This window comes from Triticum urartu, chromosome 7A (assembly GCF_056163025.1).
Source record: "Triticum urartu cultivar PI428250 chromosome 7A, HENAU_Tu73, whole genome shotgun sequence".
Lineage (NCBI taxonomy): Eukaryota > Viridiplantae > Streptophyta > Magnoliopsida > Poales > Poaceae > Triticum > Triticum urartu.
Genome location: NC_141879.1, coordinates 628661668 through 628733756, shown reverse-complemented (window position 1 = coordinate 628733756; position 72089 = coordinate 628661668). Strand labels below are relative to the sequence as shown.

The 72089-nt window shown below is 44.9% G+C and overlaps 4 protein-coding genes across 4 annotated transcripts; 3 read left to right on the top strand and 1 right to left on the bottom strand.

Annotated features, from left to right (window-relative positions):
* The first annotated feature begins 34580 nt into the window (after window positions 1-34580).
* Window positions 34581-35857, top strand: LOC147960787 (uncharacterized). The gene is made up of 2 exons (XM_087533551.1): window positions 34581-35733; window positions 35823-35857. Exons 1-2 carry the CDS (start codon window positions 34581-34583, stop codon window positions 35855-35857), a joined length of 1188 nt encoding a protein of 395 aa, XP_087389677.1.
* A 9306-nt stretch (window positions 35858-45163) lies between these two features.
* On the top strand, window positions 45164-47302 carry LOC125522583 (heat shock 70 kDa protein BIP4-like). Its single transcript, XM_048687633.2, has one exon. It carries the CDS (start codon window positions 45177-45179, stop codon window positions 47181-47183), a length of 2007 nt encoding a protein of 668 aa, XP_048543590.1. The 5' UTR covers window positions 45164-45176; the 3' UTR covers window positions 47184-47302.
* A 1739-nt stretch (window positions 47303-49041) lies between these two features.
* LOC125522772 (polyol transporter 5) lies at window positions 49042-51793 on the top strand. Its single transcript, XM_048687805.2, is given in 4 exon segments — window positions 49042-49920; window positions 50001-50347; window positions 50446-50500; window positions 50503-51793. Coding segments are annotated over 4 exon segments (1398 nt in total). The 5' UTR covers window positions 49042-49790; the 3' UTR covers window positions 51369-51793.
* Window positions 51794-52517: 724 nt separating this feature from the next.
* LOC125522774 (uncharacterized) lies at window positions 52518-53432 on the bottom strand. The gene has a single exon (XM_048687807.2). It carries the CDS (start codon window positions 53312-53314, stop codon window positions 52697-52699), a length of 618 nt encoding a protein of 205 aa, XP_048543764.1. The 5' UTR covers window positions 53315-53432; the 3' UTR covers window positions 52518-52696.
* Window positions 53433-72089: the final 18657 nt, after the last annotated feature.

Sequence of the window (72089 nt, the reverse complement as noted above, 5' to 3'; positions counted from 1 at the left end):
GGCTTAAGTCAATGTTATATTCATGCCCCAATCATGAGCTCTCAAGAGAAATGATTATTCAAAATTTCTATGCTCGGCTTTCTGGGAACAATCGCACCATGCTTGATACTTCTTGTGCTGGCTCTTTTATGATGAAGACTATTGAATTCAAATGGGATTTATTGGAAAGAATTAAACGCAACTCTGAAGATTGGGACCTCGACAATGGTAAGGAGTCAGGTATGACACCTAAGTTTGATTGTGTTAAATCTTTTATGGATACCGATATTTTCCGTAAGTTTAGCACTAAATATGGACTTGATTCTGAGATAGTAGCTTCTTTTAGTGAATCTTTTGCTACTTATGTTGATCTCCCTAAGGAGAAGTGGTTTAAATATCATCCTCCCATAGAAGTAAAAGTAGCTGCACCTATTAAAGTTGAAGAAAATAGTATCACTTATAATGATCCTATTGTTCCCACTTGTTATGTTGAGAAACCACCTTTCCCTGTTAGGATAAAGGATCATGCTAAAGCTTCAACTGTGGTTCACAATAGCAATATTAAAACATATACACCTCCTGAGCAAGTTAAAGTTGAACCTAATATTGCTATTGTTAAAGATCTCTTGTTTGATAATATAGATGGGCATGTTATTTACTTCTGTAATGAAACTGCTAGAATTGCTAAACCCCATGATACAGATAAACCTAGACCTGTGGTAGGCATGCCTGTTATTTCTGTTAAAGTAGGAGATCATTGTTATCATGGCTCATGTGATATGGGTGCTAGTGCTAGTGCAATACCTATTGACTTATACAAAGAAATTATGCATGACATTGCACCTGTTGAGTTAGAAGAAATTGATGTCACTATTAAACTTGCTAATAGAGATACTATATCACCAATGGGAATTGTTAGAGATATTGAAGTCTTGTCTGGGAAAACTAAATATCCTGCTGATTTTCTTGTTCTTGGTTCCCCACAAGATAGCTTTTGTCCCATTATATTTGGTAGACCCTTCTTGAATACTGTTAGTGCTACCATATTGCACAAGGGATGTTGTTACTGTTGGCTTGGATGATATGACTCATGAATTTAATTTCTCTAAATTTAGTAAACAACACCGTGAAGAAGAATTGCCTAGTAAGGATGAAATTATTGTTCTTGCTTCTATTGCCGTACCTCCTAGTGATCCTTTAGAACAATATTTGCTAGACCATGAGAATGATATGTTTATGAATGAAAGAAGGGAAATAGATGAAGTATTCTTTAAACAGGAACCTATTCTGAAAAACAATTTGCCTGTTGAAATCCTAGTGGATCCCCCTCCACCTAAGGGTGATCCCGTGTTTGAGCTTAAACCGTTGCCTGATAATCTTAAATATGCTTATCTTGATGAAAATAAGATATATCCTGTTATTATTAGTGCTAACCTTTCAGAGCATGAAGAAGAAAGATTATTGAAAACTCTGAAAAAGCACCGTGCTGCTATTGGATATACTCTTAATGATCTTAAGGGCATTAGTCCCACTCTATGTCAACATAAAATAAATTTGGAAGCAGATGCCAAACCAGTTCGTGATCCTCAACGACGTCTGAATCCTAAAATGAAAGAAGTGGTAAGAAAAGAAATACTAAAGCTTCTGGAGGCAGGTATAATTTATCCCATTGCTGATAGTCAGTGGGTAAGTCCTGTTCATTGTGTCCCTAAGAAGGGAGGTATTACTGTGGTTCCTAATGATAAAGATGAATTGATTCCACAAAGAATTATTACAGGTTATAGGATGTTAATTGATTTTCGCAAATTAAATAAGGCTACTAAGAAAGATCATTACCCCTTACCTTTTATCGATCAAATGCTAGAAAGATTATGCAAACATACACACTACTGCTTTCTAGATGGTTATTCTGGTTTCTCTCAAATAACTGTGTCAGCTAAAGATCAATAAAAGACTACTTTTACTTGCCCTTTTGGTACTTTTTCTTATAGACGTATGCCTTTTGGTTTATGTAATGCACCTGCTACGTTTCAAAGATGCATGATGGCTATATTCTCTGACTTTTGTGAAAAGATTTGTGAGGTTTTCATGGACGACTTTTTCGTCTATGGATATTCTTTTGATGATTGCTTGAGCAATCTTGATCGAGTTTTGCAGAGATGTGAAGAAACTAATCTTGTCTTGAATTGGGAAAAGTGCCACTTTATGGTTAATGAAGGTATTGTCTTGGGGCATAAAGTTTCTGAAAGAGGTATTGAAGCTGATAAAGCCAAGGTTGATGCTATTGAAAAGATGCCATGTCCCAAGGACATCAAAGGTATAAGAAGTTTCCTTGGTCACGCCGGATTTTTATAGGAGGTTCATTAAGGACTTCTCAAAAATTTCTCGGCCTCTAACTAATTTATTACAAAAAGATATACCATTTGTCTCTGATGATGATTGTGTGGAAGCATTTGAAATACTTAAGAAAGCATTAGTCTCTGCACCTGTTGTTCAACCACCTGATTGGAATTTTCCCTTTGAAATTATGTGTGATGCTAGCGATTATGCTGTAGGTGCTGTTCTAGGGCAAAGAGTTGATAAGAAATTAAATGTTATCCACTATGCCAGTAACACTCTAGACAATGCTCAAAGAAATTATGCTACTACTGAAAAAGAACTTTTAGCAGTTGTATTTGCTTGTGATAAGTTCAGATCTTATATTGTTGATTCTAAAGTAACTATCCACACTGATCATGCTGCTATTAAATATCTTATGGAGAAGAAAGATGCTAAGCCTAGACTTATTAGATGGGTTCTCTTGCTACAAGAATTTGATTTGCATATTGTTGATAGAAAAGGAGCTGAGAACCCCGTTGCAGACAACTTATCTAGGTTAGAGAATGTTCTTGATGACCCACTACCTATTGATGATAGCTTTCCTGATGAACAATTAAATGTCATAAGTACTTCTCGTAATACTCCTTGGTATGCTGATTATGCTAATTACATTGTTGCTAAATTCATACCACCTAGCTTCACATACAAACAAAAGAAAAATTTCTTGTATGATTTGAGACATTACTTTTGGGATGACCCACATCTTTATAAAGAAGGAGTAGATGGTTTTATTAGACATTTTGTACCTAAGCATGAACAGGAACAAATCCTACGCAAGTGCCACTCCGAAACTTATGGAGGACACCACACTGGAGATAGAACTGCACATAAGGTATTGCAATCCGGTTTTTATTGGCCTACTCTCTTCAAGGATGCCCATAAGTTTGTCCTATCTTGTGATGAATGTCAAAGAATTGGTAATATTAGTAGACGTCAAGAAATGCCTATGAATTATTCACTTGTTATTGAACCATTTGATATTTGGGGCTTTGATTATATGGGACCCTTTCCTGCCTCTAATGGACATACACATATTTTTGTTGTTGTTGATTACGTTACTAAGTGGGTAGAAGCTATTCCAACTAGTAGTGCTGATCATAACACTTCTATTAAAATGCTTAAAGAAGTTATTTTACCGAGGTTTGGAGTCCCTGGATATTTAATGACTGATGGTGGTTCACATTTTATTCATGTTGCTTTCCGTAAAATGCTTGCTAAATATGACGTCAATCATAGAATTGCATCTCCGTATCACCCACAGTCTAGTGGTCAAGTAGAATTGAGTAATAAATAACTCAAATTAATTTTGCAAAAGACTGTCAATAGGTCTATAAAGAATTGGTCCAAGAAACTTGATGATGCATTATGGGCCTATAGAACTGCATATAAAAATCCTATGGGTATGTCTCCTTATAAAATGGTATATGGAAAAGCATGTCACTTACCTCTCGAACTAGAACATAAGGCATATTGGGCTATTAAAGAGCTCAACTATGATTTCAAACTTGCCGGTGAAAAGAGGTTATTTGATATTAGCTCACTTGATGAATGGAGAACCCAAGCTTATGAAAATGCCAAGTTGTTTAAAGAAAAGGTTAAAAGATGACATGACAAAAGGATACAAAAGCGTGAGTTCAATGTAGGTGACTATGTATTGCTATACAACTCTCGTTTAAGATTTTTTGCAGGAAAACTTCTCTCTAAATGGGAAGGCCCCTATGTTATCGAGGAGGTCTATCTTCCGGTGCCATAAAAATCAACAACTTCGAAGGAACAAATCCGAAGGTGGTAAATGACCAAAGAATCAAACATTATATCTCAGGTAATCCCATAAATATTGTGACACAAGAGATGAGACCAAGAGATGCAACACAATGATGGTATGTATGCTATGGGAAGTATGATCACTAATGTGCACAAGTCTTGTTGCCGGCAATACTCAATGGCTAGTCTCGATGGGTAAGCAACGCAAAGGAGTAAGGCTATGATGGCTATCAATGTAATTGCAAGGGTGATATGTCCAATACCAAGATGAGGTTACTAGTCTTGCTTCCGGTGTGGTGTCAAAATAGTGGCACGAATACCAAGTCATAGTCGAGGTGGTCGTTGTTGATGACCGGTGTTGATGACGCGTCCGTGGCGAAAATGAGCGGCGGTGATGTCGATGTCGAACCGTACCTAGATAGCCGAAACACAAAAGGATACGGTACCGCAACTCAAAATCTCGAAACCAAAGGAGACAAAAATCGTCGGAGTAGGTGGCGGTTAGGTGGTGGTGTGGGTAGGGATATCGGGACGGTTTTGCGGAAATGGTGGTGGTATGCGGAAGTATTTATGGCATATGGTGAGCACCGGAACAAAATTTGGTGGAATTTTTGGCGGAGATGTGGAGGTAGTGCAGACTTTCTGTCGAAGCCGGAAGTTCCGGGCAAGACGGAGGGTCCGGGGTCCAGAGGTTCCGGGGAGGTCGGAAGGTCCGGGGGCCGGAATGTCCGGGCTGGACCGGAAGTTCCGGGGGACGGGATGTTGGAAATATGCCCTAGAGGCAATAATAAATTGGTTATTATTATATATTTCCTTGTTCATGATAATCGTTTATTATCCATGCTATAATTGTATTGATAGGAAACTCAGATACATGTGTGGATACATAGACAACACCATGTCCCTAGTAAGCCTCTAGTTGACTAGCTCGTTGATCAATAGATGGTTACGGTTTCCTGACCATGGACATTGGATGTCATTGATAACGGGATCACGTCATTAGGAGAATGATGTGATGGACAAAGACCCAATCCTAAGCCTAGCACAAAGATCGTGTAGTTCGTATGCTAAAGCTTTTCTAATGTCAAGTATCATTTCCTTAGACCATGAGATTGTGCAACTCCCGGATACCGTAGGAGTGCTTTGGGTGTGCCAAACGTCACAACGTAACTGGGTGGCTATAAAGGTACATTACAGGTATCTCCGAAAGTGTCTGTTGGGTTGGCACGAATCGAGACTGGGATTTGTCACTCCGTGTAAACGGAGAGGTATCTCTGGGCCCACTCGGTAGGACATCATCATATGCGCAATGTGACCAAGGAGTTGATCATGGGATGATGTGTTACGGAACGAGTAAAGAGACTTGCCGGTAACGAGATTGAACAAGGTATAGGGATACCGACGATCGAATCTCGGGCAAGTACAATACCGCTAGACAAAGGGAATTGTATACGGGATTGATTGAGTCCTTGACATCATGGTTCATCCGATGAGATCATCGTGGAACATGTGGGAGCCAACATGGGTATCCAGATCCCGCTGTTGGTTATTGACCGGAGAACGTCTCGGTCATGTCTGCATGTCTCCCGAACCCGTAGGGTCTACACACTTAAGGTTCGATGATGCTAGGGTTATAAAGGAAGCTTGTATGTGGTTACCGAATGTTGTTCGGAGTCCCGGATGAGATCCCGGATGTCACGAGGAGTTCCGGAATGGTCCGGAGGTAAAGATTTATATATAGGAAGTCCTGTTTCGGCCATCGGGACAAGTTTCGGGGTCATCGGTATTGTACCGGGACCACCGGAAGGGTCCCGGGGGCCCACCAGGTGGGGCCACCTGCCCCGGGGGCCACATGGGCTGTAGGGGGTGCGCCTTGGCCTACATGGGCCAAGGGCACCAGCCCCAAGAGGCCCATGCGCCTGGGGAAACCCTAAAGGAAGAGTCCCAGAAGGGGAAGGCACCTCTTAGGTGCCTTGGGGGGGAAGGACTCCTCCCCTGGCCGCCGCCCCCTAGGAGATTGGATCTCCTAGGGCTGGCGCACCCCCCTTTGGGATCCCTATATATAGTGAGGGTAGGAGGGCCTCTTGAGACACACCTTTGCCTTTGGTGCAGCCGTCCCTCTCTCCCAAGTCCTTCTCCTCTCCCGTGGTGCTTGGCAAAGCCCTGCAAGATTGCCACGCTCCTCCACCACCACCATGCCGTTGTGCTGCTGTTGGATGGAGTCTTCCTCAACCTCTCCCTCTCTCCTTGCTGGATCAAGGCGTGGGAGACGCCACCGGGCTGTACGTGTGTTGAACGCGGAGGTGCCGTGCGTTCGGCACTTGGTCATCGGTGATTTGAATCACGACGAGTATGACTCCATCAACCCCGTTAACTTGAACGCTTCCGCTTAGCGATCTACAAGGGTATGTAGATGCACTCTCCTTCCCCTCGTTGCTAGTCTCTCCATAGATAGATCTTGGTGACACATAGGAAAATTTTGAATTTCTGCTACGTTCCCCAACAGTGGTATCAGAGCTAGGTCTATTGCGTAGATTCTATGCACGAGTAGAACACAAAGTAGTTGCGGGCGTTGATTTTGTTCAATATGCTTGCCGTTACTAGTCTTATCTTGATTCGGCGGCATCGTGGGATGAAGCGGCCCGGACCGACCTTACACGTACTCTTACGTGAGACTGGTTCCACCGACTGACATGCACTAGTTGCATAAGGTGGCTAGCGGGTGTCTGTCTCTCCCACTTTAGTCGGATCGGATTCGATGAAAAGGGTCCTTATGAAGGGTAAATAGCAATTTTCATATCACGTTGTGGTCTTTGCGTAGGTAAGAAACGTTCTTGCTAGAAACCCATAGCAGCCACGTAAAACATGCAAACAACAATTAGAGGACGTCTAACTTGTTTTTGCAGGGTATGCTATGTGATGTGATATGGCCAAAGGATGTGATGAATGATATATGTGATGTATGAGATTGATCATGTTCTTGTAATAGGAATCACGACTTGCATGTCGATGAGTATGACAACCGGCAGGAGCCATAGGAGTTGTCTTTATTTATTTATGACCTGCGTGTCAACATAAACGTCATGTAATTACTTTACTTTATTGCTAACCATTAGCTGTAGTAGTAGAAGTAATAGATGACGTGACAACTTCATGAAGACACGATGATGGAGATCATGATGATGGAGATCATGGTGTCATGCCGGTGACGATGATGATCATGGAGCCCCGAAGATGGAGATCAAAAGGAGCAATATGATATTGGCCATATCATGTCACTATTTGATTGCATGTGATGTTTATCATGTTTATACATCTTATTTGCTTAGAACGACGGTAGTAAATAAGATGATCCCTTACAACAATTTCAAGAAGTGTTCTCCCCTAACTGTGCACCGTTGCTACAGTTCGTCGTTTCGAAGCACCACGTGTTGATCGGGTGTGATAGATCCTTACGTTCACATACAACGGGTGTAAGACAGTTTTACACATGCAAAAACACTTAGGGTTAACTTGACGAGCCTAGCATGTATAGACATGGCCTCGGAACACAGAAGACCGAAAGGTCGAGCATGAGTCGTATAGAAGATACGATCAACATGAAGATGTTCACCGACGTTGACTAGTCCGTCTCACGTGTTGATCGGACACGGCCTAGTTGACTCGGATCATGTAATCACTTAGATGACTAGAGGGATGTCTATCTGAGTGGGAGTTCATAAGATGAACTTAATTATCCTGAACATAGTCAAAAAGGATTTTGCAAATTATGTCGTAGCTCGCGTTTCAGTTCTACTGTTTAGATATGTTCCTAGAGAAAAATTAGTTGAAAGTTGATAGTAGCAATTATGCGGACTAGGTCCGTAAACTAAGGATTGTCCTCATTGCTTCTTAGAAGGCTTATGTCCTTAATGCACCGCTCAGTGTGCTAAACCTCGAACGTTGTGTGTGGATGTTGCGAACATCTGACATACACGTTTTGATAACTACATGATAGTTCAGTTAAACGGTTTAGAGTTGAGGCACCAAAGACGTTTTTGAAACGTCACGAAACATATGAGATGTTTTGAGGGCTGAAATTGGAATTTCAGGCTCGTGCCCACGTCAAGAGGTATAAGACCTCCGACGATTTTCTTAACCTGCAAACTAAGGAGAAAAGCTCAATTGTTGAGCTTGTGCTCGGATTGTCTGAGTACAACAATCATTTGAATCAAGTGGGAGTTGATCTTCCAGATAAGATAGTGATGTTTCTCCGAAGTAATTACCACCAAGCTGCTAGAGCTTCGTGATGAACTATAATATATCTGGGACATGTATGATGATCCTTGAGATGTTCGTGATGTTTGACACCACAAAAGTAGAAATCAAGAAGGAGCATCAATTGTTGATGGTTGGTGAAACCACTAGTTTCAAGAAGGGCAAGGGCACGAAGGGATACTTTATAAAACGGCAATTCAGCTGCTGCTCTAGTGAAGAAACCCAAGGTTGAACCCAAACCCGAGACTAAGTGCTTCTGTAATAAAGGGAACAGGCACTGGAGCAGAATTACCCCAGATACTTGGTAGATTAGAAGGCTGGCAAGGTCGATAGAAGTATATTGGATATACATTATGTTAATGTGTACTTTACTAGTACTCCTAGTAGCACCAGGGTATTAGATACCGGTTCGGTTGCTAAGTGTTAGTAACTCGAAATAAAAGCTACGGAATAAACGGAGACTAGCTAAAGGTGAGCTGACGATATGTGTTGGAAGTGTTCTCAATGTTGATATGATCAAGCATCGCACGCTCCCTCTACCATCGAGATTGGTGTTTGCGTTGAGCATAGACATGATTGGATTATGTCTATCGCAATACGGTTATTCATTTAAGGAGAATAATGGTTACTCTGTTTATTTGAATAATACCTTCAATGGTCTTACACCTAAAATGAATGGTTTATTGAATCTCGATCGTAGTGATACACATGTTCATGCCAAAAGATAGTAATGATAGTACCACCTACTTGTGGCACTGCCACGTAAGTCATATCGGTATAAAACGCATGAAGAAGCTCCATGTTGATGGATCTTTGGGCTCACTCGTTTTTGAAAAGTTTGGGACATGCGAACCATGTCTATTGGTATATGTGCATGAAGAAACTCCATGCAAATGGACCGTTTTGTACTCGCTTGATTTTGAATCACTTGAGACATGCAAATCATACCACATGGGCAAGATGACTGAAAGCCTCGTTTTCAGTAAAATGGAACAAGAAAGCAACTTGTTGGAAGTAATACATTTTTGATGTGTGCAGTCCAATGAGTGCTGAGGCATGTAGTGGATATCGTTATGTTCTTACTTCACAGATGATTTGAGTAGATGTTGAGTATATTTACTTGATGAATCACGAGTCTGAATTATTGAAAGGTTCAAGTAATTTCAGGGTGAAGTTGAAAGATCGTCGTGACAAGAGGATAAAATATCTATGATATGATCATAGAGATGAATATCTGAATTACGAGTTTGGCACAGAATTAAGACATTGTGGAAATTGTTTCACAACTGATACAGCCTGGAACACCATAGTGTGATGGTGTGTCCGAACATCATAACTGCACCCTATTGGATATGATGCATACCATGATGTCTCTTATCAAATTACCACAATAGTTTATGGGTTAGGCATTAGAGACAACCACATTCACTTTAAATAGGGCACCACGTAATTCCGATGAGATGACACCGTATGAACTATGGTTTAGAGAAACCTAAGCTGTCATTTCTTAAAAGTTTGGGACTGCGACGCTGATGTGAAAAAGTTTCAGGAAGATAAGCTCGAACCTAAAGCGGATAAATGCATCTTCATAGGACACCCGAAACAGTTGGGTATACCTCCTGTCTCAGATTCGAAAGCAATAAGGGATTGTTTCTAGAATCAGGTCCTTTCTCGAGGAAAAGTTTCTCTCGAAAGAATTGAGTGGGAGGATGGTGGAGACTTGATGAGGTTATTGAACCGTTACTTCAACTAGTGTATAGCAGGGCACAAAGAGTTGTTCCTGTGGCACCTACACCAATTGAAGTGGAAGCTTATGATATTGATCATGAGACTTCAGATCAAGTCACTACCAAACATCGTAGGATGACAAGGATGCGTACTACTTCAGAGTGGTACGTAACCCTGTCTTGGAAGTCATGTTGCTAGACAACAATGAACCTACGAGCTATGGAGAAGCGATGGTGGGCCCGGATTCCGATAAATGGCTCGAGGCCATATAATCCGAGAGAGGATCCATATATGAAAACAAAGTGTAGACTTTGGAAGAACTACTTGATGGTCGTAAGGCTGTTAGGTACATATGGATTTTAAAAGGAAGACGGACAATGATGGTAAGTATCACCGTTAAGAAAGCTCGACTTGTCGTTAAGATGTTTTCCGACAAGTTCAAGGAGTTGACTACGGTGAGACTTTCTCACTCGTAGCGATGCTAAGAGTCTGTTGGAATTATATTAGCGATTACTGCATTATTTATGAAATCTTGCAGATAGGATGTCAAAACATTGTTTCCTCGACGATTTTCTTGAGGAAAGGTTGTATGTGATACAACCGGAAGGTTTTGTCAATCCTGAAAGATGCTAATAAGTATGCAAAGCTCCAGCAATCCTTCTGAGGACTGGAGTAAGCATCTCGGAGTTGGAATGTATGCTTTGATGAGATGATCAAAGATTTTGGGTGTATACAAAGTTTATGAGAAACTGGTATTTCCAAAGAAGTGAGTGGGAGCACTGTAGAATTTCTGATGAATATATGTTGTTGATCGGAAATGACGTAGAATTTCTGGAAAGCATATAGGGTTATTTGGAAAGTGTTTTTCAATGGAAAGCCTGGATTAAGCTACTTGAGCATTGAGCATCAAGATCTATAAGGATAGATCAAAACGCTTAATAGTACTTTCAAATGAGCACATGCCTTGACGTGATCTTGAAGGTGTTCAAGATGGACCAGTCAAAGAAGGAGTTCTTGCCTGAGTTGTAAGGTATGAAGTTAAGACTTAAAGCTCGACCGCGGCAGAATAGAGAGAAAGGACGAAGGTCGTCCCCTATGCTTAAGACATAGGCTCTACAGTATGCTATGCTGTGTACCGCACCTGAAGTGTGCCTTGCCATGAGTCAGTCAAGGGGTACCAGAGTGATCCAAGAATGGATCACAGGACAGCGGTCAAATTTATCCTTAGTAACTAGTGGACTAAGGAATTTTCTCGATTATGGAGGTGGTAAAAGAGTTCGTCGTAAAGGGTTACGTCGATGCAAGCTTAACACCTATCCGGATAGCTCTGAGTAGAGATACCGGATACGTATAATGGAGCAACAATTTAGAATAACTCCAAGTAGAACGGTTATTTGAAATGGCTCCAAATAGAGCATGGTAGCTGCATCTAGGAGATGACATAAAGATTTGTAAAGCACACACGGATCTGAAAGGTTCAGACCCGTTGACTAAAACCTCTCTCACAAGCAACATGATCAAACCCAGAACTCATTGAGTGCTAATCACATAGTGATGTGAACTAGATTACTGACTCTAGTAAACTCTTTGGATGTTGGTCACATGGCGATGTGACCTATGAATGTTAATCACATGGCGATGTGAACTAGATTATTGACTCTAGTGCAAGTGGGAGACTGTTGGAAATATGCCCTAGAGGCAATAATAAATTGGTTACTATTATATATTTCCTTGTTCATGATAATCGTTTATTATCCATGCTATAATTGTATTGATAGGAAACTCAGATACATGTGTGGATACATAGACAACACCATGTCCCTAGTAAGCCTCTAGTTGACTAGCTCGTTGATCAATAGATGGTTACGGTTTCCTGACCATGGACATTGGATGTCATTGATAACGGGATCACGTCATTAGGAGAATGATGTGATGGACAAAGACCCAATCCTAAGCCTAGCACAAAGATCGTGTAGTTCGTATGCTAAAGCTTTTCTAATGTCAAGTATCATTTCCTTAGACCATGAGATTGTGCAACTCCCGGATACCGTAGGAGTGCTTTGGGTGTGCCAAGCGTCACAACGTAAGTGGGTGGCTATAAAGGTACATTACAGGTATCTCCGAAAGTGTCTGTTGGGTTGGCACGAATCGAGACTGGGATTTGTCACTCCGTGTAAACGGAGAGGTATCTCTGGGCCCACTCGGTAGGACATCATCATATGCGCAATGTGACCAAGGAGTTGATCACGGGATGATGTGTTACGGAACGAGTAAAGAGACTTGCCGGTAACGATATTGAACAAGGTATAGGGATACCGACGATCGAATCTCGGGCAAGTACAATACCGCTAGACAAAGGGAATTGTATACATGATTGATTGAGTCCTTGACATCGTGGTTCATCCGATGAGATCATCGTGGAACATGTGGGAGCCAACATGGGTATCCAGATCCCGCTGTTGGTTATTGACCGGAGAACGTCTCGGTCATGTCTGCATGTCTCCCGAACCCGTAGGGTCTACACACTTAAGGTTCGATGACGCTAGGGTTATAAAGGAAGCTTGTATGTGGTTACCGAATGTTGTTCGGAGTCCCGGATGAGATCCCGGACGTCACGAGGAGTTCCGGAATGGTCCGGAGGTAAAGATTTATATATAGGAAGTCTTGTTTCGGCCATCGGGACAAGTTTCGGGGTCATCGGTATTGTACCGGGATCACCGGAAGGGTCCCGGGGGCCCACCGGGTGGGGCCACCTGCCCCGGGGGGCACATGGGCTGTAGGGGGTGCGCCTTGGCCTACATGGGCCAAGGGCACTAGCCCCAAGAGGCCCATGCGCCTGGGGAAACCCTAAAGGAAGAGTCCCAGAAGGGGAAGGCACCTCTTAGGTGCCTTGGGGGGAAGGACTCCTCCCCTGGCCGCCGCCCCCTAGGAGATTGGATCTCCTAGGGCTGGCGCACCCCCCCCCCTTTGGGATCCCTATATATAGTGAGGGTAGGAGGGCCTCTTGAGACACACCTTTGCCTTTGGTGCAGCCCTCCCTCTCTCCCAAGTCCTCCTCTCCCGTGGTGCTTGGCGAAGCCCTGCAGGATTGCCATGCTCCTCCACCACCACCATGCCGTTGTGCTGCTGTTGGATGGAGTCTTCCTCAACCTCTCCCTCTCTCCTTGCTGGATCAAGGCGTGGGAGACGCCACCGGGCTGTACGTGTGTTGAACGCGGAGGTGCCGTGCGTTCGGCACTTGGTCATCGGTGATTTGAATCACGACGAGTACGACTCCATCAACCCCGTTCACTTGAACGCTTCCGCTTAGCGATCTACAAGGGTATGTAGATGCACTCTCCTTCCCCTCGTTGCTAGTATCTCCATAGATAGATCTTGGTGACACGTAGGAAAATTTTGAATTTCTGCTACGTTCCCCAACACGGGATTCTGCCAAGAACAGAGACTTAGGGTTCGTGGATTTGGGCGGAAAAACTTGGGGAAAAGCCCAGATCCGAAGGGGGAGAAAAATAAATTGGAGGAAAATAAGGTGGAGAGGCTAGATCTACGAGCCACACACAAACTTCACGGATCAAAACCAACAAAATCTGAACACACGAACGGAGCAAAAAAAAATTGGGGCTATTTTTGTGGGGATTTTCAGATTAGGACGAAAAACAACAAAATCAAGCTAGAAAAACGAAGAGGGGGGATCCGAAATCGTGATCAACCTTGATCTGATACCAAGATGATGTAGGGTGGAACCCTAGATGGCCGATCTTTCACGAAAGGAGCGGATCCCAAAGAGAAACACGAAGAACACAAGGAGGATTCACGAGGGAAAACACAAGAGAATCACTCAAACCAACAAGATTTGATTACACATGTGCTAGATCCTCGAAACACAAAGAGATACACGATGATCCAAAGTCAACAAAGGACGATACAAGTAACCGGTTCTTCTCCTAGAAGTAGGTCTTGATGGGGCCGCCCAAGAGGGGGGTCTTGAATCCAAGTTGATCTTCTCCGAAGAGGGGCCGCAGTCTCTCTCGAGGAGGAGATCGGTATGGATGAGCGAAGCTCTATCTCAAAGTAGGAGCTAAACCAACGCTAAGCCTAGCTAGGATGAATGGGGGGGTCTATTTATAGTCTAAGTGCAAAAGGGGGACGAAGTGAAGGGGTACATGGGCCTCGGGCCCGAGTGGCTGCGCGCAGGCAGGGCCGGAAGTTCCGGGCGCCGGAGGTTCCGGGGAAGGTCCGGCCTAACCAGAGAGATGGCGCGGTGGAGCTGTGCTGGCATCCGGGGGCCGGAAGGTCCGGGACGGGGTCCGGGCTAACCCGAGAGTTGGCACGCCTGGCCAGGCCGGAGTCATCGGAGGCCGGAAGCTCCGGGTCGGCCAGAAGGTCCGGGGGCCGGAAGTTTCGGGCTCTGGCCGGAAGTTCCGGGCTGTCCAGAGAGTTGACGCCTGTCTCTTCTTCTTCTCCGTCTTCTCATCCATCTTCCTCTTCTTCTTGTCCTTGCTCCTTAGCTTCTCCATTGTACCTGAGTATGCACAAAGTATCCATATGAGGTAGTAGCCATGCTTCATGCGCATCGAAGTGGAATTGTGAGAGGAGAGATGTCACCTCGGTTTCAAAGGCTCTTGCACATGATCGAGTCATGGGTCCAGTAGGCACTTGATGAGACGATGGTAGGTCCATGGGGATGACCTTGGGATGCTCCGCATCACTATACTTGTGGGTCATCACCTCTAGGGCATATTTCCTTCAGTTTCCCACTTGCACTAGATTCAATAATCTAGATTACACAGTAATGATTCTAACACCCATGGAGTCTTGGTGATGATCATGTTTTACTCGTGGAAGAGGCTTAGTCAACGGGTCTGCAACATTCAGATCCGTATGTATCTTGCAAATCTCTATGTCTCCCACCTGGACTTGATCCCGGATGGATTCGAAGCGTCTCTTGATGTGCTTGGTTCTCTTGTGAAATCTGGATTGCTTTGCCAAGGCAATTGCACCAGTATTGTCACAAAAGATTTTCATTGGACCTGATGCACTAGGTATGACACCTAGATCGGATATGAACTCCTTCATCCAGACTCCTTCATTTGTTGCTTCCGAAGCAGCTATGTATTCCGCTTCACACGTAGATCCCGCCACGACGCTTTGTTTAGAACTGCTCCAACTGACAGATCCACCGTTCAATATAAACACGTATCCGGTTTGCGATTTAGAATCGTCTGGATCAGTGTCAAAGCTTGCATCGACGTAACCATTTACGACGAGCTCTTTGTCACCTCCATAAACGAGAAACATATCCTTAGTCCTTTTCAGGTATTTCAGCATGTTCTTGACCGCTGTCCAGTGATCACCTCCTGGATTACTTTGGTACCTCCCTCCTAAACTAATAGCAAGGCACACATCAGGTCTGGTACACAGCATTGCATACATGATAGAGCCTATGGCTGAAGCATAGGGAACATCTTTCATTTTCTCTCTATCTTCTGCAGTGGTCGGGCACTGAGTCTTACTCAACTTCACACCTTGTAACACAAGTAAGAATCCTTTCTTTGCCTGATCCATTTTGAACTTCTTCAAAACTTTGTCAAGGTATGTGCTTTGTGGAAGTCCAATTAAGCGTCTTGATCTATCTCTATAGATCTTGAGGCCCAATATGTAAGCAGCTTCACCGAGGTCTTTTATTGAAAAACTCTTATTCAAGTATCCTTTTATGCTATCCAGAAATTATATATCATTTCCAATCAACAATATGTCATCCACATATAATATTAGAAATGCTACAGAGTTCCCACTCACTTTCTTGTAAATACAGGCTTCTCCAAAAGTCTGTATAAAACCATATGCTTTGATCACACTATCAAAACATTTATTCCAACTCGGAGAGGCTTGCACCAGTCCATAAATGGATCGCTGGAGCTTGCACACTTTGTTAGCACCCTTTGGATTGATAAAACCTTCGGGTTGCATCATATACAACTCTTCTTCCAGAAATCCATTCAGGAATGCAGTCTTTACATCCATTTGCCAAATTTCATAATCATAAAATGCGGCAACAGCTAACATGATTCGGACGGACTTAAGGATCGCTACGGGTGAGAAGGTCTCATCATAGTCAACTCCTTGAACTTGTCAAAAACCTTTCGCAACAAGTCGAGCTTTGTAGACAGTAACATTACCATCAGCGTTTGTCTTCATCTTGAAGATCCATTTATTCTCAATGGCTTGTCGATCATCGGGCAAGTCTACCAAAGTCCATACTTTGTTCTCATACATGGATCCCATCTCAGATTTCATGGCCTCAAGCCATTTTGCGGAATCTGGGCTCATCATCGCTTCCTCATAGTTTGTAGGTTCGTCATGGTCTAGTAGCATGGCCTCCAGAACAGGATTACCGTACCACTCTGGTGCGGATCTTACTCTAGTTGACCTATGAGGTTCGGTAGTAACTTGATCTGAAGTTTCATGATCCTCATCATTATCTTCCTCACTAATTGGTCTAGATGTCACAGGAACCGGTTTTTGTGATGAACTACTTTCCAATAAGGGAGCAGGTACAGTTACCTCATCAATTTCTACTTTCCTCCCACTCACTTCTTTCGAGAGAAACTCCTTCTCTAGAAAGGATCCATTCTTAGCAACAAAAGTCTTACCTTCGGATCTGTGATAGAAGGTATACCCAACTATCTCTTTTGGGTATCCTATGAAGACACATTTCTCCGATTTGGGTTCGAGCTTATCAGGTTGAAGCTTTTTCACATAAGCATCGCAGCCCCAAACTTTAAGAAACGACAACTTTGGTTTCTTGCCAAACCACTGTTCATAAGGAGTCGTCTCAACGGATTTAGATGGTGCCCTATTTAACGTGAATGCAGCCGTCTCTAAAGCATAACCCCAAAATGATAGCGGTAAATCAGTAAGAGACATCATAGATCGCACCATATCTAGTAAAGTATGATTACGACGTTCGGACACACCATTACGCTGTGGTGTTCCGGGTGGCGTGGGTTGCGAAACTATTCCGCATTGTTTCAAATGAAGACCAAACTCGTAACTCAAATATTCTCCTCCACAATCAGATCGTAGAAACTTTATTTTCTTGTTACGATGATTTTCCACTTCACTCTGAAATTCTTTGAACTTTTCAAATGTTTCAGCTGTTTCATCAAGTAGATATACCCATATCTGCTCAAATCATCTATGAAGGTGAGAAAATAACTATACCCGCCGCAAGCCTCAATATTCATCGGACCACATACATCAATATGTATGATTTCTAATACGTCTCCAACGTATCTATAATTTTTGATTGCTCCATGCTATATTATCTACTGTTTTAGGCAATATTGGGCTTTATTTTCCACTTTTATATTATTTTTGGGACTAACCTATTAACCGGAGGCCCAGCCCAGATTTGCTGTTTTATGCCTATTTCAGTGATTCGAAGAAAAGGAATATCAAACGGAGTCGAAACGGAACGAAATCAACTGGAGAAGTTATTTTTGGAACGAAAGCCACCCGATAGACTTGGACTCCACGTCAGGAGATACGGGAGGTGCTCACGAGGGTGGGGGCGCCCCCCCCCAGGGCGCGCCCCCTGTCTCGTGGGGCCCCTGTAGCTCCTCTGACGTACCCCCTGCACCCATATATACCTACGTATCGTAAAACTTCCAGAACGAACAATAGATCGGGAGTTCTGCCGCCAGAAGCCTCCGTAGCCCTCGAAAACCAATCTAGACCCGTTCCGGCACCCTGCTGGAGGGGGCAATCCCTCTCCGGTGGCCATCTTCATCATCCCCGTGCTCTCCATGACGAGGAGGGAGTAGTTCTCCCTCGGGGCTGAGGGTATGTACCAGTAGCTATGTGTTTGATCTCTCTCTCTCTCTCTCGTGTTCTTGATTTGGCACGATCTTGATGTATCGCGAGCTTTGCTATTATAGTTGGATCTTATGTTTCTCCTCCCCCTCTTCTCTCTTGTAATGAATCGAGTTTCCCCTTTGAAGTAATCTTATCGGATTGAGTCTTTAAAGATTTGAGAACACTTGATGTATGTCTTGCCGTGGATATCTATGGTGACAATGGGATATCACATGATTCACTTGATGTATGTTTTGGTGATCAACTTGCGGGTTCCGCCCATGAACCTATGCATAGGGGTTGGCACACGTTTTCGTCGTGATTCTCCGGTAGAAACTTTGGGGCACTCTTTGAGGTCCTTTGTGTTGGTTGAATAGATGAATCTGAGATTGTGTGATGCATATCGTATAATCATACCCACAGATACTTGAGGTGACATTGGAGTATCTAGGTGACATTAGGGTTTTGATTGATTTGTGTCTTAAGGTGTTATTCTAGTACAAACTCTAGGGCTGTTTGTGACACTTATAGGAATAGCCCAACGGATTGATTGGAAAGAATAACTTTGAGGTGGTTTCGTACCCTACCATAATCTCTTCGTTTGTTCTCCGCTATTAGTGACTTTGGAGTGACTCTTTGTTGCATGTTGAGGGATAGTTATATGATCCAATTATGTTATTATTGTTGAGAGGACTTGCACTAGTGAAAGTATGAACCCTAGGCCTTGTTTCCTAGCATTGCAATACCGTTTACGCTCACTTTTATCATTAGTTACCTTGCTGTTTTTATAATTTCAGATTACAAATACCTTTATCTACCATCCATATACCACTTGTACCACCATCTCTTCGCCGAACTAGTGCACCTATACAATTTACCATTGTATTGGGTGTGTTGGGGACACAAGAGACTCTTTGCTATTTGGTTGCAGGGTTGCTTGAGAGAGACCATCTTCATCCTACGCCTCCTATGGATTGATAAACCTTAGGTCATCCACTTGAGGGAAATATGCTACTGTCCTACAAACCTCTGCACTTGGAGGCCCAACAATGTCTATAAGAAGAAGGTTGTGTAGTAGACATCAAGCTCTTTTCTGGCGCCGTTGCCCGAGAGGTTAGCGCTTGAAGGTATATCTTTAGATCTTGCAATCGAGTCTTTTAGTTTCTTGTTTTATCACTAGTTTAGTTTATAAAAGAAAATTACAAAAAATGGAATTGAGTTTGTCTCATATGCTTCACCTTTTTAATATCTTTTGTAAGTATGATGGAAATGATAATTGTGCCCAACTGCTAGAAGAAGAAATCTATAAAATGTTTGGCACTAAATATTTGAATGATGGGCATGATTGCAATGTTGTTAGTATGAATTCCTTGAATATCCATGATGCTAATGATATGCAAAGCCACAAGCTTGGGGAAGCTATGTTTGATGAAGATGATATTTTTTGTCCCCCAAGTTTTGATGAGCAAATTTATAATGATGATAGCATGCCTCCTACTTATGATAATTATTGTGATGATACATATGCTATAAAAAGTAGTGATGATTATATTTATAAAACTTGTCATTATTATGATTACCCTTTTTCTGAACATTACTCTTTTAATGTGGAAACAATTTATAGTATTCAAGTCTTTTATGATACTCCCACTATTCCGAATGAGAAGAATTTTGCTTGTGTGGAGAGTAGTATATTTTCTATGCTTATAGATCATGAAAAGAATGCTTTAGGTGCTGGTTATATTGTTGAATTCATTCATGATGCTACTGAAAATTATTATGAGGGAGGAACATATGCTTGTAGGAATTGCAATAATATCAAGTTTCCTCTCTATGTGCTTAAAGTTTTGAAGTTATGCTTGTTTTGCCTTCCCGTGCTAGTTGATTATTGTTCCCATAAGTTGTTTGCTCACAAAACCCCTATGCATATGAAGTGGGTTAGACTTAAATGTGCTAGTCATATTCTTCATGATGCTTTCTTTATGTTACAATTCTTATCTTCTATGTGAGCATCGTTGAAATCATCATGCCTAGCTAGGGGCGTTAAACGATAGCGCTTGTTGGGAGGCAACCCAACCCTATTCTTGTTATTTGCTTTTTGTTCCTGTTTAGTAATAAATAATTCATCTAGCCTCTGCTTAGATGTGGTTTTATGCTTTTAATTAGTGTTTGTGCCAAGTAGAACCTTTGGGAAGACTTGGGGAAAGTCTTATTGATCATGCTGTCAAAAACAGAAACTTTAGCGCTCACGAGAATTCCTGCCATTTTTATTTGAATAGTGATATTTAGTTAATTCTTTTTGAAGATGATTAATAGATAAATTCCTCAGGTCCACAAATTTATTTTAGAATTTTTGGGGTTCCAGAAGTTTGTGTTAGTTACAGATTACTACAGACTGTTCTGTTTTTGACAGATTCTGTTTTCCGTGTGTTGTTTGCTTATTTTGATGAATCTATGGCTAGTAAAATAGTTTATAAACCATAGAGAAGTTGGAATACAGTAGGTTTGACACCAATATAAATAAATAATGAGGTAATTACAGTAACTTGAAGTGGTGATTTATTTTCTTATACTAACGGAGCTCATGAGTTTTCTACTTTAAGTTTTGTGTTGTGAAGTTTTCAAGTTTTGGGTAAGGATTCGATGGACTATGGAATAAGGAGTGGCAAGAGCCTAAGCTTGGGGATTCCCAAGGCACCCCAAGGCAATATTCAAGGACAACCAAGAGCCTAAGCTTGGGGATGCCCCGGAAGGCATCCCCTCTTTCGTCTTCGTTCATCGGTAACTTTACTTGGAGCTATATTTTTATTCGACACATGATATGTGTTTTTCTTGGAGCGTCAATTTATTTTGTTTGCATTTTCTTTATGTTATTTAGAACAATGTTTTGCATCTTCTATTTCAATAAAAGTGGCATTGATAGCCTTTACTATGCCTATGTTACAAGTATACATGTTGCTGTTTGAAAACAGAAAGTTTACCGCTGTTGCAATAATTCCATAGAAAAGTCAGAATGTGATAAAATGTTGAAACATTTTGCATATTAACCTCTGATAAATTTACTACAGTGGGAATTTTCTTTCATAATTTTTTGAGCTAGGGAAGTATGGATGTTGCAGCATTCTTTACAGACTATCCTGTTTAGGCAGATTGCTGTTATGTTTGCATTGTTTGCATATGTTTGCTTCTTTAATGATTCTATTTGAGGATAGGACTATTAAATATGCAGAGGCATTTAGTATGCAATGTTGAATAATAATTTTAGTGATTTTCTACAGTAGAGTATGATAAGGTTTTTGCAATGGTTTATACTAACTTATCTCACGAGTCCTTGTTGAGTTTTGTGTGGATGAAGCTTTTGAGATTTAGGGAGACCGTGATATGAGAGGAATTAAGGAGACACAAAAGCTCAAGCTTGGGGATGCCCAAGGCACCCCAAGATAATATTTCAAGAAGTCTCAAGCGTCTATGCTTGGGGATGCCCCGGTTGGCATCCCACCTTTCTTCTTCAACAACTATCGGTTAGTATCGGTTGATCCTAAGTTTTTGATTCTTCACATGATGTTTGCTATTCTTAGAATTTAATTTTATTTTCCTTTGCTTGCTGTTTGAATAGAATACCAAGGTCTGAAATTATTAAATGTTAGAGAGTCTTCACATAGTTGCATAATTATTCGACTACTCATTGATCTTCGCTTATATCTTTCGGAGTAGTTTGTCATTTGCTCTAGTGCTTCACTTATATCTTTTAGAGCATGGTCGTAGTTTTATTTTGAAGAAATAGATGAACTCTCATGCTTCACTTAGATTATTTTGAGAGTCTTAAATAGCATGGTAATTTGCTTAAAATCCTAATACGCTAGGTATACAAGATTAATAATAAAATTCTCTTATGAGTGTGTTGAATACTATGAGAAGTTTGATACTTGATAATTGTTTTGAGATATGGAGATGGTGATATTAGAGTCATGCTAGTTGAGTAGTTGTGAATTTGATAAATACTTGTGTTGAAGTTTGTGATTCCCATAGCATGAACGTATGGTGAACCGTTATGTGATGAAGTCGGAGCATGATTTATTTATTGATTGCCTTCCTTATGAGTGGCGGTCGGGGACGAGTGATGGTCTTTTCCTACCAATCTATCCCCCTAGGAGCATGCACGTAGTACTTTGTTTTGATAACTAATAGATTTTTGCAATAAGTATGTGAGTTCTTTATGACTAATGTTGAGTCCATGGATTATACGCACTCTCACCCTTCCACCATTGCTAGCCTCTCTAGTACCGCGCAACTTTCGCCGGTACCATAAACCCACCATATACCTTCCTCAAAACAGCCACCATACCTACCTATCATGGCATTTCCATAGCCATTCTGAGATATATTGCCATGCAACTTTCCACTGTTCCGTTTATTATGACACACTCCATCATTGTCATATTGCTTTGCATGATCATGTAGTTGACATCATATTTGTGGCAAGGCCACTGTTCATAATTCTTTCATACATGTCACTCATGCATCATTGCACATCCCGGTACACCGCCGGAGGCATTCATATAGAGTCATATCTTGTTCTAAGTATCAAGTTGTAATTCTTAAGTTGTAAGTAAATAAAAGTGTGATGATTATCATTATTAGAGCATTGTCCTAGTGAGGAAAGGATGATGGAGACTATGATTCCCCCATAAGTCGGGATGAGACTCCGGACGAAAATAAATAAATAAAATAGGCCAAAGAAGCACAAATAAAAAAGAAGAAGAAAAGAGGCCATAAAAAAGAGAAGGCCCAAATAAAAAAAAATGAGAGAAAAAGAGAGAAGGGGCAATGCTACTATCCTTTTACCACACTTGTGCTTCAAAGTAGCACCATGATCTTCATGATAGAGAGTCTCCTATGTTGTCACTTTCATATACTGGTGGGAATTTTTCATTATAGAACTTGGCTTGTATATTCCAATGATGGGCTTCCTCAAAATGCCCTAGGTCTTCGTGAGAAAGTGAGTTGGATGCACACCCACTAGTTTCTTTTGAGCTTTCATAAATTTATAGCTCTAGTGCATCCATTGCATGGCAATCCCTTCTCACTCACATTGTTATCTATTGATGGGCCTCTCCATAGCCCGTTGATAGGCCTAGTTGATGTGAGACTATCTTCTCTCTTTTTGTCTTCTCCAAAACCACCATTCTATTCCACCTATAGTGCTATGTCCATGGCTCACGCTCATGTATTGCGTGAAGATTGAAAAAGTTTGAGAACATTAAAAGTATGAAACAATTGCTTGGCTTGTCATCGGGGTTGTGCATGATTTAAATATTTTGTGTGGTGAAGATAGAGCTTAGCCAGACTATATGATTTTGTAGGGATAACTTTCTTTGGCCATGATATTTTGAGAAGACATAATTGCTTTATTAGTATGCTTGAAGTATTATTATTTTTTATGTCAATATGAACTTCTGTCTTGAATCTTTTGGATCTGAATATTCATATCACAAGTAAGAAGAATTACACTGAAATTATGCCAACTAGCATTCCACATCAAAAATTATCTTTTTATCATTTACCTACTCGAGGACGAGCAGGAATTAAGCTTGGGGATGCTTGATACGTCTCCAACGTATCTATAATTTTTGATTGCTCCATGCTATATTATCTACTGTTTTAGGCAATATTGGGCTTTATTTTCCACTTTTATATTATTTTCGGGACTAACCTATTAACCGGAGGCCCAGCCCAGATTTGTTGTTTTATGCCTGTTTCAGTGTTTTAAAGAAAAGGAATATCAAACGGAGTCGAAACAGAACGAAATAAACTGGAGAAGTTATTTTTGGAACGAAAGCCACCGGATAAACTTGGACTCCACATCAGGAGATACGGGAGGTGCTCACGAGGGTGGGGGCGCCCCCCTAGGGCGCGCCCCCTGTCTCGTGGGGCCCCTATAGCTCCTTCGACGTACCCCCTGCATCCATATATACCTACGTATCGTAAAACTTCCAAAACGAACAATAGATCGGGAGTTCCGCCGCCAGAAGCCTCCGTAGCCACCGAAAACCAATCTAGACCTGTTCCGGCACCCTGCCGGAGGGGGCAATCCCTCTCCGGTGGCCATCTTCATCATCCCCGTGCTCTCCATGACGAGGAGGGAGTAGTTCTCCCTCGGGGCTGAGGGTATGTACCAGTAGCTATGTGTTTGATCTCTCTCTCTCTCTTGTGTTCTTGATTTGGCACAATCTTGATGTATCGCGAGCTTTGCTATTATAGTTGGATCTTATGTTTCTCCTCCCCCTCTTCTCTCTTGTAATGAATCGAGTTTCCCCTTTGAAGTAATCTTATCGGATTGAGTCTTTAAAGATTTGAGAACACTTGATGTATGTCTTGCCGTGGATATCTGTGGTGACAATGGGATATCACGTGATTCACTTGATGTATGTTTTGGTGATCAACTTGCGGGTTCCGCCCATGAACCTATGCATAGGGGTTGGCACATGTTTTCGTCGTGATTCTCTGGTAGAAACTTTGGGGCACTCTTTGAGGTCCTTTGTGTTGGTTGAATAGATGAATCTGAGATTGTGTGATGCATATCGTATAATCATACCCACGGATACTTGAGGTGACATTCATCTAGGTGACATTAGGGTTTTGATTGATTTGTGTCTTAAGGTGTTATTCTAGTACAAACTCTAGGGCTGTTTGTGACACTTATAGGAATAGCCCAACGGATTGATTGGAAAGAATAACTTTGAGGTGGTTTCGTACCCTACCATAATCTCTTCGTTTGTTCTCCGCTATTAGTGACTTTGGAGTGACTCTTTGTTGCATGTTGAGGGATAGCTATATGATCCAATTATGTTATTATTTTTGAGAGGACTTGCACTAGTGAAAGTATGAACCCTAGGCCTTGTTTCCTAGCATTGCAATACCGTTTACGCTCACTTTTATCATTAGTTACCTTGCTGTTTTTATATTTTCATATGACAAATACCTTTATCTACCATCCATATACCACTTGTATCACCATCTCTTCGCCGAACTAGTGCACCTATACAATTTACCATTGTATTGGGTGTGTTGGGGACACAAGAGACTCTTTGTTATTTGGTTGCAGGGTTGCTTGAGAGAGACCATCTTCATCCTACGCCTCCTACGGATTGATAAACCTTAGGTCATCCACTTGAGGGAAATTTGCTACTGTCCTAGAAACCTCTGCACTTGGAGGCCCAACAACGTCTATAAGAAGAAGGTTGTGTAGTAGACATCAATTTCCAACAAATCTGTTGCTCGCTCCATAGTTTCGGAGAACGGCGTTTTAGTCGTCTTGCCCATGAGGCACGGCTCGCAAGTACCAAGTGATTCATAAACAAGTGATTCCAAAAGTCAATCAGAATGGAGTTTCTTCATGCGCTTTATACCAATATGACCTAAACGGCAGTGCCACAAATAAGTTGCACTATCATTATCAACTCTGCATCTTTTAGCTTCAATACTATGAATATGTGTATCTCCACTATCGAGATTCAAAAAGAATAGACCACTCTTTAAGGGTGCATGACCATAAAAGATATTACTCATATAAATAGAACAATCATTATTCTCTGATTTAAATGAATAACTGTCTCGCATCAAACAAGATCCAGATATAACGTTCATGCTTAACGCTGGCACCAAATACCAATCATTCATGTCTAATACTAATCCCGAAGGTAGATGTAGAGGTAGCGTGCCGACTGCGATCACATCGACTTTGGAACCACTTCCCACGCGCATCGTCACCTTGTCCTTTGCTAATCTTTGCTTAATCCGTAGTCTCTGTTTCGAGTTACAAATATTAGCAACAGAACCAATATCAAATACCCAGGCACTACTGCGAGAATTAGGAAGGTACACATCAATAACATGTATATCACATATACCTTTGTTCACCTTGCCATCCTTCTTATCCGCCAAATACTTGGGGCAGTTCCGCTTCCAGTGACCAGTTTGTTTGCAGTAGAAGCACTCAGTCTCAGACTTAGGTCCAGACTTAGGTTTCTTCTCTTGAGCATCAACTTGTTTGCCATTCTTCTTGAAGTTCCCTTTCTTCTTCCCTTTACCCTTTTTCTTGAAACCGGTGGTTTTGTTAACCATCAACACTTGATGCTCCTTCTTGATTTCTACCTCCGCAGCCTTTAGCATTGCGAAGAGCTCGGGAATTGTTTTATTCATCCCTTGCATGTTATAGTTCATCACGAAGCTCTTGTAGCTTGGTGGCAGTGACTGAAGAAGTCTGTAAATGACACTATCAACAGGAAAATTAACTCCCAATTGAGTCAAGTGGTTATGGTACCCAGACATTCTAAGTATATGTTCACTGACAGAACTATTCTCCTCCATCTTGCAGCTGTAGAACTTATTGGAGACTTCATATCTCTCAATCCGGGCATTTGCTAGAAATATTAACTTCAACTCCTGGAACATCTCATATGCTCCATGACATTCAAAACGTCGTTGAAGTCCCGGTTCTAAGCCGTAAAGCATGGCACACTGAACTATCGAGTAGTCATCAGCTTTGCTCTGCCAGACGTTCATAACATCTGGTGTTGCTCCTGCAGCAGGTTTGGCACTTAGCAGTGCTTCCAGGACGTAATTCTTTTGTGCAGAAATGAGGATAATCCTCAAATTACGGACCCAGTCCGTGTAATTGCTACCATCGTCTTTCAACTTTGCTTTCTCAAGGAACACATTAAAATTCAACGGAACAACAACACGGGCCATCTATCTACAACAACATAGACATGCAAAATACTATCAGGTACTAAGTTCATGATAAATTAAGGTTCAAATAATCAAATTATTAAAGAACTCCCACTTAGATAGACATCCCTCTAATCATCTAAGTGATCACGTGATCCATATCAACTAAACCATGTCCAATCATCACGTTAGATGGAGTAGTTTTGAATGGTGAACATCAATATGTTGATCATATCTTCTATATGATTCACGCTCGACCTTTCGGTCTCTAGTGTTTCGAGGCCATATCTGCATATGCTAGGCTCGTCAAGTTTAACCCAAGTATTCTGCATGTGCAAAATTGGCTTGCACCCGTTGTATGTGAACGTAGAGCTTATCACACCCGATCATCACGTGGTGTCTTGGCATGACGAACTTTCACAATGGTGCATACTCAGGGACAGGGAGAACACTTGTACCTTGAAATTTAGTGAGAGATCATATTATAATGCTACCGTCGATCTAAGCAAAATAAGATGCATAAAAGATAAACATCACATGCAATCAATATAAGTGATATGATATGGCCATCATCATCTTGTGCTTGTGATCTCCATCTCTGAAGCACCGTCATGAACTCATGATCACCATCGTCACCGGCGTGACACCTTGATCTCCATCGTAGCATCGTTGTCGTCTCGCCAACTATTGCTTCTACGACTATCGCTACCGCTTAGTGATAAAGTAAAGCAATTACAGGGCGGTTTCATTGCATACAATAAAGCGACAACCATATGGCTCCTGCGAGTTGCCGATAACTCGGTTACAAAACATGATCATCTCATACAACAAAATATAGCATCATGTCTTGACCATATCACATCACAATATGCCCTGCAAAAACAAGTTAGACGTCCTCTAATTTGTTGTTGCAAGTTTTACGTGGCTGCTATGGGATGAGCAAGAACCGTTCTTACCTACGCATCAAAAACCACAACGATAGTTTGTCAAGTTAGTGATGTTTTAACCTTCTCAAGGACCGGGCGTAGCCACACTCGGTTCAACTAAAGTTGGAGAAACTGACACCCGCCAGTCACCTGTGTGCAAAGCACGTCGGTAGAACCAATCTCGCGTAAGCGTAGGCATAATGTCGGTCCGGGCCGCTTCATCCAACAATACCGCCGAACCAAAGTATGACATGCTGGTAAGCAGTATGACTTGTATCGCCCACAACTCACTTGTGTTCTACTCGTGCATATAACATCTACGCATAAACCTGGCTCGGATGCCACTGTTGAGGAACGTAGTAATTTCAAAAAAATTCCTACGCACACGCAAGATCATGGTGATGCATAGCAACGAGAGGGGAGAGTATGTCTACGTACCCTCGTAGACCGAAAGCGGAAGCGTTTATCAACGCGGTTGATGCAGTCGTACACCTTCATGATCCGTCCCGATCAAGTACCAAATGTACGACACCTCCGCGTTCAGCACACGTTCAGCTCGATGGCGTCCTCGCCTTCTTGATCCAGCAAGAGGGGCGAAGTAGTAGATGAGTTCTGGCAGCACGACGGCGTGGTGACGGTGTTGGTGAAGAACAATTTCCACAGGGCTTCGCCTAAGCACTATGAAAACTATTACAGAGGATAAACTAGAGGGGACGGGGTAGCCGGCACACGGCTTGGTGTTTCTTGATGTGTCTTGGGTGCTAGCCCTACCCCTCTATTTATATGTTGAGCCATGGGCTCGAAACTTGGAGTAAAATCCTCCACAAAGTCGGTTCCACCCGAAAGGCAAGAGTCCTTCTTGGACTCCAGGGCCAGACGTCAGGGTTCCCGGCGTCTGGACCCAGACGCCAGGGACCCTGGCATCTGGCCCCTAGACTCCGCAAAACTTCCTTTTGCGCTTTCCAAAAACCTTGTGGGCTTTCTCCTTTGGCCCAAATAAAGTGTTCTCCTACCCAATGTTGGGGATATCACTTATCGGGACTTTTCGGTCGACCCATGATAAGGGGTAAATCAGCCAGTTTATCGGCATATCGGCCGATTTATCGCCATATCGGCTAATTTATCAGCCGATTTATCTTATCGGTCAGACACGATAAGCGATAAATCGGCCAATTTATTGGAATATCGGAAGATATCTTGAACAGTGCTCCTACCCAAACATTTCGGGAAACATCTGGAACCCCTTTCGGTGAATTCCGAAACCCTTCCGGTGACCAAACACTATTATCCCATATATCAAACTTTATCTCCGGACCATTCCGAAGTTCCTCGTCATGTCCATGATCTTATCTGGAACTCCGAACAACATTTGGTTACCAACATACATAACTCATAAATACTATATCGTCAACGAACGTTAAGCCTGCGGACCCTATGGGTTCGAGAACTATGTAGACATGACCGAGACACTTCTCTGGTCAATAACCAATAGCGGAACCTGGATGCCCATATTGCCTCCTACATATTCTACGAAGATCTTTATCGGTCGAACCGCATAACAACATACGTTGTTCCCTTTGTCATCGGTATGTTACCTGCCCAAGATTCGACCGTCGGTATCTCAATACCTAGTTCAATCTCGTTACCGGCAAGTCCCTTTACTCGTTCTGTAATGCATCATCCCGCAACTAACTCATTAATTACATTGCTTGCAAGGCTTGTAGTGATGTGCATTACCGAGAGGGCCCAGAGATACCTCTCCGACAATCGGAGTGACAAATCCTAATCTCGATCTATGCCAACTCAACAAGTACCATCGGAGACACCTGTAGAGCACCTTTATAATCACCCAGTTACGTTGTGACGTTTGGTAGCACACAAAGTGTTCCTCCGGTATTCGGGAGTTGCATAATCTCGTAGTCATAGGAACATGTATAAGTCATGAAGAAAGCAATAGCAGTAAACTAAAACATCAAGTGCTAAGCTAACGAAATGGGTCAAATCAATCACATCATTCTCCTAATGATGTGATCCCGTTTATCAAATGACAACTCATGTCTATGGTTAGGAAACATAACCATCTTTGATCAACGAGCTAGTCAAGTAGAGGCATACTAGTGACACTATGTTTGTCTATGTATTCACACATGTATCATGTTTCCGGTTAATACAATTCTAGCACGAATAATAAACATTTATCATGATATAAGGAAATAAATAATAACTTTATTATTGCCTCTAGGGCATATTTCCTTCATGCCTTACTCCTGTTGTTAAATTGTAAAGATAGAGGAATAGAAGGTAAGGTTGTTTTCAGTCTTCGAATGGCGAGAATACCGATCAATGGACCTTGTAGCGTTGCTTGGTTTCCTTTGTATTTCCAGTATCTGTAAATCAGAGCTAGTTATTGGGTTATTGCTAAACATGACATTTTTCTGGTGGTGTGGTTCAGTTCCGACGAGTGCCTGATGGGCTCTTGTTTTGTTTCCCGCTATAGATTTTTTATTCAAGTGCCATCTATTTGAAATGCAAGATCTTACTCTTCTGCGGGATGACGTGATGAGCACTAAGGCTACTCATGAGAGAGATGCGTCGATGGCCCGTGACCATCCATACTAGATCTCGCTGAAGAACGACGGCGTGGTGAACACTGACGTATCATGATTGGGTGCATTGTTGGCTTTCTTGGATTTGATTCAACAAATTCTTATTTTCATAATTGTGGTGAAGAGTTATGTTTGATTCTTGTTGTGGAACATGTTTATTGAAGAATTGCGGCATGATGATTTGGAATGGGTTAGCTTTTACAAAGCGTAGCATTAGAGAAATTTGAATTCGACAACAGCCATTGTTCATCCTTGATTTCGACGGCATGCATGAATGAATTTATGAATTCCCTACATACGTGATTTGCTTACCAAATAGAACCATCTTCCTGCGAATTTACATTTTGGCTGATGTATTGGGTGGGTGTATAGTATTGCGTGTGTATTTAAATAAGATGAAGAAAGATGGCAGTAGTGTTGGCTTTTAGAAATCCTTACTATTATTGATATTGATGGGGTAATAATAATCAATTGTCTTGGTATAAACAAGAGGAGAGTCAGTTAGTAGAAAAGTGTCCAAATACAAAGAAGATAGTTATTAAGCTTCAATTATTTTCCTCTAATAGTACTCCCTTTTCCTCCAGAAATAAAGAAAGAAATCATTGGGAGTTCTTTTAGCTGCTATATTTTGTCTCAAGTACCATTTTTCCACACATATAAAAAAAGTACTCCCTCCGTTCCTAAATATAACTCTTTGTAGATATTCCACTATGTACCATATACGGATATATTTAGATGCATTTTAGAATGTAGATTCACTCATTTTGCTTTGTATGTAGTCCATAGTGGAATCTCTGTAAAGACTTATATTTAGGAACGAAGGGACTATCATTGTTCCAGAAAATAGAATGTTTTCCCTTCCCAAAAGTCTTTCTTTTTGTAATACGTAGGATTGATCATCAATACATAGACTCAACGAACCGAATCCGGCCTGCTGCTTGGTGCATATGTAAAAAAAAACAGGGCCCAGCCAAAACCACAACTTGATTGAGGCATTTGCTAGGTTTCAGCCAAATGATCCAGGCATGCCTGAGATCTGCCTAATAATGGCCTGAATTTAGGTAGAAAATGGCCAAGCCTTGTTAAATCTCAGAATCCAGCGCCTTAGGCCAGAATCTATCGATTTAGGCGGGAATTAGGCCGGTTGTATGGTTTCAGGCTAGATTTTAGGTAGGATGCATCATACTTGCCTCACACTTGGTGGATCGGTGTACCTCATGCCGCTGCATCCTGTGATCCTGTGGATCGGTGCATGGCTATTAAAGCTCTTTGACAGGCCGGCTATTGCAATGTGAGCACGTTCGGCTGCCTCTGTTAAAAGTACTCGTAGGCCCGTTTCATTCGTTCGGTTCTCTGGAATCAGTACGTACTAATGGATGTCAAGGGACTATTCCTATGTGTACGCATCCTTGAAACAGATTGCAAGTTCAAATCCTATCTATAAAAAAGGCGGCTACTGGAGCACCGTGTTGTACACCCTTAATCAGTGGTGTGCATATTTCGCACGAACAAGCACTGAAAAAATGAGGCGGTTGCAATTTGCAGCGGGCAGCGCTACGCGTCCGCCGGTGAATAATCTAAAAAGATCCACCACCTCAGCACCCGTTAGATCTAGTCCATCTAACGGGTTAGCCCCGTCCTTATTATTGTAACAAAGTCAGTGTTGCAGAACCATTTGCAACAGAGCTCATGTTGAAGAAACAGTCAATAGAGATTGTGTTGCAGATTTTTTTTCTCGTCTTCACTTTTTTGCAACATACATGATATTGCGGAAGGACATTTGCAATGTGAATGATGTTGCACAAATTAGAGGTAGAACGTCGTGTAGAACAGAAGCTTGGGAGGAACACGGGAGGCGAGGGATACAGATCCAGACACTGCAACATACGAGTTGTTGCGATGGGCAGACTGCAACAAGGGCTTAATTCTAGCGCCTTACTTTCCTTCCGTTTTTCCAATCCCGAATCGAGCTATGAGCTGTGGCACAAGCCAGTTGAAGAAACCATTCCTTTTCTTTCTTTTCAATGATCCTACTCGAGATAGGGAGAGTAAAAGCCCTCATTGCCCAACCTGTCTATCTAGTGAACTTTCTCCTTGCTCTAATGAACTGAACCCCTACTTATTTTGATTGTTACAGATCTAGCTATTTCTCTTACAAAGCCCCCGCTAAAAAGCAACCACAAGATACAATGCGAGGTGAGTTCGCGGGACATGCGTCGCAGGGACGAGGCGATGGAAGCCCGCGTCCGATCCGCCGGCTGAAGCCAAGCATTTCCCTTTTCAGAATCAGTTAGTATTTTTTAGGGTAAAAAGCTTCCATGAGGCCCATACTTGAATAAACAGAAGGCCGTGAAAGGCCCATAAACAATTTTTAGTGGAATGAATAATTTTCTTTTTCAGAATCAGTTAGTACTTTTTTAGGTGAATCAGTTAGTACTTTTTAGGGGAAATTAATCTATATCTATATCTATACCTACTAATAAAGAGTCTATTGCTTCTTACCACCAAAATTTTCATCCGTTCCTTGGTACGTCCGCTCAATACTTTGTACGTTTGGTTTTCTTCTCCGTCTCAAAACCAAACTGAGCATGCTTTCAAAAGAAAAGAAAAAACTCAACACAACACGCTATTTTTTCTGGCACTCGAAACCCGACTATGTGCTCCCAACCAATCGGGACCATCAACCCCGACGAGGCAGACCGAAGCAAAATTATGTGTTGTCGTGGAATCGAACTCGCCACCTCCACTTCTGTGGAGTGGCCCGCCACCAAGAGCTAGATGATGTTGCCTGTTAAATTAAGGTCAATTTTTTTATTAAATAGTCCCACATTGCCCCCATACATGCAATACATCTAATTTATATAGATCTTTGACTTTTCCTGGTGTTAAGAAGCTATGTAGGATTATCAGTTAAAACAAAACGTCAACACCAAGACTTCGAAAGGACATAGAAGTCCCCTAGGGAGGCGACCTAGGGTTTCGGCTTCCTCCGGCGGCCTTGTTCACAACCTTTCCGAGGGTTAGGGTTATTGTGGCCTGATGGCGACGCAGGAAGAAGCTAGAGGATCCCGACAGCGCAAGGAACTAGTAGAGGATCTGCTTGGAAGACTTGATCTGCATGAGGATGAGGAAGACCACTTTGTTTGGGAAGATTCCTTCAAGGACGAACCGATCACTGTGAAGTGGCTTGGAATAGCCAAGGTACACACTAATAAGGGCTTCAGCCCGTCGGCCCTCTATGCGGACATAAGATCTGCTTGGAATCCCGCTAGGGAACCCAGATGGCGCAAGATAGAGGCTAATCTCTTTACGGTTCAGTTTTCCTGTTTGGGAGATTGGAACACAGCGATGAACAAGGGACCCTGGCTGTTCCGCAATCAGGGTGTGATGTTGGCTGAATATGATGGGTTTGAAAACCCTCGTTCGATTGTTCTTGACAAGATAGCCGTGTGGGCTAGGATCCTTAAGCTCCCTGATAACTTCTTGATACCAGCAGCAATCCAGGGCATGTGCCTGAAGATGGGAAAAGTTCTTGAAGTTCAAACCACGCTTCCTGCAGGCTTTGCGGGAGAATTTGCCAGAGTTAGAGTAGAGCTTAATGTAAAGAAGAAGTTGATCAGATTTGTGGGCATAACCATGAAGGAGAAAACTGAATATTATCAGGTACAGTATGAGAAACTTCCGATTTTCTATGGAAATTGTGGCATGCTAGGGCATTGGTATGAGGAATGCAGCACCGGGGAACATGATGTATCCAAGCTCGAATGGGGGGACTTTCTGCTTGCGGATGGTGGCTAGAGTCGAGGACGAGGCAGGGGAATTGGTTGATTTTCAGGTCATGGACGTGCTGGACCTAGACGCAACCCGGGGTTCGGACGTGGGAGAGATGTAGGAATAGACCCTGATTCTGGGGCTGGCCGAGGAATAGACCCCATGACTCGTGGAAATGGGATGATGAACAGTTGGCGCCATAATGCACTTTTCAATCAAGGAGGGACAGAGGATATGGAGACAGATACGAGGTCCCAACAAAATTGTTGACCAGCCAGGATGTCAGAAAATCAAATGTGTTGGGTAAGCGTGGTGCAGCAATGCAAAACTTGCTTCCTGCTACTAGTACGACCATGGCGATTGTGCCAGTTGAGCCATCCAAATCTTCTGTGGTGGCGAGGCTTATCGATCGAATTGAAGGAGGGACTGTGGAGGCCGATTTACCAGCGGAGGCTAATACTTTGCGGAAAAAGGCCAATAGTAAGAAACAGAAAGGTGATGATGGAGATGTGGTGGGGAATTCTTCTGAAAACAAAAACTCTGAGATATCGGCGACCTCCCTAGAGGAGGATCGTCGGACGCAATGAAAATATTAGCTTGGAATTGCCGGGGGCTTGGGAACGCCCCGGCAATTCGTGCTTTGCTGGACGTCCAGCGAAGATGTAACCCCGATGTGATGTTTTTGTCGGAAACTCACCTCGAATCTTTTCCGGCGGAGTGCTTGCGTAGAAGAGTCAAGATGGATCAAAAGCTAGTCTGTCCAGGGGACGGTAGAAAGGGAGGCTTTATTTTATTCTGGAATAATAATGTTAAAGTTCAAAGTTTAGCCCTTGATGCTAATTTTATTAATGTAAAGATTGAGTACAGGAACGATCTATTTTGGCGCCTAACAGGAATGTATGAGGAGTTTAAGTGGGAGAACAAGCATCTCACTTGGAGTCGTATGAGGCAACTACATCAAAACCATGCTCTCCCGTGGTTGCTGTTAGGCGATCTCAATGAAATTCCGTTTCTCCATGAAAAAGAGGGTGGAAACCTGCGTCCGGTTCAGTATATGAAGGCCTTCCAGGATGTAATAGAGGATTGCCAGCTACATGATCTAGGCTTTATTGGGGACCGATTTACATGGTTTAGAGGGAGAATTCGGGAGAGGTTGGACAGAGCCTTGGTGAATGATTCTTGGTCCAATCTTTTCTCACAAGCTGCTCTTGAAAACTTGGAGTATAACCATTCTGATCACCGTCCATTGCTAGTGGATCTTGAGTACTATAGAGGAACGGGATTAGAGCCTAACATAAAACATAAGAGGTTTGAAGCTCGATGGATCAGAGAAAATAGCTTCAATGAGATAGTCCGGGAAGCATGGACGAGAGTGGGAGATGATCCAAACGTAAGGAATATCTCGGAAAAACTGAACAAAATGCACTCGGAATTTCATGACTGGGATCAACGGGTGTTGAAGAAGCCTAGGAAGAGGCTTAGAAAGGCTCAAAGGGACCTAGAACATGTGATGATGGGTCCTATGAACGATGATAACGAAGCTAGGAGGAAGGAACTAGCGGAACTGATCGAGTATTTGCTTGAACTTGAGGAGATCCAAGTCATGCAAAGATCACGAGTAAACTGGCTGAAATATGGAGATCACAATACCGGCTTCTTTCAGGCTTTTGCATCAGCACGACACAAGAAGAATTTCGTCACAAAACTGAAAGACGAATCGGGCAACTGGCTGGAAAGTATGCAGGATCTGAACCCTCATATTCAAAATTATTTCACACATCTTTTTGCTTCAAAAGTTCAGCACACCAATCCTGAGATTTTACAGAAAGTAAACCAGAAAGTCACAGCCCAAATGAATGATTATCTGTTGGCTCCGTTTACTAGTGATGATGTGAGAAAAGCAGTTTATAGTATTGGGGATCTTAAGGCCCCAGGACTAGACGGTTTGCATGCGTTATTCTTCAAAAAATACTGGCATATCATTGGGAATGAAATCACACAAGAAGTTTTGTTTGCTATCAATTCAAGACAGATTCCAGCTGAGTGGAATGACACTACTATTGTCATGATTCCTAAGGTTGATTCACCAGAGCTAGTTACACAGTTCCGCCCAATAAGCCTCTGTAATGTTTTATACAAAATCATCTCCAAAATGTTAGCCTCTCGGTTGAAAAGTATTCTGCCTGAGGTAATATCTCCTACATAGAGTGCCTTCGTGCCAGGGAGAATGATCACAGACAATATTTTGATTGCGTATGAGTGCGTTCATAAAATTAAAAATAAGCGGTCTGGTAAGACGGGATTGTGTGCTGTTAAACTGGACATGCATAAGGCATATGATAGAGTGGAATGTTCTTTCCTTCGTGATATGATGACCACTCTTGGGTTTCACGAACACTGGGTGGATATGATGATGGCTTGTGTAAGTTCTGTAAGATACAAGGTTCGGTTCAATGGTCAGGAGACAGAGTCTTTTATACCTACCAGAGGTATTAGGCAACGGGAACCCCTATCCCCTTATCTATTTTTATTGTGTGCAGAAGGCTTATCTAGCTTATTGCAGTTTGAAGAAGAAGCTGGTGGCATAGAGGGAATCAGAGTGTGCAGAAATGCACCGTCAGTTTCGCACCTTTTATTTGCTGACGATTCTTTGATTCTCATGAGCGCAGATTTAATAAATGCAGCTTCCTTACAACATGTGTTAGATACCTACTGTCAGAGTTCTGGACAATTGGTGAGCCTTAATAAATCAAGTGTATTTTTTAGTCCTAACACCCTTGCTACAATTAGGACTGAAATTTGCCAGGAGCTCCACATTGATACAGAGGCTTTGTCTGATAGATACTTGGGCTTGCCAGCTATGGTAGGGGCAGACAGGAGTGACTGCTTCAAACATTTTTATGAGAGGATAAAGAAAAGGTTGACAAGATGGATGTAAAAGCAACTCTCCTCTGGTGGCAAGGAAATTCTTTTGAAATCAGTAGCACAGGCCATCCCAGTGTTTGCCATGTCAGTTTTCTGTTTACCAAAGAATGTGTGTAAGGAAATAACTGACTTGTTTGCACAGTTTTGGTGGGGGTGTGATGAGGATCATAAGAGGATGCACTGGTATACTTGGTGGAAAATGTGTTATCCAAAAAATGAAGGTGGTATGGGGTTCCGTGACGTCTACTCTTTTAACTTAGCAATGTTGTCTAAACAATGTTGGCGGCTGATTACAGACCCTGAATCCTTGTGTGCTCGCGTACTGAAGGCTAAATACTTCCCTAATTGCAGCTTACTTCAAGCCACTTTGAAGAATGGATCATCATTTATTTGGCAAAGTATTATGAAAGGGCTCAAAACGTTTAAACTGGGTTATATTTTGAGGATTGGTACTGGGGAAAAAATCAATATATGGAGCGATCCGTGGGTACCAAGCAGCCCGGACAGGAGAATTATCTCCCCGAGAGGACATACAGTACTATCGAAAGTTAGTGATCTAATAGATCCTAACACAGGTGCATGGGATGAAGTCCTGCTGTCTTCGATCCTCAACCCTGTCGATGTAAGGAGAGTGCTGCAAATTCCACTGAGTCACAATTCTTTTGAGGATTTTATTGCCTGGCACCTGGACCGTCGAGGAATTTTTTCAGTAAGGTCAGCCTACAAAATACAGTGCATACGTACTTTCCAGCCAAATGCATCCTCAGCGGCAAGACCTGGGGGATCAAATTCACCGGAAATATGGAGAAAATTATGGAAGTTGAGGATCCCACATAAAGTATCTATATTCTGCTGGCGAGCTCTACATGGAATTATACCCGTGAAATCGATCCTTACTAACAGGCATGTGGGTTCGAACGGGGCCTGTCCGATCTGCCATCAAGCAGCAGAGGATGTCCGACACCTATTGTTTGAGTTTACACCTGCTATTGCATTATGGGACCAGCTGGGAGTATGGCAAATCACAGAGGAGGCGAAGGGGATTGACCGATCAGGATCTATTATTCTGGAACACTTGTTGTCATCCTTGGATCATACGGTCCCCTTAAAACCCAACCTGGATATCAAGCAGATTATTTCAGTTGGATCTTGGTATCTGTGGTGGATACGTCGTCAGTTTACACATGCTGGAAAACCACCCCCACCAATGAGATGGCCTATGTCGGTGTTGGCAATAGCAAACAATTTTCAGGAAGCAAATGCAAACAAGCAGAACGAGCAGACGAAGAGATGGAGTAAACCTGAGCCTAATTACGTGAAACTAAACATGGATGCTGCCTTTCACGAGGATGAAGGGGCTGGTGCTATAGCAGCGCTACTGAGGGATTCTAAAGGGATTTTCCTTGCTGCTCAATGCAAATATTTTCCTCATATGGCAGATGTTGTGACAACAGAAGCTATAGCAATGAGGGAGGGCCTAATTTTTGCTAATTCGCTGGGATGTCCAAGACTGGAAGCAGAATCAGATTCATCAGTTGTAATTCAATATTGCACAGGAGAAACTCAATGGTGGGATTCGGCTGCAGCTGTGTTTGCGGATTGCGTGGATGTGGCTTCACTTATCGGGAAGGTCAAGTTTAAACACTGTATTCGATCTTGTAATCCAGCGGCGCATGTGCTAGTTAGTTATAGTTATTGTAATAAGACTTCGAACAGTTGGTCAGAGGAGGCTCCTGCCTGTCTGGTATCCATTATCGTGGACGATGTAATTCCTTTCGTTGATCAATAAAGCTAGCCATGATGGCCTTCCCTCAAAAAAAGAAGCTATGTAGGATTAAGGAAAGAGAGACCAAGCAAGGAAAAGGCGGCCCTGCATGACCAAATAATAAGGATGGGGAAAAAAACAGAGGCTACTACGGAGACTCATGCATTCATGCTTCAGACATGAACGGAGGAGAAGAAGCACAAGATTGCAAACCTTTACGGGCAACATGAAATCAAATCGAAGCACACGCCATGGATATTGACAAAACACTTTCACAGAGGTTTCTTTTACGTGGAGCACGTTGTATATCGTTACCAATTAAATAGTGCCCTCATTTTTACACAAAATCTGATAAATTTGCATACGTGCGCCGAGTTAACTGCGTAAACAATGAGCCGGCTCCAGAATCAACAAACAAACAGTGAAATATGGATATTGTTTTATTCTAGGTGTCAGCAACGCTGCATGAGATAAAGAAAAGAGGGCATGCACGCTATTTTGTTGGTTGACTATAAATTAAATGGGATTGTGTGCTTCATGAGAAAAAGGAAAACATACCAAAAAAGATACGATTTAAATGGACGGGTTCTGGCTGAGTGCTGTGAGATGAATTGGGAAGCGTAGAACCCTTCGTCTAGGCCGCATTGTATTATATAGATAGCATGTCGTGGCTTACAAGGAAGGGATCGATCGAGAGAAAGAGGAGATCGATCCGTTCGGTTACAGGAGGTTTAACAGAAGAAGAGATAAGAGGAGATAAGAGTACAAAGTTTAAACTACTCTCCTATCTCTATACAATGTATTCTAACATTCACCCTCAATCTGAACCCAGTGATCTTTACCAAGGTTAAGATTGTTCTTGAATTCATTCAATCTTCCTGTAGTAAGAGGTTTTGTGAAGCCATCAGCAAGTTGATCACCAGTTGGTATAAACCGAATATCAAGTAGTTTGCGAGCTACTCTTTCTCTAACAAAGTGAAAATCAACTTCAATATGTTTGGTTCGTGCATGGAAAACAGGATTAGCTGAGAGATAGGTTGCACCAATATTATCGCACCATAACCTCGCAGCTTGTGGAGCCTTGATCCCAAGCTCATATAACAGAGTCTGTATCCACATTACCTTAGCTGTAGCATTAGCCAAAGCTTTATACTCAGCCTCTGTACTGGATCTAGAAATAGTGGTCTGTTTTCTTGCACTCCATGACACAAGATTTGTTCCTAGAAACACAGCAAAACCATCAGCGCACCCTGTCTGCATCAGAATAGGCAGTAACAAGCATAGACATTGACTTGGTAATCTGAAGTCCAAGACCTTTTGAGTATTGAAGATACCTTAATCCTTTTTACTGTAGTCCAATGTGTTGTTCTAGGTGCATGCAAATATTGACAAACTTTATTGACAGAGTAAGAAATATCAGGATGTGTAAGAGTCAAATACTGTAAAGCACCAACAACACTTCTGTATTTTGTTGCTTCATCTGATCCAAGTGCTTCTCCACTTTCAATTGTAAGTTTTTCTGAAGTTGAAATTGGTGTACTCACAGGTTTGCAATTTTCCAATCCTACTCTTTTGAGTATATCAGTGGTATATTTTTCTTGTGTAAGAAGTATTCCATCATTTATCTGTTTAACTTCTATACCAAGAAAATAATGAAGATCACCTAAGTCTTTGAGAGCAAATTCCAGCTTCAGATCCTTAAGTAAACAAGTGGTAGCATGTGCACTTGAACTAGCAACAATTATATCATCAACATAAACAAGCACAAATATAGTGATCTTATCTTTATGATAAAAGAACAATGAGGTATCTGCTTTAGATGGTGTAAACCCAAGTTGTTGTAGTTGGATGTTTAACCTGGAGTACCAAGCTCTTGGGGCCTGTTTCAAACCATATAAAGCATTATCCAACTTACAGACATAGTGTGGTGCACTTTGATCCTCATATCCTGGTGGTTGCCGCATGAACACTTCTTCCTCAAGAACACCATGAAGAAACGCATTCTGAACATCTAGTTGTCGTAAACTCCAACCTCTGGAAATAGCAATAGACAATACAAGTCGAATGGTAGCTGACTTAATAACATGACTAAAAGTATCTTAATAATCAATACCAAACCTCTGTTTGAAACCTTTGGCAACTAGTCTAGCCTTGTACCTGTCTATGCTTCCATGAAATTTTCTCTTCATCTTATAGACCCATTTACAATCTATAACATGATGACCCTGCTTTGGTGGTACTAAATGCCATGTTTTATTTTTCATGAGTGCATCATATTCATGATCCATAGCTTCTTTCCAATCTTTATGTGCAAGAGCATCATGCAAATGAGCTGGTTCCCCAATATTACTGAGAAAAGCACGCTTAACTTTGTCATACCTGACCGTACCATCAGTGTATTCTTTTTCCTTGATAATACCTGACTGTGATCTGGTGTGCCGGCGGAACTGTTGATGCTATGGGCGCAGGCACAGAAAATCCCAGTTCAGGAGCTGGCGCAGGAGATCCTGTTGCCCACGGTGGTGTAGAAGCAGGCACAAAAGATCCCGGCTCCTGATCCGAGAAGGATGCCCGCGCAGAGGCTGCAGCGGATCCCAGCGCATGGTCCAAGGGGGATCCAGGCGCGTGATCCAAGGGGGATCCAGGCCCCACAGGCGCATCACTGTCGTCGGCTAGGTCGAGGCGTGGACTCCCAGCGTTCGGCGCGCCACGTGGAGACATGGTTTCCCCCGCGCGGGGCAGGCGCGTGGGCTGGCGGGGTCCACCAGATGCAGCCGGTCAGCCACATCCGCCTCGGGAGCGCTGGCAGCCACCGGATTGGCTGCATGAGAATCCGCCTCGGAGCACTCAGCAGGCGCAGACCTGACGCGCGGATTGGCGCTGGATCGCGCGCTGCTGCTGCCGCTGTTGTCAGGAAGATCAGCCTCGTGTTCTGCGCCAAGTTTGTCCTTTCCTGCACACATAAAATCACATCCTGGACCTGCACATATATCATCAGAACCACCGTTTTGAATGGAATTTTGCACACAGTCAGCTTTATGTAATTCACCCTCGTGATCTGAAAGAAGTGTTATCTCAGCACGAAGAAGGGCTCCGGCGTTTGGACGAAGTTTGGCAAATGGAAAGAGGGTTTCATCAAACACAACATCCCGAGAAATATAGATTCGTCCAGTTGCAACTTCTAGGCATTTATAACTTTTGTGAAGATTGCTATAGCCAATAAAAACGCATTGAGTAGAATGAAACTCAAATTTATGACGATTGTATGGACGCAAGTTGGGATATCAAGCACACCCAAATATTTTGAGAAAGTTGTAGTCGGGTTTTTGATGATAGAGGCGCTCCAATGGAGTGACATTGCCAATAACTTTGCTAGGAAGACGGTTTATAAGATAGATGGCAGTGATAAAGGATTCGTCCCAATATTTGAGAGGCATGGATGCATGAGCAAGAAGGGATAAACCAACTTCAACAATGTGACGGTGTTTCCGTTCAGCGGAGCCGTTCGCATGAGGACAAGAAACATGATGTTCAATGCCTATGCTACGGAAAAAAGAGTTGAGTTTTTCATACTCCCCTCCCCAGTCACTTTGGACTGTCAACATTTTTTGATCAAAGTGCCGTTCAACAAGTTTTTGAAATTCTTGAAACACAGAGAAAACCTTAGATTTGTACTTGAGCAAATAAATCCATGTAAACTTGCTATAATCATCAATGAAACTGACATAGTATTTCTTTCTGCCAAAGGAATCTCTTGCATGACCCCATACATGACTGGAAATAAGTTCTAAAGGAGCATGAGATATACTATTCGACTTGGGATAAGGAAGTTGGTGACTCTTGGCATATTGACAAGCTTCACAAAATGACTCACTAAGTTAACTATGTGACAACGAGAGATTGCCTTTATTGACTACTTGTTTAACAATGATGGAAGATGGATGTCCTAGTCTTTGATGCCACCTTGCCAAAGAGGGCTTGATGACGGAGAAAAATTGATGACGCTTGTGACTAAGTGCTCCGGATGTGATGGGGTAGAGACCTCCAATGCATCTACCGTGATGAAGGAGTTCCCTCGTTGCCCGATCCTTGATAAAAAAAGTAACGAGGGTGAGTTTCAAAGAAGACATTATTGTCATGAGCTAAACGAGACATGGATGCAAGGTTTTTATCAGCTTGAGGCACATGAAGGAGATCTTTTAGGACTAGATCACGTTTAAGTGTAGGGGAATTAATAAGAGCTTGACAAATGTGTTGAATATCCATACCTCCACCGCTTGCGGTGTGAATTTGATCGCCGCCATGGTACTGTTCACGAAGAGCAAGTTGTTCTAGCTTGCTTGTGACATGATCCGTGCCACCAGAGTCCACGTACCACACCCCTTCTCCTCCTTGTTCACGCATGGCCGCAGCAACATGTTTAGCATCAGGAACGAAGTTCTCATCATAGCGATGCCAGCAGTCCAAGACTTCATGGCCCGGCTTCTTGCAGAGCTGGTAGCGAGGACGTGCTTGGGAAGAAGAAGGGCGGTGGCTGTTGTTGTTGTTGAAGTCGCCACCCCGGCCCTGTTGTTGTAGTTGCTGCCGCCGCTACCGCCGGTGGTGGTGTAGCCAGCGTTGCCGTTGTTGGAGTAGTCGGCGTTGTCGCGCCCACGGCCGTCGCTGCGTTGCCCCTGGTGACCGCGCCCACGGGAGACAGAGTTGGCGAAGGACTGCCGCATGTTGGCGCTGTGAAAAAGGCTGAGGCGGGTGTCGAAGCTCAAGAGCTGACTGTACGGCTCCTGAATGGTGATCGGCTCCACCCAAGCGGTGAGGGCGGAGACCACAGGGTTGTAGTCCATGTCGAGGCCGGCGAGGATTTTGGACACGATCTCTGGATCGGAGAGCGCGGCGGCGGTGCAGGCGACTTCATCGGTGAGGCTTTTGATTTTTCCAAGGTATTCTACCATAGACATGTTACCTTTTTGAATATTCGTGAGCTCAATGCGCGTGTTGATTGCTTGAGCTTGGCTTTGAGCAGCAAACATGGCATGGATAGCACTCCATACTTCGGCCGGCGTCGAGAGCGTTGCGACCTGTGCGAGGATCTCGCGGGATAGGGATCCCATCAAGAATCCTTGGAGCTACTGCTGCTGTGCATACCAGAGGGATCGTGCGAAGTTGACTACCTGTTCGTCCTTGCCGTCCTTGGTGATGGTGAGCGTGGCCGGCGGTGGCGGGCTGTGCGCGTTGAGGTGATGTTCCATCTGGGCCCCCTTGATCTGGGGCAGCACAATGGCTTTCCAGAGCAGGAAGTTGCCCCGCGAGAGCTTCTTTTGGGGTGGCGATCCGAGCAGGGAGGTGTTGGTGGAGGTGGAGGAAGAGGAGGCAAAAGGGGATGATGATGATGTGGTGAGCGTACCCATGGTGCTGGCCGCCATGGCGGTGGTGGTGGTGGACATGCTGCTCGGTCGCTGCGGTAGCTAGATGCGATCTATTCCTAACCTATTGAGGAAGAGGCTCTGTTACCATGTGAGATGAATTGGGAAGCGTAGAACCCTTCGTCTGGGCCATATTGTATTATATAGAGAGCATGCCGTGGCTTACAAGGAAGGGATCGATCGAGAGAAAGAGGAGATCAATCCGTTCAATTACAGGAGGTTTAACAGAAGTACAAAGTTTAAACTACTCTCCCATCTCTATACAATGTATTCTAACAAGTGCATGGATAGTTACTGATGCAATAATTTTTGCATAATAATTTTAGAATTATGAAGAAGTGTTCCTTATCATCGGTGTTAAGGATTCTTTCATGACTAATGCACGGTTGAATAAATGATTTTCTTCAAAATCCCGGTGTACATCTATTTGTCGCCGTTAGCAGTGGCGGAGCCAGGATTCGAGTATAGAGGGGGCCGGATACGTATATTGATCAAATCTTGTTGATAATTACTAGTTGCTTCTAGTAAAATTATTGATCGTTGGGGGGGGGGGGGGGGGGGGGGGGCGGGCCCCTGCTCGTCCCCCTGGCTCCGCCCCTGGTCATTAGGTGGCACTATACTCATGCCGTTGTACCGCTCAGGCAGACAATTTCATGGGCACACGTTAATTATCTTTCCGGTTGCAACGCACGAGCATTTGTGTTAGTAAATAAAAAGCTTTCATGAGGCCCACATTTGAATAAACAGAAGGCCGTGAAAAGGCCCATAAACAACTAAACACACATCGACGTTCCTATAGTTGCTAAAAAAATCGACGCTCCTTTATCATCGATCGAGGCGGGAACGACATGTATACGTGTGCCTTCGCATCAACACGTCAAGGCATCTTGTTAACCGTCAGATCGGCAGAACTCACGGCTGAGATCACCAGCGTGACGCGTCCAAGTTTAAACTGGAGTCGGTGACCGCCTCCGATTCCTCCTTACGCAGCACGCACGAACGCAATAAATACATACGACGGCCTCCTCTTCTCCACCAAAGCAAACCAAAGCAAAACAGATCAATCGACATGGCTCGCGCTCGCGCTCGCGCGTCGTCCATGTGGATGCTGGCGGCGCTCGTCGCGGCGTTGCTTGTCGCGATCCCAGCTGCTTCCGCCGCTGCGCCCACGGAAGGCGGCAGCACGGGCACGGTCATCGGCATCGACCTCGGCACCACCTACTCGTGCGTCGGCGTCTACCGGAACGGCCGCGTCGAGATCATCGCCAACGACCAGGGCAACCGGATCACGCCCTCCTGGGTCGCCTTCACCGACGGAGGCGAGCGCCTCATCGGCGAGGCCGCCAAGAACCAGGCGGCCGCCAACCCGGAGCGCACCATCTACGACGCCAAGCGCCTCATCGGCCGGGGCTTCGCCGACGCCGTCGTGCAGCGGGACATCAAGCTGCTGCCCTACTCCGTCGTCGACCGCAAGGGCAAGCCGCACATCCAGGTGCAGGTCAAGGACGGCGACGTGCGCGTCTTCAGCCCCGAGGAGGTCAGCGCCATGGTGCTTACCAGGATGAAGGAGACCGCCGAGGCCTACCTCGGCGAGAAGGTCACCCACGCCGTCGTCACCGTGCCGGCCTACTTCAACGACGCGCAGCGCCAGGCCACCAAGGACGCCGGCGTCATCGCCGGGCTCAACGTCATCCGCATCGTCAACGAGCCCACAGCCGCGGCCATCGCCTACGGCATCGACGAGAAGGGGCCCGAAAAGAACGTCCTGGTGTTCGACCTCGGCGGCGGCACCTTTGACGTCAGCGTGCTCTCCATCGACAATGGCGTCTTCGAGGTCCTGGCCACCAACGGCGACACGCACCTAGGCGGTGAGGATTTCGACCAGCGCCTCATGGACTACTTCATCAAGCTCATCAAGCGGAAGCACGGCCGGGACATCGCCGGCGACCTGCGCGCGCTGGGCAAGCTGCGCCGGGAGTGCGAGCGCGCCAAGCGTGCCCTCAGCAACCAGCACCAGGTGCGCGTCGAGATCGAATCGCTCTTTGACGGCGTCGACTTCTCGGAGCCTCTCACCAGGGCACGGTTCGAGGAGCTCAACGCCGACCTTTTCCGCAAGACGATGGTGCCCGTGAAGAAGGCCATGGCCGACGCCGGGCTAAGCAAGGCCGACATCGACGAGACCGTGCTCGTCGGTGGCAGCACCAGGATTCCCAAGGTGCAGCAGCTCCTCAAGGACTACTTCGACGGCAAGGAGCCCAACAAGGGGGTCAACCCCGACGAGGCCGTCGCGTACGGCGCCGCCGTGCAGGCCAGCATCGTGAGCGGGCACGTCGACGACAACACCAAAACCATGATCCTGCTCGACGTCGCGCCGCTCACACTAGGCATGGAGACGGTCGGCGGTGTCATGACCAAGCTGATCCCGAGGAACACGGTGGTGCCGACGAAGAAGGCGCAGGTGTTCACCACGTACCAGGACAAGCAGACCACCGTGTCCATCAAGGTCTACGAGGGCGAGCGGAGCATGACCAAGGACAACAGGCTCCTCGGCAAGTTCGACCTCTCCGGGATCCCGCCGGCTCCGAGGGGCACGCCGCAGATCGAGGTGACGTTCGAGGTGGACGTGAACGGCATCCTGCACGTCAAGGCGGCGGACAAGGGCACCGGCAAGTCGGAGAAGATCACCATCACCAACGAGGGCCGTCGGCATAGCCAGGAGGACATCGACCGGATGGTGCGCGAGGCGGAGGAGTTCGCCGAGGCGGATCGCAAGCTCAAGGAGCGGGTCGACGCTCGGAACAAGCTAGAGACATACGTGTACAGCATCAAGAACACCGTCGACAGCAAGATGGCCGATGCCATGGGGAGGGATGAGAAGGAGAAGGTCCAGGATGCGGTGAGGGAGGTGAACGAGTGGCTCGATGACAATGCAGAGGCGGAGAAGGAGGACTACGATGAGAAGCTCCGGGAGCTGGAGGACGTCTGCAACCCTATCATCACGGCGGTGTACCAGAGGTCTGGAGGCGCACCAAATGACCACACGACTGAGGACGACGACGATCATGACGAACTCTAGGCACGTGCAACTTGTTAGATCATATAGTATTTACTAGTTTCTTTTATTTTTGCCCTACAAATATATGTACATATGCACGTTTGCATTGCATTCTTTCCTAGTATAATATAAAGTTGTGATACAATGATTTTATGACGTACTCATTGGTTTATAACTAATCCTTTATTTATGAGTTATTGTTGGAATTGATGAACTCTAGTTGATTGAGAATCAACATCTATTGGATGGTTAGGGGGGGGGGGGGGGGGGGGGTTGTATCCTAGCCCACCATATGATATCAAACCACCTGCGGATTCTTCTTTTAGTGAGAGGCGATGTTTCTGTTAATAGTGAGATGTCTATAGTGCCTTTGTCAATATCAAAACCTGTAGGCTCATTCTCTCGAAAATGCTTATAATGATAGTATATATATACGTGCATGCCTTCACAAGGATGAGTACATGTGAGCACCCGTGTATGTATATTATGTTTATAAAAAAACTCGTCAGTTTCTTGATGTTATGGCCGATGGTGTTCTCCTAGCACCACATGCACCATAACTACACGGAGGAAGACACAAGTGGGCGCTTCAGCCACCTCTTATTTACGCAGATATATATACCCTTGAAAATCAATGCACATCATATTGTCATGGGTTCTTGCTCACACATTTAGCAGTAATGAATACGCTGATTTGTCACAAACTAACCACTACTATAAAGATTTCTTGACAAATTGTTGTTTGCCTTGATTTTCGCATACCGTGTTCTTTAAATGGCGCCAAATCCTGTGCGTGCGTGCATGCGTGTGCATTATTATCATATGCCTTTGTACTGTACAAGATCTCTCTTGGTTCATAAAATAATCACCATTTCTAATGTGCTGAATTCACAATAAATATTTTATTAAAGAAAGATGCTGGCTAGCTAAGCATACTGAAGACTTCCGTGAAAATTGATGCAAGTTTCTTGTCAAGTTCGTAGAGTAAAGAGGTAGTAGAAAACTAGTGTGCTCCAGATGGATGTTGGCTGGTACTATTAGCCGAAGACATCTCACGACACCATGACACAAGTTGGAATGATTGTGCTACTCTTTTGTCTTTACTACACGTGTTGATTAATGACACTAATGTTGTTCCGATAAAGTAAAAAAGTGAAGTCACTACTAGTACTCCCTCCGTCCGAAAAATCATGTCCCTCGAAAGTATCATTTGTGTTAAGTTCTACTTTCTATGTAAACAAATATAAAAGCGTTTAGGTCAAATACTTGAGTGATCTAAATGCTCCTATATTTTTTTATGAAAGGAGTACAATTTAGATTGGCTCATCCTATTGGCACACTTGTGAGATTTATTCATACTGGTCGCTTGTCTTAGATGAAAGGGACAAAAATGCTAGCAAAGGAAGCCTAGCACCTTGTAGCATTTAGCCTTGGTAAACCTATAGTGGTAGGAAGCATCCGAAAAACAAGTTTTACCACCATTATGAGTAACAATAGTTTAATAGAATAAAAGGAAAAATAATCTCAGACCATTTTAAGAAGTTTTTAGTGGTTTTACAAGGCTACGGGGCAGTATATATGTTAGAGTTTAGGCAGCGGATTGCGCGAGCACTTATAGAAGTTCAAGGTGTCATATAAGTAAATGAAAGTTTCAAATCATTAATTGCATGATTGTTCAGTTGGTGAGGCACTTCGGCCACACCTACTCTCTCACACCTTCATGTGTTGGTTGATAAATAGTCCTCACCTGTAGTGTTGAGAAATCAAAACAAACATGTTTTTATAGATAGAAGTACCAGTTGTCCTCTTATATGTTCATAGAAATTGATGCATGTTCTTCACTTGTGACAAAGAATACTTGGAATAGGAGGTAGTGGGAAACTAAGTCCGTGGGCAACATTTTATAGATAGTTCTTAACTAGGCAATATGTTTGAAGGATGTGTACACATAGGAATAATCCATTGGCATCCATTAGTAAGTGTCCAAGAACGTGTTCATGCTCGTGTCCATCCTCTTCTCCGGCTGGACGTCCGACTTCTTGGGCCGCCGCGCCACGCTTGTGACAGCCAACGCCTTCTTTATGGCCGGCGCGCTCGCCTTGTCCCTCGGCGGCAGCTACGCCGGCCTGATGGTTGCATGCTTCATCATCAGCATCGGCATGGGTTTCACCCTCGTCGCCGCGCCGGCCTACAACGTCGAGATCGCTCCGCCGTCCACGCGCGGCGTGCTCTCGTCGCTGCTCAACGGACAAATGTGATGGTTTTGAGTAATTTACTCGCCTTGAACTGTTTTATATATAAAACAAGTAACAAAGGACAACGGGCCATCCAAAGGTTGATTTATTTCTGTCGAGAACCAAGATCTAAGCAGGTCTGTCTGCCTCGCGTTAATTGGGTGACAATCACCTGTCGTTTATCAAAAAACAAAGTGACAATCACCTGTCATTTCCACGAGGTAAGAGACAAATAAAAACTAGCCACACTGAATGAAATCTGTGGGGTAGCTGATGGATCTCACCGGCTAGCTTGCTCGTCGTCTTCTGCAAGTGCACCAAGTTGTAGATCTCTTTAAGGAAAAAGGTGTGGCTGAAGCAGAACCTGGGGCCGGCGAGGAAACAGGGCGGCGCCATGACGCACGATGCAGCCGCCGAAGCCACCACCACGAAGCTGCTCGCCGTGCTTGAGAAGCCACGGCGGAACATGTACGCCTTCGCCTGCGTCACGCTCGCCTCCATGACCACAATCGTCACGGGCTACAGTACGTGAGTCGCCGTCGTCCATGGCTCGAATTTGTACGTCACCGATGCTCTGCCGCGTGATCGTGTGCCTCCACTGCAGATCTCGCCTTGATGAGCGGCGCGGAGCTCTTCATCCGCGAGGACCTGGGCCTCACCGACACGCAGGTCGAGCTGCTCGCGGGGTCCATGAACGTGTTCATGCTCGCGTCCATCCTCTTCTCCGGCTGGACGGCCGACCTCCTGGGCCGCCGCGTCACGCTTGTGGTCGCCAACGCCTTCCTCACGGCCGGCGCGCTCGCCATGTCCCTTGGCGGCGGCTACGCGGCGCTCATGGCTGCGCGCTTCGTCACCAGCATCGGCATGGGGCTCACCCTCGTCGTCGCGCCGGTCTACAACGCCGAGATCTCGCCGCCGTCCACGCGTGGCGTGCTCTCGTCGCTGCTCGACGTACGTATGTGCCGGCGTCTCATGGACAGGAACAGGGTTCGATTTGACTGGTGATGAAGGAGCTTAATCTGTTCTTCTTGGTATTATGCATTGGCCAGATTTTTATCAACGTCGGCATCCTTCTCGGCTACACGTCCAACTACGCCTTGGCCGGCGCATCATGTACGCCATCGGGGTGCTCCCGCCCGTGCTCCTAGCCGTGGGGGTGCTCGCCATGCCGGAGTCGCCTCGATGGCTCGCCATGCGCGGACGCCACGCCGAGGCGCGCGCGGTGCTCTGGCGCACCTCCGACACCGCCGAGGAGGCCGACGTCCGCCTCGAGGACATAAAGCGGGCCTTTGATGCGCCGCAGGCTGCTGGCTCCGTGTGGCAGGAGCTGATCGTCCGGCCGTCGGCGACAGTCAGGCGAATCCTCATATGCGTTGTCGGGCTGCACTTCTTCCAGGAGGCGTCCGGCATCGACGCCGTCGTTCTGTACAGCCCGCTGGTGTTTAACAAGGCCGGCATGTCCGCGACTAGCTCCATACTAGGCGCCACCGTGGCCGTCGGGGTCGTCAAGACGTGCTTCATCTTCGTGGCCATGCTCCTGGTCGACCGCGTAGGCCGGCGCCCGCTCCTGCTGGCCAGCGCCGGCGGCGTCGCGGTGTCCTTCACCGCTCTGGCGCTCACGCTCTGCGTCCGCGAGACATCGTCGGCAAGCGCAGCCGCGTCCGTGGCGTCCGTGATGGCGTTCGTGGCGGCGTTCTCCGTCGGGTTCGGGCCGCTCGCGTCCACGTACGCCGCGGAGATCATGCCGCTGCGGCTGCGCGCGCAGGGCGCGGGCCTCGGCATGGCGGTCAACCGGCTGACGTGCGGGGCGGTGAGCATGTCGTTCATATCCCTCGCCGGGTGGATAACGATGCCTGGGTGCTTCTTCCTTTATGCCGGCGTGGCGGCGACGGCGTGCGTGTTCGTGCACCTGCGGCTGCCGGAGACGAGGGGCCGGAGCTTGGAGGATATGGAGGCCCTCTTCGCCAAATGACGGACGTGTCCACTCACTCCTTGAGAGCTGAAAATATTGGCGCAGACAGCCACGATTTGTCACCTGCATCCGCATGGGGTTCGCCGTAATCGTCGCGCCGGTCTACAACGCCAAGATCCCACCGCCGTCCATGCCGGGTTTCGTGGCCAGGACTCGATTTGACTTGTGGAGTTTAAACGTCTCTTGATAGTATTATACTTTTGCCGGATATTTATCAACCGTCGGCATCCTTCTCGGCCACCTTGGCCGGCCTGCCGGTGCACCTCGGCTGGTGCTCCATGCACGTCATCGGGGGTGCTTCTAGAGTGTGAAGAAACAACGACTAATAACAATTGTGTCACATGTTGGCTTTGCCATCAGCATTCACTTTCTTTGAAGATTGCCCGACATAATTGAGAGGCTAGTAAGAGTTGAGATCATGTCAATTTCATTGTTTTTGAGATAGCTCATCACTCATGTCGAGTGGTAACTGACTGCTTTGGAAGGGAAAGAGCACATGTGAGGGTACGGTTTGTATGGTCCAAGATAATCAGATGTGTGCGTGACAACGGTTTGGACACCTGCAAAGCTCCCTTTGCCTTTTGGTTTGCAAGAAAATGACGTCCGGACCGCGGAGCAGACCGATACATGACCGTGTTGGATGGTAGAACACGTCCGGATCAAATGGTTGCGGATGGTTAGAGGGTCCACGTTGGGGATTACCTAATAATAGTAAAGATGATGTAATTTCTGTTTTATTTGAAAGGAAGATGATGTTAATTTCAAAAACCTAAACTAAACACACTGCTCTATACCAACACGTAGTCGAGGCCCTTGTGGCTGCACGCTTTTGGCATCGGCATGGTGTTCGCTCGTCGTCGTGCCGGTCTACAACGCCAAGATCCCACCGCCGCCCCCGCGCAGCGTGCCGTCGTCGTTGCTCCACGTACGTCTGTGGCGGGTTTCATGGACATGACTCGATTTGACTTGTGCTGGAGTTTTAACGTCTCTGGAATTCTGGATAGTATTATACTTTGGCCGGATATTTATCAGCGTCGGCATATCCTTCTCGGCAACACGTCCAGCTAACTACGCCGCCTTGGCCGGCCTGCCGGTGCACCTCGGCTGGCGCTCCATCTACGTCATCGTGGGTGCTAGTAACAGTTGAGATCATGTCAATTTTGAAGACCTAAAGTCACCGAAGATCCAAAGCCTATGAACAGGGTTACAGACGCGTGGACTAAGGACGTGTCCCCCTACACATACTCCTATATAACATGACGCAACGAACTAAAGAAAAATAATAAGAAAAAGCTAAGCCAAAATATCTATGCTAGCTTGGAGTAGTGCTACTGTCTCTGCATGCTGAGCTCCCTGCGGAAGTTGCCGATGAACCTCTCCGTGTTGGCAAACAGCTCCTCCCGACTCATCTTCACGTCCCCGTCCATGTCGACTTCACAATCTTCCTCCTCCTCCTCCTCCTCCTGGCGTGCCTTTTCCTCTCCGCCGGCTTGCTGGCCGCCGTTCAGCGAGCTGAGGAAGAAGATGCTCGCCGTCGACGGGCACTTCTTGAGCACCTTCAGCACCACCTCCTTGGTCTTCGTCTTCAGCTCGATGATATTAGTCACCACAAAGGCAGGCACCACGACACGATCACCCGCAACCGCCGTCCGGTCGTCGGGACGGACTGATTCAGCTCCAGCCCTCTGGAACGGCGAGGCCTCGACGGCCTGACCGGCACTCGGAGACCCTTGCCGGTCTTTGTCGTCGGCGATGGAAGCGCCGCCGCCGCCGACGAAGGCCTGGATGCCGAGCGCGAGGACGATGCCGTTGAAGAGGAGGTAGCCGTAGGCGACCCTGAGGAAGACGGGCAGCAGCAGCGCGAGGAGGAGGAGGGCGAGGAGGGAGCTCAGCTTGGCCACCTGGGAGATCAGTGCCGCCGGCGGGAGCGTGAGCTTGACCCCCATTGATCACGAGCTCTGCCGACTTGCCGATGTAGCTAGCTAGGTAGCTAGTGGTTCAGGTGCACTGGATGCCTCTATTGCCTGGGCTCTGGAGCAAGGAAAGGATACTATCTATTGGTCTAGCCGCCCGGCCAAGTATATATAGACAAAAATCAGATATTTTTCTGGCTGTCTTAATTAAATAATGAGATATTTCCTTGCTGGCTAAGAAAAAGAAACATATCTGTCACTGCACTGATGACGTAGAAGAATTCGTAGTGGGTATACCTATGGGTTGCTCCACTAGTAGACCAAGTTAATTAGCGGGAAAAGACAAAGCGTTGGGGAAACATCACATTAAGCTAGCTAGTAGTAGTGCACTGATCGAATACTTAGGGCGGTCCAAATTCATGCATGCCATACGCGCACGTTACGTGTCCGTGGTACCGCAGAAATAAGATGCAGTGAATGAGTTAGCGCGTTGGACGGTGCTACCACGAGTACGTACAGTCGCGATCAGCCGTAGAAGGGGCGTGCCCGTCAAAATCATGACGCGCCGGCTGCGGACGAGTCCATATTGGCCCTGTCGGCCAAGGTTTGTGGCAACAGTTTAGACTCCAACAAATGAACGCACGTTACGCACGCACGCACGTACACCGTATGAGCACCTCGAGGGATATTCCTCTTCCACCAACGTTATAAAGTCTGAAAGTAAATTCAGAAAAAAATACAAGCATATGTGTCAAGTTTAGGAGTTGAACCCGAGTGATATTGATAAAAAATATATGCCCCTAAAAATAGAATCTTTTCGATTTTTGCATCGTGTAAAATAGGGCACTCAAAGCATCTACAGCCAGACTTGGCAGATCCGACCTCTCAAACGCATGTGGACGCGTCCGGACGCATCCGCGGACAGTGACCAGTCACGCCTCAAAAAATGCATCCCACATCCGGATACCTCAAATCCATATTATTACATGCAACGCAGCGATCTTTGAGCGGAGCTTCGTCCGGTGCCGCTCCCCGCTCGTCCGGCTCCGCCGTGGCCATGTCCAATGGCCGGCTGCACCCCTCAGAGTCTTGGTCCGGCCGCCGGCAAGGTAGATTAGGGCATGGAACACGAGCCGGCTCACGGGACTCAATGCGTCGTTGTCTCCCATGCCCTAATCTTCCTCGTCGGAGCCCAGAACCCTTTGGGTGCCGGTGGATGTCAGATTGATGATGGATCTGTCCTGGGACGTGTCGGCCACATCCACCACAACGCGGTTGTGGCGCCCGGACTGGTGTACTGTACGGGGCACCGGAGAATGCGACTCTGCCTCGCCGACGTCCACCACAGCGAGCGCAACCGCCACGCCCCATGTCCGCTGTCGCGCACGCCTGGAACGACGCACGATGTTTGCGTCGGACGACGCCCACGGTGGGTCCATGGCCTCAGTGCGCCAATGGAGGGGTTATGCGTCCGCCACCGCACTCGGACACCAGACGGACCGCACCGCCTCCGATGAGGCAGCGACGGCGGCTGCCCTAGCGTCGGATCCATGCACCATTTAGACAGACACAATGGATTCCCGACCGAAGGAGTCCGAGCGCTGCCGGGCACAGGCTCCTCCCGGGGATGGTGGAGCGCAAGCCTGACGGCCATCTCCTCCTCGGGTCCACGTGGGATGAGCTCGGGGTCAACTGATCTAGAGGTGAAGGACTCGGATCGTTGCCCGACATGCCAGAGACGAGTTTGGGTGGTGGAGGGGAGTGAAGGGGACTGAAGTGAAGTGGCTAGGGTTTGATCCGGCTAGCAGACGTGGAGAAATATATGTGGGGTCGGGTGGGCCAGCGTGGGCCGGGTCCAACGTGGTGGGCTTGCCGGGCGCCCCCATATCCGATCCATATTTGGGCTGGATATGAGGTGTGCCGGTCAGCCCGGGCATTTGAGGATCGTTTGAGGTGCCTGTCTGGGTCAAAATTTTGCGGCCGAACCGTGACCGGGCGGCCCGCCTGGGTGTATGAGCCGAGTTTGAGGCGCCCGGCTGTAGATGCTCTCAAAAGCAGTTATAGGGCACCACTACTCTAACGGATGATTTAAATAGAGCACCTAAAACATGCCAACTAAAACTTGATCATTGCATACATTAATTCAAACATCCAAACATACAAAGTTAACATGCAAACTTAAACTTGATCATTGCATACTTCAATCCAAACATCCAAACATTCAAAGTTTTAAACATGTAAACTTAAACATAGGATGATTGATTCCTACAGACACACTACAAACACTATAGATAACTACTCGTCATCCTCATCACTAGCGCGCGAAAGGTCAACCAAATCAATGTCATCATCCGTGTTGTCCTCCTTGATCGCCCTTGAGGTGCCACCCTCGTCTTCCTGCTCTTTCGCCTTTTTGCAATGTGCAAAGAACCTCATACTCCACAACGAACCTCGCCATGGCCGCCTCATCACTCTCAAAGGTGTTGAGCTAATCCAGGACGATACGAGTTTCCCTCTTCTCCTTTCGGGGCATGATGTTCACATCTGGATTGATAACTCCGCCACCTTTCAGGATTCAACTTCAAGAAAATTCATCTTGCACTTCAGCCGGCCAAGCCTCCAACACGCAACGTCGAAAGCACATGTAGCGAGCTCCACCATGTTGAACATCTAGAGACAATGTTGCTCCCTGTCGCACGTCAGCTCGGCGGCGTAGCAGCCGGACTGCTGCAGCCAAATGCCAAGGAAACCCATCTTGCTCCTTGGCTCGCGGCGCGGCTGCATCTTCCGCTCGGTGGCGGTGGCGGGCGACTTGCACGAGGCACTGGTGCGGTGTGGCGGTGGAGGCACTGGTACAGTTTTGGAGGTGGCCGGAGGGACGGAGGGAGCAGGCGGATCCCATGTCCATTTTAGGGGTTAGCATTGAAGATGCCCTAAGGATACATCCAACTACATTATTACATTCTATACCAAACGCCGTACAAGATAAAGTCTCACCTTCTAACCCATACGCATGCTACCAAGAGATCCACACACAACAGCGTCTATGCAACTTGCAAGCCTGAGATGTTCTGCACGGGATAAAAGAAGTTGCATGGGATGATTCACTAAGATAAATGAAGTTGAACGGGATTGTATTTTTGCACGTAGTGAAGAAAGAAAGGAAAAGCAAATACCTGTGTGACAGCTGAGGTGTGTACAACGTGAAAAGAAATGAAGAGGGTAGAACATAATTCAGATGTCGGCGTCTTACCAATCCCTTTCATGAGATCAATGACAAACAGATCCATTTCAAAAAAATATAATTACAAACGGACGTATGCCAAATGTTTTTCGATAGAGAAAACCATTGGCCAGAATCACAACCTCGTTGAAGCTCGAATAAAAGAGACACCTATCGGGCTGGTACTTATATTTTCTTTTATGGGATTGTTAAATCTCAGTCGACTGAGACTATCTCAGTCGAAGCTATATTTGCGACTTCTTACATGAAGATTTGTGCAAAAAAATAAATTATTTCTTTCTTTCTTTTTATACGTTATGTCACTTGACTGAGATCTAGCCACACCCTTGTTTTTATTAACCACTATAGACTATGATTTTTCAGTTCTTGAGCCTTGATGGCCCTACATAAAGTAAACCATTTGCTGAACTAAGGGCCATACATTCTAAGGTGTCAATGTTCTGACCAAAAATGAAAGCAAATGAAGCAATGTGCTTAACCAGATTTCCATGTATTCATGGTATTCATGGGTATTATTGAATGCACACCAAGCATCCAACCATCCCAATTGACATCCACCAATTTCTTCCAGAATTCCTTGTATCATCAGATAGGAAGCAGGGAATCGTGACAAAGAAGAAGAAGAAGAAGAAGAAGAAGAAACTCAAATCTGTTTGAATCTAGCTGATATCTGCGGGATAAAAAAATGCTACCCCCTCCCCCGAATTTTAGGGTGGGCCTCTTATGCACCCTATTTTCAATCAGGTAAAGGCACATCAGCCTGTAGATTTTGACATGTATTCCACCTATTATTCCCTAGGTGTAGCATTGTCCATCCAGAATCTATCCTTCCGTCCTCAAGTGGTGGTGCTAGGAGATGGTGTCCAATGGTGTTCTGTGGGAGTGCAGGAGGCGGGGCATGAGTGCAATATTACAACGTATGAGGCCATTAGGCCCCGAGCAGCGCAACCCGCCTGGGCAATGTCCAAGGGCGAAGCCTATTTCTTCTCCATATGTCCAGGGGAATAGTCCAGACATGTTGGGACACAAAAATGCCCTCTGAGTCTTTCGAAGATGACTCTCAGAGTTTTGTCAAATGTCTGGACTATCCAACTCCTAACCCAGATCATATATGGGGAAGAAATGAGGCTATCTAGACATGTCCGATACGTCGCCTTGACACTCAAGTCCATCCCAAATCCAACATAAATTCCCTTCGGTCCTCCCTTTCCTCATTCTATCCTCTCATCGCCGCTTCACCCCAAACTCCAGTCTCGATACGCCCACTAGCCATCGTTTTCATGGACTACTTCGACCGCCATTGCCGGAGGGGTCGGGGGAATCCGACAATGTTAAGCAGGAGCTCCTGGCAGTGGTGGATGAGAAGGAGCTCACCCTCCGCCACTCCCTCCATCGGTTAATGGTGGACATAGGAAGCCACGCCCCGTACCTGCCACCCTGTGGCAGATCCGGTAGCTGTGATTCGTGGATAAGGGCTACGGTTGTGCGTTTACATTTGCATGCGATAAGGACTGTTGAGGGCGGTTTCAATGCTAAACCGCCTATGCCAGCAATGCTTATTCCAGTTAGTCTCCAATATAGCTGATTAAAAAGTAATTAATTGTATTAGTTACACACACAACTGACCATACATAGAAAATTCAAAGACAAAAAAATTCTTCCCCATCTAAACTTATTTCTACCGGCCACCCCAAATTCAAAATAACACAATGTTATCCGATCCAAGACAGATCCTATAGATGACCTTAATACAACTATGAACTATTTATTGCTTGTGTTGTGAGCTTCTAACCAAAGTAAAGAAGCTATAAGCACAGTAGGTCTTACATACTCAGACGACCTCATTGTAGGGATCAAAATAGGTGAGTCACGAGGAGGACGCTCCTGGGGGCCAATAAGCTCTTGCTGAATAACATTTCCTTTTTAAACTAGGCTAATCCTCTTTTCATTAAAAATCACAACAGAGATATAATGTACTGAGATTACAACAGACAAAAATGAAGGGATGCGAGTCCAAGCACGCCTAGTAAACCCATTGCACACACTAGTCATCGAAACGTCCTGAAACATCCTCAAACCTCCAGCTTCATAGCATTTGCAAATACGATCCTGTGGCATACTCAAACATCCTCAAAATAGGGGTCAAACAACTACATACTTGCAGTTCATGCAGTTCACAGTTCGTCCACCTGCAGCTCCAGTGCTTGCAGCTCAAAATCTAATTGCTTCCCAAAATCCTTCATTTTTGCGACACTTCTTTCTTTTTGGGCACACATTAAGTTTCCTGCTACCTCCTACTCCCATGTATTCTTGTGTCTCAACATGTCAAACCTCGCACCAATTTCCACGGATATCTTCCCCATGCTTGCACAAGCACAACTAGCAACACAGAACACTTTCTTCTTCTTATGGACATTGTAGCACTAGAAGTGTCGATTACTTATTAGCTAGGGGATGAGGGAGAGGGTGGATAAGTGCCTTCACCCAATTGAATATAACTATCATACAAATGCAATGAGAGAGCTGTGAAAATCAGCATTGATTCACCATGTTGTAGATGATGATTGATTGATGAATTTAAAGCAGCATGGACTTGTATTAACTAGACACTCCTAAATTTATAAATAGTACTAAAATGCAGGAGCTATTTTGTTTTTTCAGCCTTTTTTGTGTGTGTGCAAATGTGTTTAACTCATTTTGTTCTGTGAAGTTTCAGTTACTTTTGTGACTTAAAATACTTGTGTAAGTTTGGGTCACTTTTTCAGAACTTTCAGTCACCATTTTCATGTTACTCTTCTAGTTTTGCACTTGTTTCGATTACACTTTTCTTTTTGTGCAATAACACCTTGCATTGTAATGTTCCTGTTCCCTCGGCCTGCACTAGATGAGGTGACTGTGACGATGGAGCTCCTGACATGCTTCGGGGATGCCTCATGCCTACGTTGCAATTTGGCCAAGAGTTAACTCTCGCCGATTCATTACCCGAGCTTGGATCTCGCGAAGCTCGTCAGTCCATGGCGAGAATTCCTGATTAAATACCTTGATCTCCCTTTGGCAGTTGCGGTGATGCCCTGCACGGAACTGCAAAACCCCTCATAGATTACGTCACCAACCACATCCCAACCTGGAAGGACAACCTCCTCATGCGCAGCGGCTGATTCTTGTCAATTCGACAATGACCGCCACGACAATGTACCATATGCTCGGTTTGGACCTCCCTCCTTGTGTCTTCAAGTGCTTAATGGGTAATAATTAAGACAAGAACTAAAGCCTGAGAAAATAAGCACCAAAATTGTTCCGAATTAATCCGTGAGTATTCCCATTGGCTCCGGGAGGGTTTAGGGTATTCTGCAAAAGGTATAACATGTCTGAAAACAAAATATTTTATGGGAGAGACGTCCTTCTTGGGCCAACCCTAAAAGACATGCCCAAGTTGGCCTAAAGGCCGAAAAGGTAGCGCCTTCACCCCCCCCCCCCCCCCCCCCAAAGATGGATGAAAGGGGTCGGGTTGCCCCTTCGCCCTTTCCGATCTATATATACGTGGGGAGAGACCCCCCTTGAGACACACCAAATCGCAAGGGGATCTACTCCACATAGCTACACTCTAATACCAATCGAATTTGTCTAGAACTTTAGACTTCTAATCAGACGAGCTCTAATCCCGCTCTTTTTGGTCTAACAAGATTAGACTGCTAATTAGATGGAAACGTTTCTAGGCTTTATCACTCTAATTTCCCCGGAGCTCTTCTTTCTGGACGTCAGAGTAATGGCGGATTACTACTATATATGGAACATGATACCTTGGAGGGGTTGTCTACTTCAACACTAGATCAATGGATCGTCTCGAAAAAATTATCACAGCTGGGAGGTATAACCTAATTGCGGGAGTTTTCACGCTACACCAACTTATTTTGCTTCCGCTGCTATGTTAGGTGGCGGGTTTGATCGCTACTCCTCATCGGCATAGTATTTCTAGGTGTGATCGTGTAGCATAAATTTTTCTTGTGTACATGTTCCCGTAAAGTGGCATTATGAGCAAATATATGAGTACATGCAGGTATGATTAGTGCATATGGTGAATTGCGGCGTTATGCAGAGTGATTAGAGAGCTTTAATTACTAGACGCTCATGTTGTGACTCTTCTAATTGTGAAGTTTTGATCTCGACGGTACGTAGGAATGCTGTTACAAAGATTTGGCTTTCTGAAGTTCTTTGATGAAAATTCAAACGAAAAAGTTCTTTTATGCTGCTTCAGAGTATGTTGATCGTCGATTGACGTTAAGCTTCAGATTCTTTGAGTTTAACCATAGTTGAATTTTTTTTTACAACGAGGGCGGCTTGTAGAGTTTAATCTACATGGGATCATGTGTATCGAAGTTTAGTATGAGACTTGATATTTTTAATTAAGTCTCGTGTTTTATACTCCCCACCAAGGTAGTCAGAGTCCCGACTCGATCCTAGAATCCTATGACTTCACGACCCTACGGAACCATGTCGATCCAAGTCACACTATGAATCCAGATCAGGTAGAATCCATGTTGAGTCGCGATCCAAATCATAGAATCATGTACAAAACTGTAGAATCCCGACTATGGTATGGACTATGTCCGATTCTACTACTTTATCTAAGCCGTTTGTTTAGTTGTAGAAGAATAGTATGCCATTATCCAAACCATTTTCACATACCTCATGGCCCTTTATTCCCCTCCCAAGCCCAAATGCTCAGGCGCTGACACCTTTGATCTGGCTCTCAAAACCTAGATCAAAATTGAGGATCAGACTTGTTGACAAATGAAATTGGCGTGGGAAGGATGATGTGTCAAGATTAATCAGAGAAGGAGAGCAAGACCTTTCAAGGTTAAGCACTACAGGGTGGATATAAAAGTGATCGGTTATTCACGTATTCTAAAAAACTCATAAGTAAATTTTGTGTGTCGAAGATTTCAATGTTCTATATATATTTGACTCTCATATATGTTCCACACATCCAAGCTAATAGTAGGTTAGCCATAAAAAGAAGTGGAATAGAACTAGCATTGATGTGTACGTCTTTGCTTCATATTTAGTCTTAAAACTCTATAGAACCCATATAAATTTCTTCTGTGTATACAAAATATCTTCTTTGAGTAAATCTAGTAGAATCCTCGATTCCACGACTCGATACTACGACTCGATTTTATCTAAGAAAAATCGATCCGACTCCGAATCCCGACTCTGACTACCTTGCTCCCCACATGTTAAAACAACAACGTGAAGTGTCATACTTAATGGTTTCATAGAAGATCTTTTTTTGCCAACATATCCGATATTTCCTTGGCGGTAATTAATTAAAAATTATTCGCAAAAAATTAATTAGAAATCAGATATTTCCTTGCTGGCTAAGAAAAAGAAGCATATCCGTCACTGCACTAACGACGTAAAGGAATTTGTAGTTGGTATATACCTACCGGTTGCTCCACTGAACCAAATTAACTAGCGACAGGAAACGATGGGTTGGCGAAACATCGTCAAAGCATCACTGTGTGCCTAGCTACTACTCCAGCTAGCTAGTGCATGACTATTTACATATATGGATCATTCTAGAGAGGAAGCTCGAGACGGAGACAGGTTTTGAATTAACAAAGTCGAAAAGAACATGGAAAGATACAAATGTTCTGGAAAACAGCCCCTCTCTCTCACACCCATACGCACAGATAGTAGCGCCGGAGAAACTAGATGCACTGAATGAGTTAGCTGCGCGGTGCTACGTACAGTCGCGATCACACAGAAGAGCGTGTCGGTCAAAATCATGACGCGTAGGCTGCGAAGAAGTCATACGGCCTGTCGACATGGTTTGTGGCAATAGCTTAGCCTACGTCGATGTAGCTGAGTTTGCTTTCAGCAACTTGTTGAGAAACGATCTAGCCGGGGTTTTCCAAACACAGACGCAGACGCTCTGCGAGTTGAACATGAGGGACGTTGATAGGAAAGATACGTGCCTGCAAAATAGAATCTACATTGCTCTCGACCTTTGCTTGCAATTGAAGTCAGTGACGTCGCAAGCTCAGATGTGTACATGTATATAGTATTTGTGTACACGTATACATTTATAAACAGTTGGGCTTTATTTACTCCCTCCGTTCACAAATATAAAACGTTCTAACTTTTTGCATGCATCAGATGTATATAGACACGTGTCAGTGTGTTCAAAACATCTTATACTCCCTCTGTTTTTATTTACTTTGCATATTAAAGTTGACTGAAGTCAAACTTCGTAAAGTTTGATCAAGTTTATAGAAAACAATATAGACATTTATCATAATAAATCTATACGATGTGAAAGTACATTTAATAATAAATCTAATGTTGTTGATTTGTTATTGTATATCTTAATATTTTTGTACATAAATTTGGTCAAAGTTTGTAAAGCTTGACTTTGACCAAAGCTAATATGCGAACTAAATAAAAACGGAGGGAGTATTTGTGAACGAACGGAAGTACTCTCTCCTTCCATATATATATGGCCTAATGCATTGTTCGAGGTTGCCTTTGACTATTGATAAGATTAATAATACTTCCTCTGTTCCTAAATATAAGTCTTTTTAGAGATTTCAATGCGGGCTACATACGAAGCAAAATGAATGAATCTACACTCTAAAATATGTCTATATGCATCCGTATGTAGTCCTTATTGAAATCTCTAAAAAGACTTACATTTAGGAACGAAGGGAGTATATGAGTTGTCTAATGTGAAAATTATATTTTACAAGTTCCTTCCATATACGAATTTGATGGTGTGCTTAATGTAACTTGCATGTCATATATTATTGCTCAAACATGTTGTCAAAGTATGCTACAAATTAGTTTCTTGTTTACAAATATTTACTTAATATTGTCATTTTGTATCACATAAATCAAATAATAATGAGTACGGACGTTCAAAACTTTGCAAACAATATATAATTAAGATATATTTCCAGACGCGGGAACCCCGTACATTTCCCAGATCTTCGCCGAGACTATTTTTATAATTCCTTTCCAGCACAGAAGATAGAGCAGACTTCTAGATGCTAGCTCAGAGATCTTCATTCTTTCATTCATGATATACTAAGTGGCATGGATATAGTGAACTTCCCCACTCCTCCTATTCCTCCGAGTCCGAGCACATGCACAAATTATAAAGCCAAAGATTTTGAACGGGGTTTATAAATAAGGAGATTATATTGATATGTAGGATCAGGAAGATCATAAAGCCAAAGATTTTGAACTTCCCATCGCATGCAAGACGATGATTTTAAACGGTATCTTCGCAAGGACGTGTGTGGAATGAGTGGGAAGGAAGAATGGGGGCTCCTTTTAAGGACATGGGGTGCACATAGATCTTAAATGGTAGGGCCAAATTTCTGTGTTAATGGGTACCAAAACATTGATGGGGATGCAGAGAGGTGTGTCACAGCCACAGCCCGGGGCCATAACTTCGTTAAACAGAAGGTGGAGGAAATAAATACAGTTTGTGGAGAGCTGCCACCGAGGGATACTTGCAGCTTGTGGAGAGCAGCCATGGAGAGCAGAGGATTCAGAGTAGAAGGGGAGCAGGGCAAAGGAAGAAGACAACTTCAGTTCCTTTTTGTTTGATGTCTCGCTTTTTTTTTTCTTGAGGCAATGTCTCAATCGGATGAAGCTGCTCTAAATCTGTAGCTAGCTGAGCCAAGCCATCGCCCCGTATCCATCATGCCCAGTACACTCCCATGGACGGATATGATAAGGTGTGGTAAACGGAAAGTCTGAAACGTAGAAGAAACCAAATTTGCTCTTCCTAGGTAAGGATACTGACCGAAGATGGTAGACCGATCAGTTGTGAACTTTTTGGTGCTTCATAACTCAGGGAAGGTGTATGAACGGTGGCCGGGACACGTACTCACATGAAGTTACTATACAATGCTTAATTATTACTCTCTATAAAGAAATATTAGAGCGTTTAGATGATTACTTAGTGATCTATAAACGCTTTAATATTTCTTTACAGAGGTAGTACCACATATCGGATGACAATAGATACAAACAACTAGCATATAGTGAAGACGGATGAGTGCTCGCATCCATGAGCTCTTGGAGGTGGATGATATGCAGCATCGGTGCGCTATGAGGGCGGCCAAGCTTTAGGATGCTGCAATCTCTATTGGTATGTCCGTCAACATATCTAATTCTTTATTGTATTTTTCTAATAAGGAGATTATAAATAATGCAAACCAATTAAGAGTTTCACTAGGAGCTACTGAATGTGAGATACCAATTCGGTGAATGATCTGTTAGATTTGGAGGCGGAGCGTGCCTTAGAGACTATTCGTAATCTTGCAACGGTTAAACCAATGAATGATGTTGATATTGATGCGTTAGGGAGGGGGGTTCGAGTGCTCCATAATCTGTGTGCGGATCTAGCACCCCCCATTCATGAGTCCGAGGACGATGATGTGCCCCTAGAGAATGATGGTGGTAGTATAGTTGAACCCGGTTATGAGGACCGGGCGTCAGAACCTAGTAAACCAAAGCGCAAGTGGAAACGGAAGATCTATCCCGATTCCGCAGTTCGTAGGAGTGCTAGAATTCGAACTACTAAAAAAATTCCATGACGAAATATGAAAGGAATCTTTTAGAATAGCATAGGTCTAAAGGACTTGGCTAAAAGAAGGTTTCTTGCTGAGGCAGCTTTAGAGCAGCGTCTGGACTTCATTGCTTTATCGGAGACTGGTAGAGAAAACTTTGCGCCCCAGTTTCTGTCTTCTCTTGTGGGTGATATTGATTTCAATTGGCATTGCCTCCCTCTGCGAGGAAGATCGGGTGGTATCTTACTTGGCGTGAGATGCGATTCGCTTGAAGTCCGAAGTGTAGTGATGGGCGACTTCGCGGTGAAGTTTCGAGTCAGGTCTAAAATAGATGGTTTCAACTGGGCTTTGGTGGCGGTTTATGGTGCCGCACAGCCTGAGTTTAAACCAGAGTTTCTGGCGGACCTTGTTCGAATCTGTGGGTCGGAACAGTTTTCACTTTTAGTTGGAGGTGATTTCAATATCATTAGGAGGAGAGAGGAGAAGCATAATGGTAACTTTGACGGCAGATGGTCGTTTATGTTCAACACCATTATTGAAAGCTTGGATCTGAGGGAGATAGATCTTTCTGGTAGAAAGTTTACCTGGGCTAATGCTTTGCCAAACCCAACTTATGAAAAACTTGATCGAGCTCTCGCAAGCGTGGAGTGGGAACAAAAGTTCCCTCTGGTTACGATGCAAGCTCTCTTGAGGGGAATATCCGATCACACACCCTTGTTCGTGGATTCAGGGGAGCCGAACCACGTGGGTAACAAAAACACCTTTTCTTTCGAGATGTCATGGTTCGAATGCGAGGGGTTCTTGGACCTGATTGCCAGGGAATGGGATAGAGGTGCAGGAGGTACGACTGCGGTCGAGCATTGGCATAATAAGATTAGGCACTTGAGAAGCTTCTTATAGGGTTGGGCTAAGCACCTCAGTGGTGTGTATAAGATTGAAAAGGATAGGCTCCTTTCTCTTATACATGCCCTAGACATAAAGGCCGAATCTACGATTTTGTTGCCAGCTGAGCTTCATGTTAAAACTAAGGCGGAGAAGAGGTTGAAAGAACTGCTCCGCGAAGAAGAAATGAAGTGGACTTTGCGAGCTAAAGTCCGCAAAGTGGTCCAAGGGGACGTGAATACTCAATTCTTTCATTTAATAGCTAATGGCAAGCACCGAAAGAAGCGAATTTTTCAACTTGAACAAGATGAGGGCACGATTTTAGGACAGGACAACCTAAAAACATATATTACCGAGTATTACAAGCAGTTATTTGGACCGCCGGAGGATAATTGTGTGTCCCTCGACGAGTCTAGGACAGAGGATGTGCCTCAACTATCGGCTGCCGAAAATGATATTCTGGTTGCACCGTTCTCTGAGAAGGAGGTGTTTGATGCTATTGCACAGATGAAAAACAATAAGGCTCCCGGACCGGATGGGTTCCCGGCCGAGTTCTATAAAATGTGCTGGCACATTATTAAGGGGGATTTACTACCTATGTTCCATGATCTGTTCTCGGGACAGCTTCACTTATTTCACTTGAATTTTGGAACTATCACACTGCTTCCTAAGAAAACGGATGCTGTGAGGATTGAGCAATTCAGACCGATATGCCTCCTCAATGTTAGTTTCAAAATCTTCACCAAGGTCGGGACTAATAGGCTCACACAGATTGCGCATTCTGTGGTGCAACAGTCCCAAACTGCTTTCATGCCGGACAGAAATATCCTTGAAGGGGTGGTAGTCCTACATGAAACGCTCCATGAAATCCATTCCAAAAAATTAGATGGAGTAAATTTTTAAGGTGGATTTCGTGAAAGCGTACGATAAGGTCAAATGGCCATTTCTCCAACAGTCATTGCGTATGAAAGGTTTTGATGAAGCCTGGCACCGACATGTTGAATCATTTACGCAAAAAGGTAGTGTGGGAATTAAAGTAAATGACAACATAGGTCATTACTTCCAGACACATAAAGGCCTAAGACAAGGAGATCCGATGTCCCCTATCCTGTTTAACATTGTGGTGGATATGTTAGCAATTTTGATAGGAAGGGCTAAGGAAAATGGTCAAGTAGGTGGATTGGTACCTTATCTTGTTGATGGAGGTGTTTCCATACTTCAGTACGCTGATGATACGATTATCTTTATGGAGCATGACTTGGCCAATGCGAGAAATATGAAGCTGGTGTTATGCCTATTTGAACAATTGACCGGGTTAAAGATTAACTTTAATAAGAGCGAGTTGTTCTGTTTTGGTAGAGTCAAAGACGAACAGGAGGCTTATAGGCAATTGTTTGGGTGCGAGTTGGGAGAGTTACCTTTCTCTTACCTAGGTATTCCAATCCACCATCGTAGGCTGACAAACAGAGAATGGAAGTGCATCGAGGACCGATTTGAGAAGAAACCGAGTTGCTGGAAGGGTAAGTTAATGTCATACGGAGGCCGATTAATCCTGATTAACTCGGTGCTCACGAGTATGCCTATGTTTCTCCTATCATTCTCTGAGGTCCCAGTTGGTGTTCGGAAGAGACTGGACTTCTATCGATCACGGTTCTTTTGGCAGGGTGATGAGCTTAAAAGAAAATACCGGCTTGCTAAATGGGATATCATCTGTAGACCGAAAGACCAAGGGGGTCTTGGTATAGACAACCTCGAAGTTAAGAACAGATGCCTTCTTATCAAGTGGCTGTGGAAGCTCTCATCGGAGAATGATGCCATGTGGGCTCAAATCCTTTGCAGCAAGTACCTTCAGACAAAAACTTTGTCCCAGGTTATAGTTAGGCCGACTGATTCACCTTTCTGGAAAGGACTGATGAAAGTCAAACAATCTTTGTTTAATAGGATGAAGTTTGTTATTGGCAACAACACTAGCACACGTTTCTGGGAGGATACTTGGCTCGGCGAGACACCCTTGGCCATCCAATATCCGTCTTTGTATCGTATTGTTCAACGACGTGAGGTGTTCGTTGCTTCGGTATTTCAATATATCCCCCTTAATATTCAGTTCCGACGGACACTGGTGGGCAATCGTTGGGAAGAATGGCTCCGTCTAGTTAGGAGACTGATGGAGGTCCAGCTTTCCCAACAACCCGATGAATTACGCTGGAAACTGACTAAGTCTGGAGTATTCACAGTTAAATCAATGTACATTGATGTTATTAATTCGAACTCCATTCCTACTTCCAAGCATGTTTGGTATGTCAAAGTTCCTTTGAAAATAAAAGTGTTTATGTGGTTTGTCCATAAACAAATTATTTTACCAAGGACAATTTGATAAAGCGTAATTGGATAGGACCTACTAGGTGTAGTTTCTGTGATCGGGATGAGACAATCATGCACCTCTTTTTTGATTGCCCGTTGGCCAAAGTCCTTTGGCAGACGGTTCACATTGCTTTTAATATCAAACCACCGAATTCTGTAAACGCGTTATTTGGGACATGGCTGAATGGGATTGAGCCTGACTTAGCGAAACACATTCGGGTTGGGGTTTGCGCGTTGCTGTGGACTATCTGGACTTGCAGAAATGATTTGGTTTTTAACAGAATATCATGTATTCATTTTTTGCAGGTTATATTCCGAACTACGACACTGATCCGTTCATGATCGCTACTCACTCCGACGGAGGCCAGGGAGCATTTGGTTACTGGATCTTTCCGCTGGGAGATGGTAGCTCGGGATATCTTCAACCGGTTTGGATGTCGGTCATGTAATAGGATAGGCATCTAGTTTACCTATTTATTTATAGCCAGCCGGTTGTGGCGTCTTATCATGGCTAGTTGGTGTTTCTAGCCCTTTATGGATCTGTGTGAGCTTTCTTTGCTTTTTTAATTTTTGGAGACCTTGGAACCATGTTGACACTATTTTTTGGGTTAATAAGATGGCCGTATGCATCAGTCTGATGCAGAGGCCGGGGAGTCCACCCTTTTCGAAAAAATAGCACAACCGACTTGAGTAAGTGTTCCCATCGGCTTCCGCGGCACTCGTGCACGCGCTTTGCGCAATCCCGGTCTTCATCCCGGTTGGCGTCATGCGGCCGCGTCCTTGCTGCCGCCTCCTCTCGGGCCGTCTGAAGCACAAGTGTGTGTCGGAGTAAATGACCACGGGTAGCCTAGCCGGCTCCCCCTGGCTCTTCAGAAAAATTATAGGCCGATCGAGCCTTCAAGCATCCAAGACGTGGGGCCGCCTTCCCCCAGCTGACTACCTCTCAGGCCGGCTGCACGAAGGCGGCCCAGCCCTAAATCCTCGTGAAGAAAACCACGAGAGGGCAGGCTCCAAAAAGCAGGCCACGAGAAGGCCGACTCCAAGAAGCCGGGCCCCCAGCAGGCGGCCAAGATCGTGCCCTCAAAGTCTGCACCCACATAACGACGATGAGACGGGGCGTGGCTACAGTGAAGCCTGCCACCCCCGAATCCTAGGACGCGCATGACCACAGTGCACCGTACGGGGCGGCCATCACCCGTCCGGCGCGGAACTGTTGCCATGTTGGCCATGACGTCACCCACGGCGAGCTGTCAGTACGACCCATGGGTGGCGGGCCCCCTCAGTCAGGGAGATGCCTAAAGGCAGCCAGGCCTCCCCCAGTCGGCCTGGGGTATGGCCGACTCCCAATAGCCGGCTAGTCCACTCCCTCGAAGCAGGCGCCTCATTAAGAAGATAAGACGAGGTAAGGCTACAGTGATAAGCCGCCCGGCGGCAGCACTGTAGCCATGCTTACCACGAAAAAGCCGTCGTCACCAAAGGCGAGGCAACAGTAACCAGCCTCCGACAAGACCCCTGAGCGGTGGGACCGGCCTGTCGACTAGAAGGCCGACAGCCGGCAGGGTCCACCAGTCGGCGGTCCCCATCGGTCGACGGAGAAGCCGGCGAGCATAGACACAAACGGCTAGGGCCCACGCCCAGCCGGATTACCATTGTACCCCTGGGGGGTAGGCCTATATAAACCCCCCCAGGGCACCCATGCAGGCGAGATCCCCTTTCAGTAGTTTTAGACACCAGATCAAGAGGAGAAGCGGGCTAGCCTTGCCCTTCTTCATCCTTTCACCGAACAGCTCAAGGAGCCTCTTGTAGCTACTTGTCGATCTAGTGACCATGCGGAGACCCCGCAGAGCAGCAGTAGGGGTGTTATCTCCACAGAGAGCCCTGAAGCTGGGTAAGATCCGCCTGTTGGAGAACGTAGAAATTTCAAAAATTTCCTCCGCACACGCAGGATCATGGTGATGCATAGCAACGAGAGCGGAGAGTGTTGTCTACATACCCTTGTAGACCGTTCACGGAAGCGTTATATCAACGCGGTTGATGTAGTCGTACGTCTTCACGATCCGACCGATCCAAGTACCGAAAGCACGACACCTCCGAGTTCTGCACACGTTCGGCTCGGTGACGTCCTCGACTTCTCGATCCAGCAAGAGGGGCGAAGTAGTAGATGAGTTCCGGCAGCATGACATCGTGGTGACGGTGTTGGTGAAGAACAATCTCCGCAGGGCTTCGCCTAAGCACTACGAAAACTAGGACGGAGGATAAACTAGAGGGGACGGGGTTGCCGGCACACGGCTTGGTGTTTCTTGATGTATCTTGGGTGCTAGCCCTACCCCTCTATTTATATGTTGAGCCTTGGGGTCGAAACTTGGAGTAAAAGCCTCCACAAAGTCGGTTTCACCCGAAAGGCAAGAGTCCTTCTCGGACTCCAGGGCCAGACGCCAGGGTTCCCGGCATCTGGACCCAGACGCCAGGACCCTGGCGTCTGGCCCCTGGACTCCGCAAAACTTCCTTTTGCGCTTTCAAAAAACCTCGTGGGCTTTCCCCTTTGGCCCAGATAAAGTGTTCTCATGCCCAAACATTTCGGGAAACATCCGAAACCCCTTCCGATGGATTCCGGAACCTTTCCGGAGATCAAACACTACTATCCACATATCAATCTTTACTTCCGGACCATTCCGGAGTTCCTCGTCATATCCGTGATCTCATCCAAAACTCCGAACAACATTGCGTCACCAACATACATAACTCATAGTACTATATCGTCAATGAATGTTAAGCGTGCGGACCCTACGGGTTCGAGAACTATGTAGACATGACCGAGACACCTCTCATGTCAATAACCAATAGCGGGACCTGGATGCCCATATTGGTTCCTACATATTCTACGAAGATCTTTATCGGTCAGACCGCATAACAACATACGTTGTTTCCTTTGTCATCGGTATGTTACTTGCCCGAGATTCGATCGTCGGTATCTCAATACCTAGTTCTATCTCGTTACTGGAAAGTCTCTTTACCCGTTCCGTAATACATCATCCCGCAACTAACTCATTAGTTGCAATGCTTGCAAGGCTTATAGTGATGTGCATTACCGAATGGGCCCAGAGATACCTCTCCGACAATCGGAGTGACAAATCCTAATCTCGAAATACGCCAACCCAACAAGTACCTTCGGAGACACCTGTAGAGCACCTTTATAATCACCCAGTTACGTTGTGACATTTGGTGGCACACAAAGTGTTCCTCCGGTAAACGGGAGTTGCATAATCTCATAGTCATAGGAACATGTATAAGTCATGAAGAAAGCAATAGCAACAAACTAAACGATCAAGTGCTAAGCTAACGGAATGGGTCAAGTCAATCACATCATTCTCCTAATGATGTGATACCGTTAATCAAATGAAAACTCATGTCTATGGTCAGGAAACTTAACCATCTTTGATCAACGAGCTAGTCAAGTAGAGGAATACTAGTGACATTCTGTTTGTCTATGTATTCACACATGTATTATGTTTCCGGTTAATACAATTCTAGCATGAATAATAAACATTTATCATGAAATAAGGAAATAAATAATAACTTTATTATTGCCTCTAGGGCATATTTCCTTCAGTCTCCCACTTGCACTAGAGTCAATAATCTAGATCGCATCGCCATGTGATTTAACATCAATAGTTCACATCACCATGTGATTAACACCCATAGTTCACATCGTCATGTGACCAACACCCAAAGGGTTTAC

Coding starts and splice junctions, on each gene's coding strand:
- LOC147960787 (XM_087533551.1), top strand. CDS start 34,581: ATGAAAATATTAGCTTGGAATTGCCGGGGGCTTGGGAACGCCCCGGCA. Junction 35,734..35,822: donor ATCGGGCAACTGGCTGGAAA/GTATGCAGGATC, acceptor GAGATTTTACAG/AAAGTAAACCAGAAAGTCAC.
- LOC125522583 (XM_048687633.2), top strand. CDS start 45,177: ATGGCTCGCGCTCGCGCTCGCGCGTCGTCCATGTGGATGCTGGCGGCG.
- LOC125522774 (XM_048687807.2), bottom strand. CDS start 53,314: ATGGGGGTCAAGCTCACGCTCCCGCCGGCGGCACTGATCTCCCAGGTG.